The 72,089-nt window shown below is 43.1% G+C and overlaps 1 long non-coding RNA gene across 1 annotated transcript; it reads left to right on the forward strand.

The window, feature by feature from the left end:
* The first annotated feature begins 33,177 nt into the window (after window positions 1-33,177).
* On the forward strand, window positions 33,178-44,990 carry LOC124255748. The gene is made up of 3 exons (XR_006892749.1): window positions 33,178-33,189; window positions 38,668-38,673; window positions 44,694-44,990. It is a non-coding gene; the product is annotated as an uncharacterized LOC124255748 (long non-coding RNA).
* The last annotated feature ends 27,099 nt before the right edge of the window (window positions 44,991-72,089 follow it).

Here is a 72,089-nt window from a genome sequence, read left to right on the forward strand (position 1 = left end):
ACTTATCCAGTTTCACAAGGAAATCAGTGGGAAAGTTTGCTGAAACAGCATGTTCCTCAACGTTAATCATATTGTCAACATTATCACTTCTATTGTCGTTAATGGTATATATTCATATCAGACAGTTTACATATCTAGGTGACCTTTCAGTAATGAGGGTACATGGTTTTCATTTTTTTGTACATATGAAGACACTATTGACTATAGGCAAAATTGTTCTATTGTATACAATTCCGTATTTCAAACGGTCATTCAAGCATCATTTTTTTCTAAAACGAAGAAGTGGTCACAATTAGACGAGAAATCGTTCGGATCGGTAAGACTATCGGCGCCTGTAGAATCCAGACATATTATAGATTATCTTCCAATCTAGCACCATGGCAACAGGCAATATTGGTCAAAGCTTTACAGCGGCTTCCATAAAGAATTTAGGATACCTATAACATGGAACTTAAGCATCAAATAGTCTTGCAATATATGTTAGCTTTAGTTGAAGATGTTTGTGTTGTGTAGTCCCCAAATGAGACGGTTCTGATATTTATCCTCACTTATCCTCCATTATGATCGAGTACGTATATGACACACTAAGAGACTAAAAAGTTGATTTGTGGTTAGTCATTACAGGGCGTCTTTAGGTAGACGTTACAGAAAACTACACGGTACTAGTAGCTCAACCAATGACTTGACGACACGACACAGGTCTGAGAGATACACAGAGTTCAATAGGCGGCTACAAGTGTTTGAAGCTGGGCCAAATTGTTATACGGAAATTACCGAGGTACCAGCTTATTTCCTTCTGTCTGAGAGTTAGACGAATGAGAGGAACCAATTCAATTTAAGGTCATTGTTTTGCTTAAAACATCTTGGCTATAGGCCATTTAATGAATTGTATTGCACAGAGATCCATCCTTCACCTGAAGAAATGAACTTAATCACTCTTAAGCAACCGGTGCACGTCCATTATGACCTTGACAAACCTCCTCCTGAATATTCGTCTGTTGTGTGCAGAGACAGGAACTCAGTCTGTGACCAGTTGGTGTTCGAAACATCCTGAAACTTTTGATACTGTTTGCTATGCATATATTGATTGAATTTAGGGTTGTGAAGTGGAATGAAGTATAATTCTGTTAAAGGCTGTTCTACGATATCAGTGAGAGAGTGAGTTGGGTTTTATGCCGCTTTTAGCAATGTTCCAGCAAAATCACGATGGGGGACACCAGTAATGGACTTCACGCATTGTACCCATGTGGGAAATCGAACCCGGGCGTGACGAGCGTACGCTTTAACCACTGGTTTACTCCACCGTCCTCTACGATTTCAACAGAACTACAGTCCCTTCAATAAGAATACGGGTTATCCTGGCAAAGGAGGCATTAGGACCGGATTGTTTTCGAGCAGGAATTGTGTTTTCTGGGATTGTTCGCCGCATAAGGTTTCATGTATTATTTTCAGTCTGTGGATTGGTAGTAATGAACAAGGTCCACATAATCATCTCCAAGTAGATGTTTTGGACCTTACAGATGGAAGAGAATTGCTCCGTAAACAGTTTTAATGGTACGTCAATTATCTTTGACATCTGCTTGTCAACAACATGACACGTATGTTTCGTATGTTCTTCCCTTACCCCTATATACTCGGTCATATAAATCCCGCCCGCTGATCACCATTCGCTCATATAAGCCCCGCCCTCTGACGACCATTTTAGGTAAAGGGGTCAAACCGTTGCGCAGCTGAAAATTGTAAAAAATAACAAAGTCGGTACGATAAGGTATCGTTTTCAAGAATATCGCTTGTCAAGTTATAGAGTCATTCGGCTGCTTGTTCGTGCAGGAACGCAGTTCAGAGAAAACATGTTTCATAAGGGTACATGGTGGCATTTTGTGGTTAACTGATGACACTGAAAGGACCTGACGGTACAGGGCAGTGATGCGGCAGATGTGTACTCTTGCGCGTGCCAATTCACACGGCTCCGTGCAGCGCTACTTCTCGTGTGCGTAGGCGGGGGGAGTGGAGGAGGAGGCACAAACAAGGCTAGAAAAGACGCAAGTCTTCAAGAGGCGGATCGCACCTATATATCCATCCGCCACACTCACTAAAATAGATCGATGAATATGTCGCCGATCATAACGTGGGCGATACTGAAAGTTAAAATGACGCGAGTTAGGATTTGAAATAAAAACATGTGAAAAACGGCTGTGCACTTGCAAAATATTCTGAAATTGATGGCTCGACTGTAATATATATGCCAATTTTATCATTTTTTGTAATGAGCCTCAGTGTAAAAGTGTCGGATCATTAAGCGGGACATATCCTCAGGGTTTATGTTTTTCTCAGTTCAAATTCATGTCCCTGTTTATCATTACGATACAACATCGTCCGACCACAAGCAGAGTCAGAAGTTTTCTATATCTGAAACAAACCATTTTGTCTAGATAAATTACTCCGCTACCTGTTTACTCAAACATATCCTTTATTTGACATATAGTTCTGCGGAGCGGAGGCTAATCGCAGATTGTGAAATCAAATTACAGAAGCATATTGCAGTTGGTTTCATAACTTCACATGGCGTTGTACCTGCAAGTTATAAACTGACGACCGTGCTTAATTTTGCAACCTTAACCACTCTTTCCGATTTAGAATAATATTCCGCTTGCTGTGAATTTTAATGTACCTTTAGTAATAGAAACCCTAATGATTAATCATTTATGAGAGCACACACGAATCACCAAGGTAATTAATGTTAAGTACTAACTTGGCCTTATCTCATAGTACTACAAGGTGTATATTATCACCTTTAACAGCCCATTACACAGGGTTGCATATTAATTACTTATAAAACATATAGTCATGTACTGTTATGTATAGCATTCTAATACTAATAAAATGGTTATGTTAGCCAAAGACCTTTTGACTTTAGCTCTATTTGCTATGAAAGTAGCCGACATTTGCCTCCAGGAGTACAAGATCTGCACTCCTAAAAACCTTATTTTGGTGTTTGGAGTAACAAACAGAGTGTTTGGTTTAGGCGAGTAAGATCGCCTACCGCGGCGGCAAGACGCCCGCACTAGTGGCGACGAGACAGGGAGATGACGGTAAATTGGCCTCTGATTTGTGAAGAATACAAATCGATACGAGAACACTCTGTAACAGACAGGGAAACTTGATAATTGCATAAAAGCGGCGACCCCTGAAAGACCTAAACTGGTCTTCAAATGCCAGGCGTTTCCTCTCTGAATGGGCCCTCTTCTTGGAAAAACCTCACGTAATTCATCTGCTGTTTATGTCAAATATAGGCAGTCTAAATATATCAATGTAAAAACAACATTTGTCGTTTCCAATCCTTGTTTGGCAGATCAGAAATAACTTCGCTTAAAACTATTTAGCACTGGGTTTTAAAAATACCCACTTTATCCAATATTCTCTTACGAACGATGAATATTAAGTTGAAAATGTGTGACGCGTGGTTATCACGTGACTCTCCGTGACGTAGGGGCAGCAAACGCCTCTTGGTATTGACATATATATAGAGTATTCGGCTTCCGGTTCACTTGCAGGAATCATAAATCGATGCGCGCGTGTATTCCGACAACTTGTATGGTAATCGCGCCCCGACATTACTGTGAGCTAGAGGAGCGTGTGTATATATGAAGTGTTCCTGAGCGTACTGCAACTGTCATCCACTCTGGACTCAAACCAGCTGGCACTTCTCAGCCACATCGTTGTCATCTTGGTAAGAATTCTCAAACATGTCTTCTTTCATCTGAGGTATTCTCACAGACACAAGAAACGGTGCTTTCTTTTTTCAGTAATTGATTTTTCAAGGTAAGACAGTTGACTTTTTAGTATTGTTGATATATATTTTCAACGTTTCCGTCGTTGAAGCTATCGTGAGAAGTGCTGGCTCGCTGACCAGCCCTTGCCTCCAAATGATGCACCTGTTGCGCCTATTCGAGGCGGCGATGGTAGTAGCTGCCATCAGCGCTTAAGACCTTGCTCGTCCTCGCAGTTGAACGTGTTCATGAAATTCCGTTTTCTGGAGATATTTACCTACATGTATTTCAGACTCCAGTTTGACTGATTCTCTGACTTAAGTCTCAGTCACGAAATGTATGTAAGTGAATACACTTTTGTTGATTTTGAAAGCAGGGGTTATGACATTTCGGGCGCTTTTGTGAAGAGTGGGCTTAGCATCAACTGATGATCAGTTGTTAAGGGATAACGGCTACGCCAGTGTCGGAATGGTATGCGGCAGTGTTGATGAGGGTGAGTCTTCGGCGAGCGGGATAGAAGAGCCGGACTAGACCCGGTTCTTGTGGGGTTATTACATTTTAAAATGACATTCCGATGAAGGATCGTTACTATCCAGAGATTGGGAATCGGGTATCCTCGTTAACTCGTCAAAAACCTAATCAATTATGTGTGACTTTGACACTTAAACCAGTTCTAGGTCTCTGGTGGTATATGGTCTAGGTGTTGATTTCAACGGGACCTGAACACGAAATGCGGCTAGCAAAGCTAGAACGCACTCAGTGTATGCTAACGTATGATCTATTCGATGTCGCATGATGCCTGGACGACCCATGGAGATGGTCGCTGAGGTGCATCTCCCTCGTGTAAGGGGAGACAGCGCTTCATGATGTATCTGATACGTACGACCAGATTCAGCAGCAGGTGACTCAGATGATGAATCAAGACTCCACGGGAAGGTCTGCTCCTTCTGGTGATGAATTACCCCCAGGGTGCTGTATGTTCTGTTGGTGGTAGTGACGGGTATTCTAGTCTGTATGTAAATGGATGGGACATTGGTGGTGAAAAGGAACAACTAATGGTTTTGAAGAGGGTTGGTCGAGTACACACTGGTTATATATAATCAGATAGTAGGTGTTTGGTACTACAGTTGTAAATGTATATGTTAGCAATGGATAAGTTGATGACAGGCGGGAGGGATTACAGGATTAAGACTGCAAGTGGGTGGGATTACTATTGTTTGTAAGCAGAAGGATGTCGACGGGATTACAGCGGTCTGTTTGTAAGCAGATGGGTGAGTGGGCGGGATTACAGTGTTTGTTTGTAAGCAGATTTGTGGATGGGCGTAATTGCAATATTTTGTTTGTATGTAAGCAGATGTCTGAGCTGCCAGGATTACAGCTACTTGTAAGCAGATGGTAAGTGGGCGTGATTACAGTATTTTCTTTGCGAATAGATTGGTGAGTGGGCTGGATTACAGTGGTTTGTTTGGAAGCAGATGTGTAAGTGGGCGGGATTACAGTGGTTCGTTTGGAAGCAGATGTGTAAGTGGGTGGGGTTACAGTGGTTTGATTGTAAGCAGATGTGTAAGTGGGTGGGGTTACAGTGGTTTGTAAGCAGATGTGTAAGTGGGTGGGATTACAGTGGTTTGGTTGTAAGCAGATGTGTAGGTGGGTGGGGTTACAGTGGTTTGTTTGTAAGCAGATGTGTAAGTGGGTGGGGTTACAGTGGTTTGTAAGCAGATGTGTAGGTGGGCGGGATTACAGTGGTTTGGTTGTAAGCAGATGTGTAGGTGGGTGGGGTTACAGTGGTTTGTTTGTAAGCAGATGTGTAAGTGGGTGGGGTTACAGTGGTTTGTAAGCAGATGTGTAAGTGGGTGGGATTACAGTGGTTTGTTTGGAGGCAGATGTGTAAGTGGGTGGGGTTACAGTGGATTGTTTGTAAGCAGATGTGTAAGTGGGTGGGATTACAGTGGTTTGTTTGTAAGCAGATGTGTAAGTGGGTGGGGTTACAGTTGTTTGTTTGGAGGCAGATGTGTAAGTGGGTGGGGTTACAGTGCATTGTTTGTAAGCAGATGTGTAAGTGGGTGGGACTACAGTGGCTTGTAAGGCAGATGGTAAGTGGGCGTGATTACAGTGATGTGTTTATAAGCACATTGATGGATGGACGTAATTGCAATACTTTTTTTGCATGTAAGCAGATGGGTGGGATTATAGTGGTTTGTATGTAAGCAGATGAGTGAGCTGGCAGGATTACAGTGGCTTGTAAGCAGATTGTTGAGGGGCGGGATTATAGTTGTTTATTTACAAACAGTGGGTGTGAGGGTAGGATTACGGTAGTCGAGATGTAATAATCTGCATTCCTATGATAAAATGTATCCTAAATCAATTTGGTCTTGCAAGCTAGTGTACTGTTACACACCGTTTAAATAGAATCAACCCGTGCTCTAGTGTTTGACCTTTCGTTATTGGTGGCCATGATGAAATGTTCCATTACAATAAGTCGTGCACATGCAAACATTCCTTGACAAATTTGGTTAGATGCAAAAGCCGGCACCGGAGGCCAGTGCCAGCGAGCCCCCATCTCCCCAGACACAGCCTGCCCGACGTGAGTAATGAGGCCAGGCTCTCTTAGCCACGATTGCCTTTACGTAACACGGCTTTACTCGCAAACCGCTTCATGGGACAAATCTAATCATTGTATTTGTCCGTGTATAATAACATTTCTATCCAGGAATATGTCCTTATAAGACTTGAATTGGCCGAGTAGTTACTGCCGGTATGGCGTTATGGCGTTTTGAGTTGTATACCGTCTTGCACTGCCATCCCTTACATTACCATGTCTTGTGGCTGACCACGTGTTTACCTGCGATATTTGACTATGCTATCTCAGTCACAGAGATGCATTTGGTTATTTGGATATGCTATATATTTTACACTCAAATATTTGGATATGCTATATATTTTACACTCAGATATCTGGATATGCTATATATTTTTTACACTCAGATATTTGGATATGCTGTTATATCTTTACACTGAGATTTTGACTATGCTCTATATTTAGCACTGATATATTTGGTTATTTTGTAATGCTGTGTATTTTACTCTGAAATATTTCGCTATGCTATATACTTTACACAGGGATATTTGGCTATGCTATATACTTTACACAGGGATATTTGGCTATGCAAATATACATTTCACACTGACATAATTTGGTTATTTGGATATGCTATATATTTGGTACTGATATTTTTACACCACCAATGTTTGGAATTATATGTTTGGCTAGGACATATACTCTGTGAGTTACGTGACTCCATTAACTGTTTGTGTATTAACACGTGATGCGGCGTCTGCAACGTGCAAATCGTTCACTGGCAACAGGAAAGCTGGAAACTTACACACCTCAGCTTGCAGTAGCCACAACGTTCAATGGTTTTCAGTCTGTGATCATCAGACTAGGGAACACGTACCAACAATTCAAAGTGTCCCAGGTTAACGGCAAGAGGGTAGCATCGAAAGACCCAAAGTCAGGCTCTACGAATTCGAACTCAGACAAACGTCTGTCAAGCCATTGTAATATGAGCTAGGGGTCTGGTGAAATCGTGTAGATGCACTTTGTCTCCATCGGCCAGGTGTTGTCCCGCGTCTTATGTTGCCAGCAGGGGCCAGTGGTGTACATAAGGTCGAGCTGGGTAATTGCCGCTCGTCATCTATCAGTCAGGCGACGTCGAAATGAACCGTTACGTCAAGTCAACGTCAACCTCTTGACAGACCTAGTGGTGTATCGGTGTCGGTGTGGGCTGAAATCACCATGACAGGGCGAACCCCAATCTATATAGTGCAGCGGGGGGTTGCTGGACGGTACTATCGAGACACCATGTTATCACCCTTGGTTAGCGTTTGCCAGGTCGATGACTCCAGGACCACCTGCACAACACAATGGGATGTCATGGCCAGCAATGAGCCAAGACCTTTACCCTCACTGAACATGTCAGACACATGATAGAGGGAAAAGCCATGGGCCATCGACGACGTTGGCTGAACTTGACCAGGCGCTGCAAAAGGAATGAGACAGCCTCTCACAAATTGTCATTGGGAGACTCAAACTGAATATGCCTCATCGAGCGAATGGATGTTTGACAAATCGTGGCCGTTCTGCACATTACTGCTGTCAACTTTGACATTCTCATCTTACCCGATCGTCTTTCAAAATGGCCGTCGATATATCTGTTTTCATACTCACTACCGACTGCAATGTGTTTGCAATTCGTTTCCTGTTATCAAACAACTATTCCTAGGAAGTAGTTTCACTTAGAATGTTTCACTTAAATTTTGTAATATGATATACATGTTACAGTAAGATAGTTGGCTATGATGTATATTTGACACCACCATGTTGGGATATCATATATTGCATTGTGTGCTACCATGTTTTGCCATAAAACGTTTTGCACGACCCATGTTTAGCGAGACCGTGTTAGTCTACCGTAATGAGCATGCTATATTTGAATATGATGTCTGTGTCTGTTCACATTCTGGCCTCAGTAATAATGTTGCTCTTTTGTATATTGCAGGACACGCGACATGAAAGCTGCCACAGTCATCGTCCTGTTCACAATAGTGGGGGCTAGCATGGCGTACTTCATCGACGGTAAGTACCCTCACGCACATACACACATACGCACAAACACTCTCGCAAGCACCCACACGTACATATACATTTTGTTATAGTACATCTGATATACTTGCACAAAGATTAAGATAATCACAAATGGAAGAACTCGTTCATTTGCAGCCAAAACTTTAATCGTAACAAGTTTGTATGCCCCGCAGTTCGACAGACAATAATTTGGGCAACATTGTGGCGCAGCCCGGGTCTCGCCATCTCTTTGCCATGGTCCGTATTTTACCCATTGACCGGATATACAACATTTTATTTTCGCAGCCTTGGAACAATTTTCAAGGAACTAGCCTCTCGAAAACTAACACCACCAGAGGATATAGTTTTATATTCAAACTCTCCCAAAACAAATTTGTGAGATTCACACGTATGCAACCGAACGAAATGTTTGCGCCCCTTTAACCGGATATGTTACAAGTTTATAACGAGTTGATAGGTGTTTTTTGGATCCGCCACCAGTCGCTTAAACGCAAACCAAAAGTAAAACAAGTGTAACTCATGATATAATCAACGTGGACATCGGCAAACTGTGGGACAGGCCTGGTTCTCTACTCACCCGCAGACTCGTTAGAGGACAGACCGGTGGGGTAGCCTAGTAGTTAAGCGTTCGCTCGTCACGGTGTGAAGCCCATTTCTGGTGTCCCCCGCCGTGATATTGCTGGAATATTGCTAAAAGAGGCATAAAACCATTGTCACTCACTCACTAAGACTCGTTAGAAATATCGTCACCACGTCGCGGGTCAGTCGCAATTACTACTGAACGATACAAATTTTGTACAGCCTTCATTTGGTGTCGAGTAAATCATGTCAGCTGAATCAAATCTATAGTGATTACACAACCCATTGACCTTTGACTTCGTGGTCAAAGGTGTCATGGTATCTGAGTATTATTAATAACATGCCTTTGTAGTAGATTTGGGCGGTGTGGTAGCCTAGTGGTTAAAGCGTTGGCTCGTCACGCCGAAGACCCGGGTTCGATTCCCCACATGGGTACAATGTGTGTGGTCCATTTCTGGTGTCCCCCGCCGTGATGTTGCTGGAATATTGCTAAAAGCGGCCTAAAACCAAACTCGGTCAGTCAGTTTTGTAGATTTTGGGTTTACAAATTGTTTGGTAAATATATTCCGTCTTAATCTTGCCCTATATTCTTTCATCTTCGACAAACCCGACCACGGTTTCAACGCACTGCGCCCTTTTACACACTCCTAGCATCTAACAGAATATTCATTCATATTAATCCATCCCACCACTGGGTATCTCTTGGGTGTTTCTACACCGACTGTGTAAGTAAGTTAAAGTCATGAATGTATACCCACTGATGGCAGTAGGTTAAGTTAATAATCGGGTTAAGCTGCTTGATTGGACTGTGGACTGAAGATGTTGCAGACGAGATCAAAGGATGGTCAGTAACGTCGCAGAGGACGTGGGCGGGGGATTGAAATGGCCTCCACTGAGGACGCAACAGAGACTGACCGTAAAGACTTGTGACCTCATGGGACCTGAGGTTGATCATGGACGTTAATGTGATGGTTGAAAGACGAAGCACGTAGATTATTTTACTTAGGTAAAAAAGTAATCTGCCCAAACACACAAAAAACCCGTTTCTCAAACGCTAACTTATTCTTCTATTTAATTGAAATCGTGAGGCACAGATCAAAGCATCCAGGAATGCTCCTTCACTGTCTGGGAAATTCATTTTCCTCGGTTTTAAATTACAACCAAAACCCTGGCTTTTTGTCTCTAGACTTGCACCTTGGCTGCCTCGGACTTACACTCCATCATCCATCATCCATCATCCATCATCCATCATCCACCATCCACTATCCAATATCGGACCCACAATTCACCATCCAATATAATACATCATCCAAACCGCTTTATTTCAATGTTCATTCCATCATTTACCCATCAACCACCCACCGCTCACATTCCTTTCTCTAGGTCGTTCATCCCTGCACAACCCACCCCATCGCTCTCCTCTCTCGCATCTCCGTGTCTCTCTCTCATCTCTCTATCTCACTCTGTCTCTCTCTCTCTCTCTCTCTCTCTCTCTCTCTCTCTCTCTCTCTCTCTCTCTCTCTCTCTCTCTCTCTCTCTCTCTCTCTCTCTCTGGAACGAAACCTTATACACTCAAACCAAAAACTCACCATTTCCCCATGCCGTTCCCACACCATCTCCACACGACAAGCTCCTTCTCCGCTTCCTGTACCCCTACTGCAGTGATCTTCCCCACGCTAATCCACGCCGACAAGACATCCGTGTGTGTCGTGTGCACCACTCAACCTTGCCATGTTCACACTATGTTTAATGGACATGGATACTGAGAAACCAGCATTCCGTGACAACCCTTCCCCCGGGAACTCGACCAAACAGGCTCCTTGAGTTTCCAGCACTTACACGAGTACAACATGATGGCCTGTTACTGAACATGCTCCGATCTCTTTATTATTGGAAGCGGTGTGTCATGCTAATTTAAACCGACTCCAATTAGACCTTGTGCGTGTTTGATGCTTACCAGAATAAACAGAACGTTGCCTTTCTGCCTCAAGAACGTAACACGTACTTTCATTCAGTTGATCTAATTTGTACAGTTGAAATGATTAGACGGTATTAAAATAAAAATTTATCTTCCTGCTTCTCAACTGAATGCATTACGGTTTAATTGAACAGTATTTTGTCCCTGCACTTCATCCAAGACCAAGATTGAGGAATAATACGGTTGTTGTTTTTTCTACACTGTTTCCAACCTGTATTGTTGAGTCATACAGTTGTATCTTCACCCTGTTTCCAACCCTGTATTGTTGAGTCATACAGTTGTATCTTCATGCCCTGTTTCCAACCCTGTATTGTTGAGTCATACAGTTGTATCTTCATGCCCTGTTTCCAACCCTGTATTGTTGAGTCATACAGTTGTATCTTCATGCCCTGTTTCCAACCCTGTATTGTTGAGTCATACAGTTGTATCTTCATGCACTGTTTCAACCCTGTATTGTTGAGTCATACAGTTGTATCTTCATGCCCTGTTTCCAACCCCTGTATTGTTGAGTCATACAGTTGTATCTTCACACTGTTTCCAACTGTATTGTTGAGTCATACAGTTGTATCTTCATGCCCTGTTTCCAACCCTGTATTGTTGAGTCATACAGTTGTATCTTCACACTGTTTCCAACCCTGTATTGTTGAGTCATACAGTTGTATCTTCATGCCCTGTTTCCAACCCTGTATTGTTGAGTCATACAGTTGTATCTTCACACTGTTTCCAACCCTGTATTGTTGAGTCATACAGTTGTATCTTCATGCCCTGTTTCCGACCCTGTATTGTTGAGTCATACAGTTGTATCTTCATGCAATGTTTCCAACCCTGTATTGTTGAGTCATACAGTTGTATCTTCATGCCCTGTTTCCAACCCTGTATTGTTGAGTCATACAGTTGTATCTTCATGCCCTGTTTCCAACCCTCTGTATTGTTGAGTCATACAGTTGTATCTTCATGCCCTGTTTCCAACCCTGTATTGTTGAGTCATACAGTTGTATCTTCATGCCCTGTTTCCAACCCTGTATTGTTGAGTCATACAGTTGTATCTTCACACTGTTTCCAACTCTGTATTGTTGAGTCATACAGTTGTATCTTCACACTGTTTCCAACCCTGTATTGTTGAGTCATACAGTTGTATCTTCATGCCCTGTTTCCAACCCTGTATTGTTGAGTCATACAGTTGTATCTTCATGCCCTGTTTCCAACCCTGTATTGTTGAGTCATACAGTTGTATCTTCATGCCCTGTTTCCAACCCTGTATTGTTGAGTCATACAGTTGTATCTTCATGCTGTTTCCAACCCTGTTTGTTGAGTCATACAGTTGTATCTTCATGCCCTGTTTCCAACCCTGTATTGTTGAGTCATACAGTTGTATCTTCACCCTGTTTCCAACCTGTATTGTTGAGTCATACAGTTGTATCTTCATGCCCTGTTTCCAACCCTGTATTGTTGAGTCATACAGTTGTATCTTCATGCACTGTTTCCAACCCTGTATTGTTGAGTCATACAGTTGTATCTTCATGCCCTGTTTCCAACCCTGTATTGTTGAGTCATACAGTTGTATCTTCATGCCCTGTTTCCAACCCTGTATTGTTGAGTCATACAGTTGTATCTTCATGCCCTGTTTCCAACCCTGTATTGTTGAGTCATACAGTTGTATCTTCACACTGTTTCCAACCCTGTATTGTTGAGTCATACAGTTGTATCTTCATGCCCTGTTTCCAACCTGTATTGTTGAGTCATACAGTTGTATCTTCATGCAATATTTCCAACCCTGTATTGTTGAGTCATACAGTTGTATCTTCATGCAATGTTGCCATATCTGTTCGCGGTGTAATACAGTTGTAAGTCCACCGTTGACATATCGCGGTATTGTCGTATCATATATCTGTTATTGTTCTGTGTTTCACTGGCATTGACCTTACAGAGAGTTCATGAATACATCATGAGGCCGTTCATACCTCGGTATAGGATGACACTGGTAAAGATCAAACAGCAGGTCAGATTTCATTTTAGCGGGGTATGCCTGGTTATTGGTCCCAGGTTGTGGCCTGTTTTGTAAAAGATGCAATTTCAGCAACTGAATTCCATTTTCGTTTCAGAAATGATTTTGTTTTGGTGGTAGCAGTTCTATTTCTATATAATAACCGTGCTGATTGTCCATAAACAAGCGTGGTGAGGTTGAGATGTTGTCATGAATGCCATCTCTTCTGTTTAGCGCAGGCCATATGATGATCATTAATCATATTAGTATACATTCTAACGAATTTAGGAGCACGTACGCAGAATTGGTCATTCCGACATTACGTATCAATTATCCTTACAATATGGTACACACAATCTCCGTGGTTTAGGGCGTCTTCGCGGAGAGCGGAAGGTCGCGGTTCGATCCCTGGTCGTGGCATACCAAATATCGTGAAAAGATGGTACTTGTTCGAGCCTAGAGCTCGACGTACAAGTGGTAAACAGGGAATGTTCGTCTCGAAGTCTTATGCTGTGTCTAGCTGAGGTATCCATGCCAAACCACGGCATGGTATCTGAGCGGGCTGGTACTATGAAAACGGTATTAGCCCGGACTGGTACGAACTGGTATGGACTGGAACAAGCAGCCACACACAAACATGTGCAAGTTTGTCGTTATATATGTGCAAGAATCTTGGATGCCGCTTAACGCAATTTCACCTTACATCATGTACAATACTTAAAAAATAACTGTTCCTATACAGCCAGCATCTCCTTGTAAATATGCCGAGAAGGACTTTGTCACGCAATAACAGGAACATTTGCACAGCAGGTTGATGGGAGGCTCTACGTCTGCCGGGTTGGAGAGGTATTTGGGATTAGTTCTAGTTTAGGCCCACTCCTTATCAAGCCTCCCTGACTGTCACTCTCCGTGTCTACTTCTGTTCATTTAACACTAAGTCTGTTTCCATTAAGTGAATTTTAATCCCAGAACGGCCGTAAACCCCTTAATCCTGCTCGCGTTGTCTTCAACTAGCAGTAATCTGACGCGTCCCTAATGCGCATCAATACCGACGCAACAACGACCTTTAGTACAGCGCCCGGTCAGGTCTTAATGGTTCTTGGGTTTGGTTTCTACTCTTTGTTATAGGTCACATTGGTATCGACAACCTGTCCCCCACCCATAATCACTAGGGTACTCTACGACCTGTTCTTAGCCCCACTTCTACGATAGTGTCATCTGTTGGTCCCAGTGGAGGAAGTGTCTGTCTTAATGGTACCGGAAACACAATGCTAACGTTGCTCTCTAGCATATCGTGGAATCGGAAATATGATGGTGTAGCCATCTGTACAGTGTCCGATGATAGTAAGGTCTTAAGCTCAGCATAACCAGGCGTGCTTCCTGGTGCTTGCTTCTACCCTACAGCTGATATATAAGGAACATGGTCACCAGAGTGAGTGTGATGCCTTCTGTTGCCCGCTATTGCTGGCATTTGCTGTATGTAAGTCTACCCGATGGTGTCGGAGTTGGTCGATGGTAGTCTCACATTAGCTGTGTGGAAGGGTTCGAGACGTCCCCATGGCGTATCAAACGTGCATTACTGCCACTCACGGCAAGACATCACAGCCCAACTTTACTTCAACTCATGTCTTTTCGTAACGAAATTGACAGTGATCATCGCTTGTTGTTTATAACTTAATGAGAAACGTTTCTCTCTCGGCGTGATCAGCAAAGTCCGGCTCTTGAATCCAGTCCCATATGTAGACCACTGCTGGTATCTACAAGACACAGTGTGCACCACGATGTCTACAGAACTGGTTGGGCTTCGTGTTTCGTCTTCAAATAACCAATTTAACCTTTTTGTTGAAACCAATTTAGTGTCTGAATACAGAATGGAGTGTTCGGTAATGTTCTGCCATCTTCGACAGCACGTTCTTGTGGATTCTCTCAACTCTTTCCCCGACTCATTCTTCCATTGATTGAAACTGTTTCAATGTTTGCATAATCGGTATGATAATTCCATCAATGTCAAGCAAAAATATCATAAACAATTTACAGCTGATTGTTCACAATATTGCTTTACAAATTTTCTAAGTTTGTTGTAAGTTTCATCCAAGCTTTTTTCAAAACTCGCTATCCCATCCGCAATCTCCTCTAAAACCTTCGCCCATCCTCGGTCCTCTAATACCTATTTTCTATCCTCTTTGTCATCTGAAATTTCCTTTCCATCCTCTGTCCTCTCAAACCTCCATTCCAGTTTCTCTGTTCTAAAAACCTTCATCCAATCCTCTACATTTTAAAACATTCAGCCAATCCTCTCTGTTCTCTAAGCACCCAACCTCTCTGTCCTATAAAACCTTCTTCCCAGTTTCTGTCTTTACAAAATTCCATCCTCTTCTAAAATGAAGTATTTATAAGAGTACAAGAAACTCTATGAATGCACATTCCCTCTGTTTCTACGGTTGCAGTTGTTGTTGATATCACCATTCATGCACACACCATTTAAAGGGTTAAGGTTCCTGATGTTTGCTAATTGTCACTGACAGATAAGACCCGGTACTGTTGACTTAAGCCCAGGGGTGTCATTCCTATGAAAACACAAACGCTATCTAAATTAATTTCTCTGAACAGGATTCCGTTTGTCGCCCGAGGGCTTGTCTGCTCTGTGACTAGTGTTTCCAGATGATGTTGTTACAGAAACATGAGGGGGGTTAGATGGAGATGAAGGTTTGGGGTCTTATCTCAGTAAACATCCATATCTCCAGAGCATCATACTCAACCCATGATTGTCAGGTTTCCCTGAGTCCTCGTAGGGGATCTTTTGTCGCACGTCGTCGTGGTGCGTTAATACATTAACCAATACAAAACAAGAACAAACATAGAACCACCGCTACTAAACACAACTGCTACCTATCACGTAACTGAACCTACCCACAGACACTACAATCTAAACCGACGCGCAATCAGCTAATACCTGCAGTAACAACGCCGTCACCATCATCATCACCACTACAACTACACCGAGAATATATCGACCACACTAGTACCATCCGCCACAATGGAAACAATCACCACAACACCAACGACAGATTCCAACTTCAACATGTTCACCATTACCATCGAAGTCGTCATCGCCATTAACATCACTCTCGTCACCATCACCATCGTTATCGGTATCGCCAACGCCGTCGTCACTACATCCACAACCTCCATCCAGCACTCTTACAACATCCAAGCAACAAACACCACTTCTGCAACACCACATCATAAGCCATCATCTTCACCACAGCAACAACCACTCCAACAACCACTCCAACACCATGATCTACACACCAACGGACACTTACACAACAGAACATCACTATCGCCATCACCATCACATCATCGCCGTTATCGTCAACCCCATCGTCACTGACCGCCTCCGTGGTGTAGCGGTGAGAGCGTCCGCCTGGAGAGCGGCAGTTCGCGGGTTCTATCCCCGCCCACGTCATACCCAAAACGTTAAAATATGGTACATGTTGGTCCCTGTCAGGCGCTCGGCATCAATGGGAACAACAAGGACTGGTCGGCTCAGTATAATGTGTCTGAGTGGGGTAGGCTATTCATGCTTCACTGCGGCATGGTATCTCAGTGGGCTAGGGCTAGTACAAGCAGCCGCACATACACATACACACGCACGCACGTCGTCATAGGAGCGAAATATTCTCAAGCACGACGTTAAACACAATTTCACCTCACCTCACCATCGTCACTACATCCACAACCACAACATCCACCCAGCACCCTTTCTACATCCAAGCGACCAACACCACTTCAGCAACCAACACCACATCACCAGTTATCATTTACACCACGACAACAACCACTTCAACACCCACGCACTGATCCCCACACCGACGAACACTTACACAACAAAACTCTCCATCCATGGCCACATGTACCACACTATGCCATCCGTACACAACACAGCTCCCTGGTATGATCGCCGTTGATGAAGTCAGAAGTTGCTTCATGGCGTGAGAAGTGCTGGATCAATGCCACAGCGAGACACAGACGTGGGCGGACTGTTTCTAAATGAATGTTTTTCGATATCTACACGTGCAATAACAGCTTTGTAACACGACGCAAGTAGTTAGTGAATAATCGTTATGTTGGTACAGGTTCTCTGATCAGATTATATCAACAAGCGAGACATTCACTGTAGGGCTGGAAGCTTGTATAAGTACCACGTTACATGGAATGGAAATTCGATCAGTTTTAATGCTCATAAATGATTTTATTGAAGACCGTGTGGCGGAAACATAACTTTGTTTAAGTGGAATACTCAGAACGTTTGCTTATCTCATTACGGTCTGCATTACCGTATTTGTGGGAAATAATGTCTCCTATTCACAAAGCGAAATTCCCTGTGGCAGTGGTGTAACACAACTTAAGCTGATGAAATAAATACGAGCGCATCCGTAGGGAAGCGTTAGTGAGCGAGTTTGTTTTAACCCTCTTTGAACACTACTTAGGTTTTTTCACGGCCCGTCAGTTTGATGTGGGGGAAAGAGTGAAGTTAGGCAGGTCAACGATTTGGTGACATCTGCGAGTGCTGGTATGGTGCAGACAAACCAAAAAAGCTAATCTGTGAGAAGAAGAATTCGAACTCATGATAAAAGGCTTCAGTCACGTTCAAGGGACGCAACTCAGCTCATCAAATCGTGGCGTATAACAACCTTGTGCTCCACGAGGCTTAGGGAGAACGTATTTGGTTGTAAACTCATTTGTAACTTGATTGTTCCATGCTGTTCCGAACATACAGTTCAGTTTGTCTATTTGTATGAACTCAGTGATATACGGGTAACAAGGGCGGGCCATTAAAGACGCCACAGTTCGGTATACAGAGTTGCCTCCCTTGGACAGACCATAACTGTGTTCCCCAACAAACATGACAACCCTAGCGGTACTTCGTAGACAGCTATCATTACAAGTTGTTTATAGGATACATTTGCATACACACATGTATCATAACAGACATTTATAAAATCTGCTTAGTATAGATCAATGTATATTATAGTATATGAGTCTATGATATATTTGCACACGTAAATGAATCATAAATGTTACATTTGCGCCTCATATAAAATTAGATCTGTAAAGTTCAGATCGATGTACAAACAAATGTATAAGCATTAACAATCTGTCTAACTAGAAACAAAACACGTGCGAACCAAGGCAACTAGTCAGGCTTTGAATAAAGGATATATATTACACCTCAAAAGTTTAGACTCACCTAAAGCACTCACCATATGTTATGCATATATATATGGTTAGATCGAAGATGGCTTTCTCCACTAACTTGGGGGAACCAACTGCAAACCTAATGCAGCTGAATTGCATGAGGATCATGCATCAAATTGCTGAAGAGCATGTGCAAAGATTGTACATGTGAACAGCTGCGTTTTGGTGTAAGCTGTGTGAAGAATTCGCCAATTTTCATCATTTATTGAACCTGACAATAACTTTATCAACGTTACGAATTTGTTCTACAAGACATCAGTTCATGTGCAAAAAGTACCTTTAAACAGTATGGAATATTTTGCAAAATCTAGTTCAGAACAGTTGACTGAAGTAAGTGGCTACATTTACACTAGTGAGTCTAAAATTTTGATGAGTAGTATATTGTGTTATACGTGAGTGGTTTCAGGCGGAACAAATAAGCCGATGCCGGATTACCTAGGGAGGGTTTCGAATGGCAAAATATACCGACTCAGTGAGATCCGTTTCTTTTTCCTTGAAAACCAAAATATTTGTGAACTGAAATTCAAATGAAAGGTACCCGATGCATATTTGTTACAGCGACAAAATATCATATGTATAATGAACAATGTCCAGTGAAATCGATGAGCATACCCACCCAGTTGAACAGTTATTATCTCACCCTCTCATTCGTATGCTTAAATTCTGTCATAATCCGCCATCTTATAAAGACTTACCAGTATGGCTGAAGCAGTTGGCCGAACCGTGTGTGGATACGACAACAATCAAAATTGTTATTCTACCGTCGAACATGTCGTTTGGTGATGTCATAAAAGAATATGTCACACAAATGTAATAAAGGACAGTTAGGATTACCGATAAGTTTGATTCCCAAATCATTCGTCGGATCTATATTTAGTTCGTAGGGATGTTCTAGTAGGTAAGTGATGCGGCTATATGCTTACATTTCACATACTTTGTATATATACGCACTTTACTCTAATTTCATATCAAGTAATTTTCCTCGTGAAAAGTATTCCACTTGGAACATAATGTTGATTTGTACATCTGTAGCTGAGCGGATGTTTTTCATTCTATATTTACGTTCTTCAAAACATAGTAAATCCTCATACTAATTTCATTCAGACTAAAACTGGAAGTGCAGAACAATTGTGCAATATAAATACAAGATGCTGACAAGTCGTATTTTGAAACATGCGATCAGATGAAATTGAATGTCAGACAATATAATAATGGACAACCTCGATGGAGGTTTGTCCTCAGGAAAAACATCCTACTTTGTGCTTATCATTGGTTGTCTGGAAACCCTGATACATTTGATTTGTTCTGTAATGTGAAAAACTAAACCTAACCAGAAATATATTCAGATCGAATTAAGTATGTAGAATACTGAGCATTAAAAGCATAAAACACCGTGATATCACGCAAGTATTCGTTTCCAACTAATTTAATCGCTATCCATGCACTTGGAGAAAAACAACTTACTAATAAATATAAAATTTATTGCAATTTGATCATTGGAAACAGAGTTAGAAGGCCTGAAGGGATTACAAGTGATGTTGAGCGTTGCATTGTCAAACGAAACACTGACATACAATGACAGCCATTACTAACTTGTTATTTCATTGTAGGAGAATTACACACAGCAATGACCTTTACTTGTCAATGAAGCCAACGATGCATCTCTATCACAGCCCCATGGCTTGGCTGTTTGCTGGCACTCGGTTCTTGTTTGCAGGTGAAACTCGTGATCCTGGTCTTGTGTTAATCGCGTTAGATCACAGATTGATGGAACGGTTATAGACTGGGATTGAGATTTTTAAAGGATAGAGAGGCTGGAGATGGGTTCAGGGAACAGAGGATGGGATGAATGTTTCAGAGGACAGGCGGGATTGAATCAAGGATTTAGAGGACAAAAACGGTTTGACAAACGTTTTGAAGGGTTTTGGGAAAGGGATAGAGGAGTTTGAAAGACGGACATGCTGGAAACACGGCTGCAGAGGACATAGAGGATGGAGTGAATGTTCCAGAGGACAGAGAGGCTGGGATGAAGTTGAAGGACAGAGAGGCAGGGATGAAGGTGAAGGACAGAGAGGCTGGGATGAAGGTGGAGGACAGAGAGGTAGGGATGAAGGTGAAAGACAGAGAGGCTGGGATGAAGGTGGAGGACAGAGAGGCTGGGATGAAGGTGGAGGACAGAGAGGCTGGGATGAAGGTGGAGGACAGAGAGGCTGGGATGAAGGTGGAGGACAGAGAGGCTGGGATGAAGGTGGAGGACAGAGAGGCTGGGATGAAAGGTGAAGGACAGATAGAGCTGGGATGAAGGTGGAGGACAGAGAGGCTGGGATGAAGGTGGAGGACAGAGAGGCTGGGATGAAGGTGGAGGACAGATAGGCTGGGATGAAGGTGGAGGACAGAGAGGCTTTGATGAAGGTGGAGGACAGACAGGCTGGGATGAAGGTGAAGGACAGATAGGCTGGGATGAAGGTGGAGGACAGAGAGGCTGGGATGAAGGTGGAGGACAGAGAGGCTTTGATGAAGGTGGAGGACAGACAGGCTGGGATGAAGGTGAAGGACAGATAGGCTGGGATGAAGGTGGAGGACAGAGAGGCTGGGATGAAGGTGGAGGACAGAGAGGCTGGGATGAAGGTGGAGGACAGAGAGGCTGGGATGAAGGTGGAGGACAGATAGGCTGGGATGAAGGTGGAGGACAGATAGGCTGGGATGAAGGTGGAGGACAGAGAGGCTGGGATGAAGGTGGACGATGGAGAGGCTGGGATGAAGGTAGAAGACAGAGAGGTTGGGATGAAGGTGGAGGACAGTGCACGTGAGATGAAGTTTGGGGACAGGAGGGCTGGCATGAAGGTGGAGGACAGACAGGCTGAGATGAAGGGGAGGGCAGAGATGTTAGGATGAAGGTAGAGGACGGAAAGGCTTGGATGAGGACAGACAATATACAGGGAAGGTTTTGATCGTCAAAGTAAGTTTGTTGAGAGTATTTTCAGTCATTTTTTATTCTAAAGATATGTCGAGGTTTCTTTGCACTGTCTGTTTGATCTCGGAGCGCCCAGACAGTGTGCGCAGTACAGAACCCTGCATGTTTCAATACCGAGGCGCTTATGCTGGAACAACGTGTTATACAGCAGCGCCATCCTGCACGTAGTCACCTTCCCCTCAACAACAGCGGCACCAACAGTTTCGAGAGGTCATGTGACATGTTACACTGGTTTATGGTCCTGAGAATCGTCGTAGAGTAGTCGCACAAAGACGGGCCTTATTCAAGGGTCAATTACTCCCAGCTAGTCGAGCTGAGGGTTGTTCATTACTATAGTAACTCCTGTTAGCGCGGCATGCCGGGAGATTCCGGAGGTAATTGAGTGTAAAACGGATTCTTGTGCCCTCTTCAGGAAATTGGGTATTGGATCTCAATAGCTCTTTTCTTAATACTCGTCAAAATAAGGAGTAATGTGATTCAGCGCAGTTTGGAGAGGTGTTTAAGGTGGTAAAAAAGCCGATTAGCGTCTCATTGATACATATTCTCATAGTCCCAACGTTCCAGCGCGAACAAAGAACACATCAAGAGCAACATGACGTAGAACGTGGGTTGCCCAACACACAAACATATTGGTACCTCTGTTGATTCAGATGGAAGTTTGGATGATAAACAGCACGTGACTGAGTCAATAACCAAGCGGAAAGGGGAGTGGGGGCATTGACCATAGACTCCCACACTACTGCCCTTACGATGGGACATCACAGGGCATTTCCTTTAAGAAATTACTGCCGTTAATTATAAAAGGCATACTGGTCATAACTACAATAAAGAGCCGGAATGTTATTTGAACATTGATGTAACACAAGTAACAAACACCGCTCGGCATGATTCCTCTCAATACGCGTATATTGATTATGTATACATCATCTTTGCCTTGTTACTTTATTTTACATATATCAGGCCCATGGTAAGGGTGTGCCGAAATAGTATCATTATGTGTATCTTATATATACTTTTGTGTTGAGATTAACGCTGTGTCACCTAGCACGTTATAAATCGCTCTATCCAGCTGAGATGACACATGTTGTGGTTTGCCGGAACCTGACATAGACTGATCTCGGTAATGTATTTCTTAACTCAGTTATCTCCATCAAGTATTCCCGACGTTCTTCAAAGCCTTAATTCTGTTTCACTGACCTAGGCATCACGTTTCCAGCTTCTGCTCCACTCTTTGCAACAGGGAACAGCGGCCTATCATACTAGATATCAAAGAAATGGACGTATAGCATGCGGAGATATGGATGAATACTGGGAGTTTTTTGCGAATGAAAAGAAAGATTTCAAGCATTCTAACTGACAAGAACAGCCAAGTCGGTGTCTACTGTCAGGTTAACTCAAGTCTTGTTTGAGTTGCCATGGAGACCCATTTCATATAACCTGAATCAGATAGTTTTGTTTCAAATTATAATCGATTTCAGGTGACATTGATTAAATAAACTGAAGCAGATTTTATGAAGCGACCGCCGATGAAACTCGCTCCCAACTGCTGTGAAGCGATTAAAGCGACAAAAACGTGTTTGTGGGAGCGTCACGGTTAAACTAAGGAAATCTCCATCTTCCCCTGGGGCTGTGATTATTGAAATTCAGGCTATTTGTCTATTTATCTGCACACAGATAAGTGCCACCCTCATTCAGCTCCATGCCTAATAGACCGTTCTATTCCAGAATAGATGAATGTTGCAAGGTAGATGGTTCTTGCAAATTAGATTGTATTTGCAGAATAGATCATTGTTAGAACGTGGATCGTTGATGCCGAGTAGTTGTCTGTTGCAGAGAAGATGGTTGATGCACACTAGATGATTGTTGCAGTGTAGATGATTGGAATAAATCAGTTGGTTAGTGCAGTGTAGATGGTTGCAGCGTAGATGGGTGTTGCAGAGTAGATGATTGTTGCAGCGTAGATGGATGTTGCAGAGCGGATGGATTTTGCAGAGTGGATGGATGTTGCAGCGTAGATGGGTGTTGCAGCGTAGATGGGTGTTGCAGAGTAGATGAGTGTTGCAGAGTAGATGAGTGTTGCAGAGGAGATGGTTGTTGCAGTGTAGATGGTTGTTGCAGCGTAGATGGAAGTTGCAGAGCTAATGGATGTTGCAGAGTGGATGGATGTTACAGAGTAGATGGGTGTTGCAGTGTAGATGGTTGTTGCAGTGTAGATGGGTGTGGTGGAGAGATAGATGTTGCAGATTAGCTAACTGACGCAGACTCGAAGCAGTGGCCACGGTGATGCTGGCTTGTTATGGTAATGAGCAGTGTTTAGGAGGAGATGGGCGTTGCAGAGGAGATGGTTGTTGCAGTGTAGATAATTGTTGGAGTGTAGCTGATTGTGGTGGAGAGATGGATGTTGCAAATTAGATGATTGTTGCAGTGTAGATGATTATTGCAGTGTAGATGGGTGGTGCAGTGTAGATGATTGTTGCAGTGTAGATGATTGTTGCAGAGGAGATGATTGTTGGCGTGCAGATGATTGTGGTAGAAAGACGGATGTTGCAGATTAGCTAACTGACGCAGACTAGGAGCCCTGGCCACGGTGATGCTGGCTTGTTATGGTAATGAGCAGTGTTTACACGGCTCCAATACTTAACGCGCATAAGAAGTACAGGGTATGGATAATTCTAATTTAGTTTGCCTTGACTTTGATGTAACACATGCCAGAAAAAAGAAGCAATTTGCAGTTTAAACTTTAGAAGCTAACTAACACGGTCCGCGGCGAGTGTTATCTGTTAGAATGCTGCTGTATAATTACATGTATATTGGAAAATGTTCCCGTTTCCAGAAATCAACAAATATATTTTGATGAAAATAGAAAGATGGATTGCAAAACAATGATGAATAGTCGATGTAATATCTCTGGTAATGGGCGCATGTGTCTTGGTATAGGCGATACAGGCTTTCACGCGGGTTCGTAACGTGACAAGTATATCGTAACTATACTCAATTCCGAGCATCAGTGGATCTAGAAGGAAGTGGGGAATTGCGGACAGTTTTCACCCCTCCCCTACATCCATACACACAACTAGACAGATTCAGTTTACGGTATCCAAAGAAATACATTATAACTGAATTATTATGTTTAAGTTTAAACTGACGGCCACCAAACACGATATATCTAGTGAACGTTTTACTTACATCTGTTATCATGTACGTAATGCTGTAAGCACGAGGGTGAGTATTGCGATAGCGGTTTAATTCAGAGAGTGAATTGGGCTTACCGCAAACGATGTACTGCTCTTTGCTGCATCCGCTGATGATACATTTGTACATACTACTGTTTCTTAATATGGACATCATGGTGTTGTTTACTTGTTTCAGACCAGTATGACGGGTGGTCGAATGGCGAAGAAGGTGCCAACACAATTGATGCTGTGAAGAGGTGAGTCATGCAAACTCACCCTCATACCCTACCATTTAACCAACCCTTGCACCTCACCCTCGTACTTAACCCTCGTACCCAACCCCATTCTCTCCTCGTAAACAACTGGCTCTGTGATTGAATGAGCCCACAAAAACGTATCCTCGCACCTGATCACGTACCTCACCCTCGTACCTCACCCTCGTGCCCCACCCTGTTCTTCTCTCGCTCCCTACAGAACTGACGGTGTGGAGAGGTGAGTCACCCAACCTCACCTCGTACCTCACCATCCTACTTCGCCCTCGTACCCAACCCCGTTCTCTCGTCGTACCTCGTCACTGACGCTGTGAAGAGGCAAGTCACCCAACCTCACCACGCACCTCACCCTCGTCCCCAACCCCGTTTTCTCATCGTACCCCGTCACTGACGCTGTGAGTCACCCAACCTCACCACGCTCCTCACCCGTACGCCACCCTCGTCCCCAACCCCGTTCTCTTATCGTACCCCTCCTCCACTGACGCCGTCAAGAGGTAAATCACGCAATCCCACCCCATATTCAACCCGTCCTGCCCCAAATACAGCCATTGTTCTCCACGCGTGCTGAGTTCGACACATGGGACATATCTCCACATCTCCAGGTCGTGATGTGTCGAGGCGGTCAGGCATCATATGTCCAGTCGTCCAAGTGTCCGTGCTGTTGACGGATAACGGGAACGCCGACTACTGAAGGACTGTAGTCTCCACTGCGGAGCACGCCACAGATCAAGAGGCCCTGTCAGAACTAATCCGCACTACGCTCTGTCTACAGAGAACACACAAAAACTCCATTTGTGCCTGTTATCTTTCATAAAACCTCACTTCCTGTTCGGATCTGTGCTTCCACTTAAATGGCGTTAGGCAGGTTATTGAGATGACAGTATTAACATCCCCCAGCGTTAACGGCTGTCACTGTTGTGGTGTTTTGTCACTTTAGTGCTGATCTGCCGTCACTGACAACGCGCCGGGATCACCGTTGCATCAACGGTTTTCACTTTGACGCTGCGTGGAGACGTGGAGGGCAGGAGATTTCAACACATTCAAAACAGACACAATTACTGATGTTAGGAATTGGTTGGTCATGGGTTGGTCGGTGGAGGTGGTGATGGGGTCGGGATGGTTGGTGATGGTTGGGTTTTAGGGTTAACATGAGGGCGTGAAGTGTAAGGTTTTAGCAGGGTAGAGTGACGTGTAAGGGTTTAGCAGGGTGGAGTGAAGTGTAAGGTTTAGCAGGGTAAAGTCAGATGTAACGGTTTAGCAGGGTAGAGTGAAGTGTAAGATTTTAGCAGGGTAGAGTAAAGTGTAAGGGTTTAGCAGGGTAGAGTGACGTGTAAGGGTTTAGCAGGGTAGTGTGACGTGTAAGGGTTTAGCAGGGTGGAGTGAAGTGTAAGGGTTTAGCAGGGTAGAGTGACGTGTTATGGTTTAGCAGGGTGGAGTGACGTGTAAGGGTTTAGCAGGGTAGAGTGACGTGTAAGGGTTTAGGAGGGTAGAGTGACGTGTAAGGGTTTAGCAGGGTGGAGTGACGTGTAAGGGTTTAGCAGGGTGGAGTGACGTGTAAGGGTTTAGCAGGGTAGAGTGACGTGTAAGGGTTTAGCAGGGTGGAGTGACGTGTAAGGGTTTAGCAGGGTGGAGTGACGTGTAAGGGTTTAGCAGGGTGGAGTGACGTGTAAGGGTTTAGCAGGGTGGAGTGACGTGTAAGGGTTTAGCAGGGTGGAGTGACGTGTAAGGGTTTAGCAGGGTGGAGTGAAGTGTAAGGGTTTAGCAGGGTGGAGTGAAGTGTTTAGCAGGGTTTAGCAGGGGTAGAGTGACGTGTAAGGGTTTAGCAGGGTAGAGTGACGTGTAAGGGTTTAGCAGGGTAGAGTAAAGTGTAAGGGTTTAGCAGGGTGGAGTGAAGTGTAGGAATTTAGCAGGGTGGAGTGACGTGTAAGGGTTTAGCAAGGTAGAGTGACGTGTAAGGGTTTAGCAAGGTGGAGTGAAGTGTAAGGGTTTAGCAGGGTAGAGTGACGTGTAAGAGTTTAGCAGGGTAGAGTAAAGTGTAAGGGTTTAGCAGGGTGGAGTGAAGTGTAAGGGTTTAGCAGGGTGGAGTAAAGTGTAAGGTTTTAGCAGGCTAGATTGACGTGTAAGGATTAAGCAGGGTGGAGTGAAGTGTAAGGTTTTAGCAGGCTAGATTGACGTGTAAAGGTTTAGCAGGGTAGAGTGAAGCGTAACGGTTAAGCAGAGTAGAGTGAAGTGTAACGGTTTAGAGTGAGGGTAGAGTGATACGTGGGGGTTTAGCTGGGTAAACATTTTGAGGATTCAGAAACAGGACTGAGAGCAGAAGTGAGATGATGAGATTGTTCATGTGGAAGACAGTGTGGACCACAGGGTTGTTTTCACGTGAATGAGACCACACAACCTGGACACGCTGGACAAACTGCTCAAACCTTTGACACCTCGTACAAACTGCTGTCAAGAAGCCAGTGATGAATTAACAGAAACGACTGAGTGGAGAAGCCAGAGACGAGGAACTGCCAGTAGTATCAAAGAGAAGACCGTTGTTACGTTTCGTCTAGTTTCTTGTATTATTGTCCTGGTACATGTTTTTGTAAGCGCAGCTTCCTGAGACTCCCATGATTGTGACTCGTGTATGTTTTCGTCGTTCTCTTCTTCATTTGGTGTTTTACTCTGACAAAATGCGGACTTATTTCCGCCGCCGTTGTGTCTGTTGTATTTGCATGGCAGACGAGGGTCTCCTCGACAACGACCAACTCGGAGGCTGGGGGCGCTATGTCCTCCAAGGAGGTCTCGGGCAAGCGGTGATACTTTTGTCTCGCATTACAGAAGAACGTAGGGCAAAATTATCACCGATTACCTGTGATCACCCACACCAACTACTGGAAGCGCAGACGACAAGATGGCGGTCAGTGAAACCGCTCTCGACGAGATCGCAGATATGAAACTGCTGTCGACGAGATCACTGAATTTGAAACTGTAGAGGACGAAATTGCGGACTAGGAAAGTGCAGAGACGATAGTGGGCTATGGAACTCCTAACAAGATGGCGGGCAATAAAACTGCATATGACAAGATGGCCGGCTGTGAACCTGCTCACAAGATGACGGACTATGAAACCCCTAAAATGATGGCGGACTGTAAAACGTCTGAATATGAGGCGGGCAATGACACTGCAAGATGGCGGACTACGAACCTGCTGACAAGATAACTGGCTGTAAAACCACGGACAGCGACACAGCACATGACAAGATTGGAGTCACTACGAACACAGACAAGCGAACGACTGTGGAGATATGACTATGGGTACAAGACAATGTCCAAGTTTCATCCACATCCCTTCTGTTGTGACTTTCCACTTCTCATTGTTGTGGTGATGTTTACACTAGTGGTCTTTGTGGCATTAGCGTCATGGTGTTGTTTCTCTATACAGTGTCTCTAGTATACATAGCATGTGACTTTTCTATACGGTTGAATGTGTTCTTCGTTACCACACGCACACACGTTCGCGAACGCAAGCACACGAGCATCCCGGGATACACGTACATTGCCAACCATAGAATTGAAGATACATCAACAACATCCGGGGATGTCAAGATGAATACATTCTACTAGATACCTCAGACACCTAATATATTCCCATTCTTCCTTACGAAAAGAATCCTTAAGATACAGTTACAAAAATGAGAAATTCAATTCAATACCAATTATCGTTATCAAAATAGATATGCGTTTCGTTTATCCAAGTCACGCCAGTAATTAAAAACACGTCTGTCTATACATCGCCCAGGTCGACTTACCCATCCATTTCTCGTGGGGCTCTGTAAACGTTCTTCTATATCGTCGATTTGACATTTGATACTCTGCAAATACTGCTATTCAGGTTTACAGTGGACTTTTATTTGTCATATCAGACTGCATGTCTACTTTTGACATTTGAAACATTTGAAACACAGTAGTTCTTCTAATTTGCCAACAAAATCGATGCAGCAAGAATAAAAACGGCTTGGGGAATTTGATTACTTCTTGATCCCGATCTCGCTATGTCGCTTGAAACACAGTCTGGCTGTACATGGGTAACATGTTCTGTGGGGGTATGGGGAACGGCAGGTTGCAATTCACGTGGACCGATTGTGAACATAGCAAACATTGCAATAGATGATAAAAACATTCGAGTAACACGACGTGTTTTTCGAAAAGTTCAAGGACCAAAAATATTTTAGGGGACAGAAAACAGAAAATATGTTGACGTACGCAAACTGGACCTGTTTATGTTATAGAAAACAAAACATGCGAACGTTAAACTTTGGGGAATATTTTGCACACAGAACACGCACTGAGTGAACTCAGTAAGCGAAAAATGACACATTGGTGAAATGAGTTAAGTACTACCAAAGCTTTGTCTGTGATAAATCAACCCAACCTCGAACGTTTTCCTGAACCAAACCGTGGCCTTTGGCTTCCGCTTCCTTCCTATTAATCTCACTGTGACATGGTATCGCGGCAGTGTTGACAAATGTACTGAATGTAACATAACGGATTTGTCTGCCTTCCTCCCTGTGTTTTACTTGCAAGTAATGCCACGTATTTGACTAAGTCTCCTCGACAATCAAATTACCCTCGTGTGACTTATACGTTATTTCCGAGTAATTCAATTCCCCTAGTGACCGTTGTAAGGCTTACTGACTTACATTGCCAGAGGGAGATATGTTTTGGTCTTGGGAGAGGGATGTTGAGCGGATTGATACATGCGAGACTAAAGGGGGGATTGACGGCGTAACACAGATACGAGAGGGAAGGGAGGCTACACAGTGTAGTGTATATTCGAGAGCAAGAGAGGTTATGCAGCGTAGAGATACATGCGAAAAAGGGGCTTTATAGGGCCCAGCCTCCTCTAAATATTGGAGGAAAAGGATGATAGTCTCCGATGTTTACCACTTTATTACATAATCGAGGCGAACCGGGACTCGAAACCACATAGGTTTTCGGCGTGCTCAAGGGACCCAACTCCACACAGCGAATTGCATTTGCCTCGTATTTCTGAATACATAACAGACATATTATACTATTGGCTAAAGAAGACCATTACGCGAGTCTTACACGAGGAACTACACATCCACAATATTATCCGGTACCAACCATGATTCACAAGGTATGTTTGTTTGTTGTAGGCGAGGTGGACGCAACCTGTGTTTACCATGGAGGGCTCCCTGTCCTGCAGATAAAGCGTTTTTGCACAAGTACCCATTCTTGAGGTGTTGCGGAGGCATGTCATGTGTGTGCACTATCTGGGGCAACAACTGCAAGTGTGAAAACAAGCTCGGAAAATGAGTGCAGCGTCGTCTTGCAGCGTATGCTGGCTCCCAAGGGGAGCGAACTCTAACCACTGTTGTCAGAGCAGAGCGTGTCGGGACTTAGGCCTGTTGTGTTGACGTTGATAGAGGGACTTTGGCAGAGCGGGGGTAGGTTCACTGCGGCTACTGTAGGGCTATTAAAAGTTTGTTCGTATTTTATGAGTTTGTTTCTCTGTTACATGATTGGTACACTGACTCATACATACTCGTGTGCATATTGAGTCCACACAGCGGTTATGTTGACTTCCAAAAGGTACACACTTGGCGGGTTGCACTGCTTCGTATTACTCGCCCGTGGAAGATACTGCAGTGTAGTATTTTACGGCTAATACCTCTGTCACAATGGTATTTGACCTTGCTTGAAAGCTGACAGTCATCACATTGTAGGCAGTTTCTATAATTTTATGTTGGAGAGTAATAAACAGAATGCTAAACTCGCTTCCGTGAAGTACCATTTTTATTAAGCTCATGAAAGATTTAGTATCACACTCGCTTTCGCTTGTTTGATACCAAATCATTAACTCGTTTAATAGAAATTGGTATTACACGGAAGGTCGTTTAGTATCCTCTATGTATTTGCTCTCGCGTACGTTATGGGTGCGAACACATCATGGAACTGTCGCAATCGTTGACCCATGAATCAAAACGCGGCCTGGTTTCAGCGAGTGCTCATTTCAAAAGTTAATGTATCAGTTCTAATTCTACAAATATACACAGACCAGAAGAGCCAAATATACTCAGTATAATCGCACAAATCTAGTCAGACCAGAAGAACTCACTTCTAATCGCACCAATATACTCAGACCAAAACGAACTCATGACATCATTGTCGAGTGATTGATATTATGAGCATAGGTGGGGTGGGGTATTTTCAGCTAATTCACCAAGGAGACCTCCTCCCTAGCCACTTAATCGCCACCAAAGGCAATGTTTCTATTCTAGCCCGGAAACACGAGGACGTATGACTGTATACAGCAGCAGGTGCCACAGCCTGTGCCATGTTTTGTTAACGTTTCTTGTTTAGCTCTCCACTCGACAATATCAAATCAATTTACCGATGGTCTGTAAACAATCTGGACAAGACAATCCAGTGTTTGAATTCTTCAGCATCGGTCGGTACGACGACTTGCATCGACCACGTCAGCGAGCCTGATCACGTGATCCAGTTAGTCATCACTAACGACAAGCACGGAATACTGGAAAACAGGGCCTCCTTTCACAAAGCACTAAGGTGATCGTAAGTCACTACTGACTGACTGAGTTTTGGTTTTACGCCACTTTTAGCAATATTCCAGCAACATCACGGCGGGGGACACCAGAAATGGGCTTCACACATTGTGCCCAAGTGGGGATTCAAACCCGGGTCTTCGGCGTGACGAGCCAACGCTTTAACCATAAGGCTACCCCACCGCCCCTCGTAAGTCACTAAGGTAGCCTTAGTTCAATGTTAAAGAATGGGAGTTAACCTTAGGAAAGGTTGCTTCGTGAAAGGAGACCCTGCTCTAACCAGGATCCCCCGAGGGGGGTTTATATAACACGGTATCAAATTACATTTTTTTCAATTAGACGTCAGCTCTTAGCAAGATTGTCGATGTGACACATCTAGTGTTACCAACAGATTTTGTGCTCATTAACGAGGACATTCTGTTTGATAAGCGACACACAGATTTCTGTGTGACCCGATAAACGTCAGTATATAGGCAGCTTATTAAATGGATCTGTTCTCAACGTTACCAAACTTCTACTTCGCGTTTGCTCGTTAGCTACGAAACTGAACGGGTAGCCGAACACCAAGTATGAATATACAATGCCATTTAGAAAGTGATCAGATGTAACATATGTTATATTTGGGATTACACCTTCCTAGTAAAGAACAGATTCTAGTACTTTTGTTTGGTTAAGTCTCATCTGGATTCGATAAAGTATGTTACATTTGACCATTTTCCAAATGACATTGTGTATTAACAGTTTTCGGCCGTGGGAGCCATGACAATTTACACTTATCAGAGGCGTACAAAGTCCGCAGTCTAGACTACCAGTTGTCCGAGTCAGGTGGAAGCCACGGTGGCTGAGCGGTCTAGGCGTCTGACTTTGTGTGCTGGCGATTAGGTGCCTGAATCTGAGGGTGTGGGTTCGAATCCCGGATGGGACTCAACCCATCAAAAGTACAAGAATCTGTACTTTACAAAGAAAGTGTAATCCCAAATATAACATATGTTGAACAGCAAGTATTTTCCCATGTGATACGCAGATGCCTGAAATTTGATTCCTAGACGAGCTGACTCAAACATCTCAGAGATACCCTGCCACTGAATAACATATGAGACAATTTCAGGTGATGTGCAATGAGAAAGTTGTGAGATTCGATTACCCATGATTGCACCAGTGAGCCCCACGCTCACCAGAGTTCATCAAAGTAGGAACTCTTAAAAAGTCACGATTCCTTCAAAGAAGCCATCTCTTTTATCGTGCAGATTGACTTCCGGGAGCATTGTGAATACTTTAGAGTTAAACGAAGCTAACACAATTCAATCAGATGACAACAGTAGATTTCTTCAGCATGGACGACCCGGAGTTAGCACAATCTGTAATGAACACTGCCATCTTGAACAATTTAAAGTATTCTTTATATACTCACAAACTCTAAAACCGACACATTGTCTGCAATATAATACTTTTATTGCTAATATCTTTGGTTGTCAAGACAACACAAGGCATAAAACATTCACCGACGATACTATACAAACTAAAGGCGGATTTGATCAAATCCGACAGATTGAGACATAAGGCGATGGCAATTATCTGTTTTTTATTTGTATTTGAATTCCTTCAGTAAGATTATGCAGGCGACTGGGGATAACTGAGTAAAAGTTTAGTTTCACTTCATTGAGAACATTGTTTTATTTTACCACGGCGTGTATAGCTGGATGTGGTATGTTTGTTTGGTGTAACGAGTTTGGTGTGACAAGTTGGGTTTAACGAGTTTGGCGTAGTGCAGTGTATGATTGAGTGAATGTAGTTTTACGCCGCTTTTAGCAAAATTCCAGCACAATCACGGCGGGGGACACCAGGAATGGACTTCACACATTGTGCACATATGGAGAATCGAACCAGAGTTGTCGGCGTGATGAACGAACGCTTTAACCACTAGGCTACCCCACCGCCCCGAGTTTGGTGTAACGAGTTTGGTGTCACGCCGCTTTGAGTAGTGTATTGGTTGTATCACTGCGTGTAAGCTTGTGAGGGGGATGCAGGATTTCGACGTTTGACACACTATAGTAAAGCACACAAGCACCAATTGGTACAAGCATCTACTACACGCACGTTGAGGCTGCGGGTAGCTGGACACACCCTGCAAGGTTTCTGGCGGGTTTTTGGAGGCTTATTACAGTATGGTTGAAAGCTGACGTAGATTACAAATTGATAAGTGAGCAATATATATGACGTCACATATTTATCACTCTACGTCATCAGGGCACACTTGCACATAGCGAGCTTCGCGCTGCGACTATCTGAGTTAGTGAGTGAGTCAGTCAGTCAGTCAGTATGGTTTTACGCTGATTTCAGCAATATTCCAGCAATATCACAGCGGGGGACACCACAAATGGGCTTCACACACTGAACCCATGTGGGGACTAAGCCTACATTAGAGTACGGGAATATGGGAGGCATGGTCATCGAAGCGCTAAGATCGCTTTGGGCCAACCGGTCAAGAACACTATATGCATTTCAACAAAACAGTTTCATATGGTTGACATTTCAGGTTTATTTCTCTATGAAGAGAGGTAATGTTCTGAGTAATCCCCTAAAGAATGCCTGTCCTCTATGACTGAGAGTTGGTCTGCCTGGTGCGTTCTACCCAACCTAAACATAACAGGAAAAATCAACATTTTCAAACACTATTAGACATTTATGCCCAAACTGCTTGCAGAAAACAGAAACAACCTTGAGAAATCTCTACAAAGGCACAATCAGTGTATTGAAATTGAAAATTGAAATGAAAATTTAATTAATATTGATGATACATGGAGTTCGCGAAAAGGTGAGCGTAAATAAACGTGGAGTCATCCAAGTAATAGATACAAGTACATACGCCTGGCAGTAGAAACGACAGCATGGGGCTAAACTAAAGAAGTACTAAAATCTGCACTTTACGGAAATTGTAATCCTACAAAATATTTTCATTCGTATGAAGCATCTTTTCGACCTGAAATCAATGAATATACAATGTACACTGGTCATCGCCATGGGAGACATACCTTCAGTACCTACAAACATTTGACATCAGGCGATCGTTGCATTGAAATGTATGCTTTGGTACTACTAATCAAATGTTTATGAGGCATACATTATACATTGGACTGCTCTATAAATTCATGGACTGGGGCCCGTCACTCCCACCTTTAGTCTATAGGCCATAGGTGACGATCACAAGTCTGACGATAGCTTTACTGTGAACGTCTGGAGGCGGATCGATGAATATTTGAAATGTTTCATTATACATTGAGTTCCACATTAGTGTAAAGACGATTCACTGGATATGGGGTTACCACCTCCGAGTGACATTTTATAAATGTCAAACCATATATCTGAAGATGTACACGGTGTAGTTCAACTCATCATTATATCTGATACTTACAACACCAAGCATTGAAGATGAACCCAAACATATTCCAACGCGACGGTATACGAACTTACACACAACTACACGCAGTAGGTCGACCCAGCCTTTGTGGTGCGGTGGGATGGCCTAGTGGTTAAAGCGTTCGCGCGTCACGCCGATGTCCGGGTTTGATTCCCCACATAGTGTGAAGCCCATTTGTGATGTCCCCAGCAGAGGTATTGCTGGAATATCGCAGGATGGAACACACTTTGCCTCGTTCGGAAAAGACAATAACTCCATGGCCGACGGTGGGGAACGTATGGCTGGACCAAGAACCAGAACCATGGGACCCAGTATGCTGAAACCGCGCTAAGTTAAAAACTCATGGATTACTATTTGCCTTGGTGACAGCATCGAGACTCTTCGCAATTCCAATCTCGAACTCTGATAACCAGAATGTATTATGAATTGTTTGCCGATTTACAAATACGGCCTTTTGGTACATGACGATAGCGTTCTGGTGATCATTTCTGGAGAGTGCACATAAATATGCAGCTTCTTTATTGACGTCTATATTCTCCCACGTTCTTGATTAGCATGGAGAGTTTTCTTATATATAGGTGACCGTGAGCTGTTACTGATCTCTTAGGAGCTAACATCACAACTGGTCTTAAGAATTATCTGCTTCTTCGTGCGGATTAGGGTTAAGATTAGGGTAAGGGTTGAGGTGAGATGAGCTTAAAGTCGAGATTAAGATTATTGCACGCCCTGTGCATGTTCGTGTGTGTGTGTGCGTGCGTGCGTGCGTGCGTGCGTATGCGGTTGTGTGCTAGCCGGAAACAATGGCGTTTATAGCGTATAGTTAGTGCCGCCTTTTAACATTCTGAGGCAAAGTATTCTGAATCCGAGTCGATTGGTTCTTGTATATAATTGGTATTGTTTAACGTAATTTCGTATAAAAAGTGAATGGAACCACCTACCTTACTCTCCCGGTAGACAACTGAGGTTATCGAAGTACTGTACTCTATTACCAGGCTGGACGATACATTAGATGAAGCCCTCACAATAGAGGGTTATAGACGCGTGTAACAGACCTTTCATCAAAACTGTTCACTGATAGTAAAGACACAAAGAATAAGTGAGTGAGTTTAGTTTTACGCCGCACTCAGCAATATTCCAGCTATATGGCGGCCGTTTGTACATATCCGAGTCTGGACCAGACAATCCAGTGATCAAGAGCATGACCATCGATCTAAGCAATTGGGATACTATGACATGTGACCACCCGATCCCGTTAGTCGGCTCTTACGACAAGCATGGGTTACTGAAAATCAATTCTAACCTGGATCCTCACGGGTTAAACACATAAAGAACACGTAAAGAATTCTGCTATCGGTGTCATGGAGGCTTTACTGGTACAAGCAATAGTTTCAACACAAGAAATACATATGAATGAAATCGAAGTATTTTGTGCTGTGTGTTTTGAAACTATTTTCTTTACTGTCCGCGCTACAAGAAACCTGTAGGTGTATTGGCCGAAACACCTACAGCCTTTACAGAACCCTGTAGGTGTATTGGCCGAATCACCTACAGCCTTTAGAGAACCCTGTAGGTGTATTGGCCGAAACACCTACAGCCTTTAGAGAACCCTGTAGGTGTATTGGCCGAAACACCTACAGCCTTTACAGAAACCTGTAGGTGTATTATATCCTACAGGTTTACCTCGAATGTAATGTGCTGATGTTTTGGGGGTTTTCTGGCGGAAGTGAACGGCATTTTCCTCAGACCACATAACACAAGCACAATATATGGGTATTTTGTAGTGAAACAGGGTGTAACATCAATGTTGCACAGCCCGTCCCATAAACTGACGTACAAAAGAAAGTATACACCTGGTGCTTTTGGATTAATATCCAAAAAGCGACGTAAATGTTTTGAAAAGAGTTTTTACAGTGATATATAAGTCACAGACCTTCCTAATATGTTGCCAAAACACCAAAGATATCGTGCCCAATTGCGAAGTTGCCAGTCAAAATCACAACATTTTCAAATAATCCCCAAACACCAGGTGTGTACTTTCTTTTGTACGTCAGTTTAGTTCCAAACCCATCCGAGTCTTTCGCCTACAATAAGCGTTGTGTTTATTTTCTGTTTGTTTGCTGTTTAACGCTGCATTCAACAATATCCCAGCCCCATTACGTCGGTCTGTAATCTTGATCCAGTGAACAACAGCATGAACATTAATCTACGCACTTGGGATGCCATGACATGTGTCTGGCAAGCATGGGTTGCTTAAGGTCAGTCCTAACCCGGATCTTTACGGGTAGATCGGTACAAAATACAGACTAAAGTACATAAAGTATAACATTGCATAATCCTCACTCACTATTTATCGGTAGACAGTGGGGGCTTTTCATCCGTGTATTCACACGTGTGCTGAGAGCGCAAACTCAACTGTCCATTGAAACATTTGCACGTAGTGCTTACGTGATCTTGAAACCTGTATATAACTGGTTGTTGAGCCATATTAAAGTCTTCACCGTCCATCACACAGCAGAGTGCATCTTGCCTCGTGGACAGCTGCCCGGAACGTGAATAATAAGTGCGTTGTGTACATGTCTTGAGCCAATGTACTTGATCAGGGCCCATTCGAAACATTTGTTTGACTCTTCGTGAGCATTTCATACTTAAAAGAATTTGCCCACACATTCTTGCTAATTTTGCATGTTCGTCTGTTTGCCGCGAATGTGGAATGTGAGGGTCTTTACGTATGGTTTCAAATGAATTATGAAGATCTAACTTAACCCATAATGTCTAATTTAGATTCGAAACAAAATGTTTTTCAATGTCAACTCAAACGAAGTTGGGTATCAGGTAGATATATTCACACTTTCCTCGGTCGATATGCCTTCTCCTCCAACACGCCTCTTTAAGTGTGGATCTGTGATCTATAGCATGAGCATCGATCTACGCAACTTGGATACGATGACATGTGTCAACCAAGTCAGATTGCCTGACCACCCGATCCCGTTAGTCGCCTCTTACGACAATCATGTTTCTCTGGGGCAGTACACAATCACCTTTACCAAACACCCGGTGTCTTCACTGATCGATCGCAATTCACAACACCTGCTTATGACGTAGCAGGAATTTTTCCATGACGATATTGTCTTTTGTTTGTACTTTGACATCCACGTCAAGATTCTATTAATGTTTACCTCCCACGTGTATCTAATTCAGGCAGCACGTACGGTTCAGTAACAGTCAGTTAACATTTACAGGTATCGTTGTCACTCGGCTTCCCTCAGCTGATTTAGTTTTGTAATGTATACTATTCTAGATAAAAATGTATATTTAGTTTAGTAATGGCATTGTCATGACACTAACTTCATGTTGTCAAGTGATAATAGGACGTGATAGGATGATTCCTTACTAATTACTCATATACACAAAGGTAATTACAGAAATCAAACTTAAATATTGTTAAACGAAGCAGAACTTAATGGTATTGAACTTTAAGATACCTAAATGACCACCAGTAACACTCTTCTTAGAGACAATGCCGTTAAATAAAGATATACCTGATGCCTGACCTTACTCTTGGTCATTGTTTCGTGGGCATTTATATAACCTAGTAACGTTTTGATAACCTTTTGACTTTTGGTAAATCCGATATTAAGTGCATACTTTCTTTGCCCAACAAAGAGTTTTCAATAGGAACATTTACACAAAGAAATGATGAGGCAAAACCTCCTACATCAAATGTGTTTGACTATTCAACAGTGGAGAAAAAGATAGTCGTATTATGGCCTCATTATACGAAATCACAGATAGTGAAACAATTCAGAGACAAATATTCAAACTTCATAGAAATGATCGAACTGTCGCCAATGCCAAAATGTCAGGAATAGTTATAAAAATCATTCACTATACAAGTGAATCAAGCATGCAATAATAGTTCCAATGGCAAACCCAAAGGACTAACAGAATTTATAAAAAGAAAAGAAAAAGAAATATTATCCACAAAATATATATTGTTACCAGGTGGCTTAAGCACATGTTCAGGCTCATAATATTAAAAAGTATCTTGTTCTGCAGCTGAAACTGAAAGAGTTTCTAGTTTCACATACCACCGCCAATGATACTCCTTAGTGCGTAAACTGGAAATCTACCTTTAAACTGTTATTGTGAAAGAGGCTGTTAAACCGGAGAAGGAACGTCAATACAAGTAATACACAGATATGAAGAAGGGAGATTAGACGGTAATACTTGTAAAACCTTTACTTAAGACATATGAAACCGTATGCAGATCACCCAGAAGCCATCTGTATATAACCCTAGTATTTGTCCAATAAACGATTAATTGATCACATATATAAATGGGAGCTAGTATTATGGTCATACGTTGTGATAGCCCCTACTGGAAATATGTTTAAATACCATTTACGTGGCATTTACGACAAGATGGTATTTACCTCATTGAATTTCAATACTATTGGTCGATAAAGGTATTAATATCTTTATTGACATGCCGCATTGAAATATTAAACAATATATGTCCTTAGTTATCTCAGACGTATATGTAAATTAAATACACAAGAACCGGTATCAAATGCAACGACGTCATAAAGACATAAACATGAATATATTAATCCATACAAACATGTTTGTTTGTATGTTTGCATGTTTGTACGTTTGTATGCTTGAATGTTTGTTTGTACGTATGGTTGTTTGTATGGTTGGTTGTTTGTACGGTTGGTTGATTATAATGTGTGGTTGATTGTATGGTTGGTTACTGTTTGGTTTGGTTTGGTTGGTTGTATGGATGGTTGGTTATCCTTGGTTGTATGGTTGCGTGGTTGTATGGCTGGTTGCATGGTTCTTTGGTTGGATGCATGGTTATATGATTGGTTGTATGGTTGGTTGGTTGCATGATTGGTTAGTTGGTGGGGGTTGTATCCCATAACCCCTACATGCCACTACCCCTACAGCCCAGTACCCCTACAATTAGTTAAAACAACACACGGCATTTACCTGTCTGGCATAATGAACTGACCCAAAGAGAGATTAGTGCATAGAGTATACAGATGAGATCAAGGGAGGCATTAAACTGTTCTTTAGTGTTTTGTGTCAAGGAAATTTGGGATTAGCTAAAAGTTGTTTTAGTTTCATGATGAAAGATAAACCTCTAGTGAGTAGAACAATTTTACAAATTGGATAATATGTAGGTTGTTAAATGTTGAAATTAAGTTGTTTTAGTGCCATGATAAAAGATACACAGTATTATTGAGAAGTGGAGGGAAATGAGAAGGTGAGACGAGAAAGTAAACTGAGATTGTTCGGTATAGTATATAGCTGTTTACAACAAACTAACTAACATGGATTTCACAAATAGACTTTGGTGCTGCGACAAGAAGCAGAAAGCGAGTCTTCAGGGAGATTGACAATCGCCTGTGTAGACTCAAGGAGCAGCTTTGACAGAAATCACCTCTTCAGTTCTTGGACGCCGTCGGCTATCTGCTTAAGCTGGGATAGATTGAAACACTGAATGTTCATAGACTGAAACACTTGACACAAATGACTATGTTAACATTGAATGTTAACAATTAATTGTTAATGTCCATCAAAGAATCATGATGACGAATTATGGTTAATTCTTATTAAAATCTTGATGATGACAAATGATGATCACTTTTCATTAAAATCATTCTCTCAACCTTTTAGTTGTGTGTTGTTATGTCTCTTAAGTGGATTAGTCCATTGTGTGGAATAGGTCTGACTGACTGAGTTTTGGTTTTACGCCGCTTTTAGCAATATTCCAGCAACATCACGGCGGGGGACACCAGAAATGGGTAATAGGTAACAGGCAGTGGATTAACAGTGCAACAGACCGTAAACTATGTTGTTATAAGCTGTAGGGGTGGTGGCATGTAGGGGTAATGGGGGATTACCTTGGTGGGTTGTGTTGTGTTGGTTGGTTGGTTGGTTGGCATGTTCGTTGGTTAGCGCTGCACTCAGCAATATTCAAACTATATGACGCTACTCTGAGTCTGGAGCAGACAATCCAGTGCTTGACGTCATGAGCAGCTACTGCCCAAATGAGACATCATGACATGCCTAAACTACGCCCGATCTCGTTATTCACAATCACGGGTTGCTGTAGACCAATTTTAACCAGTATCTTCATGGTAAAGTTGTTTGGTCAGGCATACATGTCACACTGATGGTATGTGTTGCTTTAAGGGTACATGGATATACATATAATATGAACATCTTGGTATGCCGAGAATAAGGTCTATTAATTTAGTTATCAATATAAGAATAAGTAAATATGTTGTGAGGCGGAATAAAAAAACACTGTGGATTTGATTAAATTCATTATACACACATGGCCTGAAGAAACACTTCAGAAGTGACGAGGGAATGCGATTATGTTGAAGAGTTTGTTAATCTAAGTTAAATTAATAACATGTGGACAAAATATAACCAAACATGGATACTGTAAATATTTGTCCATCTGATCACATTTTATGAGGGAAAAAGATATATACGTTGCTTCCAGACAGAGTAAAGATATGACAATTCTCTCTTCCAAATGCCGTGTAAAGTATTAGAGAACATCAGGGCTCATTACACCCATAAAAAAATAATCTAATTAGATTTGAAACATGACTCTCCAGAACAAGAACTAAATTTACAACAAAACTTAACTTGCGGCTTGCCATATACACTAAATTAGAGCTTAGTGATAAAAAGTATAATTTTAAAATTAAATTCCTGGTTTTCATTCCAGAATTCCGAAAAGTCTCATTTAATTAATGTTTTGAGCAAATTCACATTGTGAGCAGTGTTTCCGATGAAAATGACATGTTATCCTATAGCGGAAGAAACACCCGAAATAGTGCAGCTTGTAGGCACGTAAGTATTCTTAGGCTGAATTACGAGCACTTGGTGACGACAGACTTTGGATCAACATCATTGAGAATCATAGATTTAACCTACAACTAGCAGATCCTGGTAGTGATACGGGAAGCAACTCCTAATAGATAAGTGCTGCGTTTTAGATCACTAATTTCGATGTGGATGAAACCAGTACGTACATTGCGGTTTGTCAGTTGTGTTCTGGCCAATGGGAGCATCTTCTTTTGGGTAGATAAGAGTTAAACCAAGTGTTCATCTGAAGACTTTTAAGCAACGATCTGTTTCTCACATTGTGACATTTCGTGATCTGGAAGTCTGCATCTGTTTCTTGTTTCACAGACAAGACCAAGTCAGACCTCCGCCAGAATTTCTTTCCGCCACATCTTTGATTGAGTTTGTACTCGAAGAAGTCCACCTGACACTGACACGTGTCTTTTGTATGCAACACCTAACCTTATACTGTCAGATTGCTGTAGAAGTTCACCACAAAGAAAGTGCTCACAGATAAATGCAGATTTCTTCCTCGGGTGACAGCTGAAGGAGGTATTTTTGTTCTGTATAACTTCTGGGGATCCCGAAGTACAGCGAAAGAAGTTGGTTAATGTATTCACGAAGTTGTTTGTTATTACTTGTTTATAACACCGTTCTCGGCAACGTTCCCACTATCTGACAACTGTAGCGAATCAGTTATTATTAGCAGCAATCTACGTCATCAAGTCACAGAGTTTGACCACCTGATCCACTTAGACGCCCCGGGCTACTGACAAAGTATTGTACTAATTGTTCCTGACCGGGGTTAGAATTGGTCTTCAGCAACCCATGCTTGTCGTAAGAGGCGGCTAACGGGAGCGGGTGGTCAGGTTCGCTGACTTGGCTGACCCATGTCATCGTGTCCTAATTACGTAGATGGGTGTTCATGCTGTTGATCACTGGATTGTCTGGTTTACACTCGAATATTTACAGACCGCAGCCATATAACTGGAACATTGCTGATTGCGTTAAACAACGAACCAATCAACCAACCAGATGACGTGATTCATATCGGCGAATGAACGCCATATCGCCCAGTCATCAGCACTTGTACATGCCACTACAACTTCAAGAACGTTCACATCGGTCGGGTAGCTTTGCGGTTAATGTGTTCGTCATGCCGTTCGATTCCTAACGATTCCTGGATTGTCTGGTCCACACTGGAATATTTACAGACCGCAGCCGTATAGCTGGAATATTGTTGAGTTCGGCGCAAAACTGAGCCAGAAACAAAATCGGGATTCGAGTCCATCATCACTCACGCCTCATCATCACACACGCCGAGTATGCCCAAGGGACGCAACTCTGCACAGCGAAAGATGGAAAATCAGACGACTCTGCCAGACGTAACAGTTGGGATGGGTTTTGACGCGTATATGGAATATGTCCACAACTCAGTCACGTCGAGACGGGTTAGTGATAGGGTCAGGGTGACATGTTCGTAGAGTAAGTGTTATGGCTACAGCTTTGTCGCTGAATGGATTCCACCACTCTGTACGGGTTTGTAACAGTATCAGGGTATATACCACAGCTTAGACGGATTAAGGACAAGGCACTCTACCTTAGCCACAATACTAGCTACAGTCTAGACGGGATCAAGGGATATATACAACAGCCTACAAGAGTCAAGGAACGGACGATCTCGGGACGGCAGTCAGAGAGGCCAGAGCGGGTTTTGCCACCAGACACAGATTTGGCTGAAGGCTCTATTGGAAAATGTATGACATCGTCTGGAGGGTTATTGTAGCTATGTATGTCAAAGTCCACACAGGTACTGTTCAAGTACCTGTGTCTGCTAGGCGTGTACATTGAGGAAACTGCATGCCACAGGCGAGAGGGGTATGTTGAGGACTGTATGCCACAGGCAAGAGGGGTGCGTTGAGAACTGTGTGAAACAGGCTTGGCAGGGTACGTTGTGGACTGTATACCACAGGATTGGCTGGGTACGCTGAGGACTGTATACCACAGGATTGGCAGGGTACGTTGAGGACTGTATACCACAGGATTGGCAGGGTACGTTGAGGACTGTATACCACAGGATTGGCAGGGTACGTTGAGGACTATATACCACAGGCTTGGCAGGGTACGTTGAGGACTGTATACCACAGGATTGGCAGGGGACGTTGAGGACTGTATGCCACAGGCTAGGGGTATGTTGAGGACTGTATACCCCAGGCTAGAGAGGTATATCGAGGACTGTATGCCACAGACTAGGGGGTATGTTGAGGACTGTATACCACAGGTTAGAGGGGTATATCGAGGACTGTATGCCACAGGTTAGGGGGTATGCTGAGGGGTATATTGTGGACTGTATACCACAGGCTAGAGGGGTATATTGAGGACAGTATGTCACTAGCTAGAGGATTATGTTGAGGACTGTATACCACAGGCTAAGCGGTGTGTGTTAGGGAATGTATGACGGCTGTTTACATAGCTGTTGCAAATTTTGCCCATTGAACTGTACGTTTGTGATATTTACTGAACAACTTCTTTGGGGGAATTTACTATGATCGTGTGAGGTCTTTCTGCCATCAGGAGGTCTTACGTTTGAAACATAAGACCTTGTCATTGCAAAGGTATCTCTTTTAGAAATTGACAGGATTTGATGTTTAACACTTTCAACAATTTTCCATTTACTGCATCACAAGTTTGGTCATGTGATTGCAGTGAAATCGGCGAGCTACGACTGGTACCGGCGAACAGTTGAATAGTGCACCTTTCTTTACCGCAGATCTCTACGACGGAGAAGATGTCGAACCAACGTCTAACTACTTTGCTACATCCCGTCCCCTTTACTGAGTGAAACCTAATTCGTTGATCTTCTTGGGAATGAATAAAACACCACATTTATTCAGTTGACATATCAGAGGAAATTCAGTACAATGCAGAGGTTTGTGTTTAGTCCCGATGGTATCACAGATTCCATGTGTGATCTGGCTGATGGCAAGGTGCTAGGTTTGGGATCATCGATCTGTTTGTCCTATTCACACACAATAGATCTGATACACAGGCCTTTTGATCTGCAGAAGCTTATACATCCTCACTGCTGCGATGTCCTTATTAAACATGAAAGCAATATATACACAAAGAACTTAGTTAAGCACCCCCTGACATATCTCACAATTGTATGAGCCCCGATCTTAACCCTTTCTGCACAGGGACATGATTGGTCGTCTTGTGCAACAAAGGGATTCTCCTGTACAGAACCATGCCCAATTGGAAGCTGCTTTACATGAGAAATGGCGTAGACTGTCCCTTCAGAGGATCAGGAGGCTGACAGGGGGTATGAGGAGGAGAGTGCTGGCTGTCATACAGTCACATGGTGGTTACACTTGGTATTGACATTGAATCGTGTAAGGCACGCAAAATGACATTTTGAATGTTCACATTCACCAATGAATTCAACATTAAACATTCCAGGGCCATACTTGTACAGATATGGTTTTGTATGAAAATCAGTGTTTTTAAAATGAGCAATCATCATCATATAATCAACATAAATTCCAATCATTTTGTCATTTTGTATGAGTCAAAGGATCATATGGGTCATAAAAACTTATGTTTTTCCATCGTGGTCCCCACGAGAAGCTTTATGTACGTGTTGAAAACCTATCATTGCAAAAATACAGGGGGTGCTTAATTAATTTCTTTGTGTAATATTATCGCATGCAGTAATTTTCCATTATTACCAGAAGGACTTCGAAGAAGAAAATACGCCAGTCATTGGGTCACAGTCCGTTATTTCCCACTGCTCCGTGACAAGTCCAGAGCTATTATTATTGCTTGAAAAGTAGATTTACGTTTAGGTTCTTGCTTGTTTGTTCACAAATCCACCCCAGCTCGAAACATTCCCAAACAACCCGTATGTCATGTACCCGGATGTGTACCTTTCAGCGGATGTGACCCTTAAAGTATGGGCCTTCTATCAACCTTCGAAAACCAACTGCCCGGCAGAGACGTTTCACTGTCCGTTTTAAGGTGTAGTGACTCTGGCACTCGTGAAATCTACGGATCTCCCTGCACTTCCTTAAGTGGTGTAGAGTAAAGCATCCCCATCCTGTCCAACACTCTTGCTGAAATGAAATAGGTAACCTCGGATTTAATGAGGATAGGAATTATTCGTATGCTAGTTGAGTCACGATTTCAGTGTTTGCTACTGGAGTTATCCTAACAATGTATTACCGAAGTTCTATAAGAATAGCATGGCCCCGATCCACATAACGTTCGTAGCCTATGATAAACTATAGAGTTACGACAGGTCGTAACGTTACGAACGCTTTGTGGATGGGGACCCAGGCTAGTAAATCAAGGAGACTTACGATTTTGCTTTATCTCTAGTTTTTAAGTCACCTCTGCATTGGCACACTTTACGAAAAGCGCTGTAAGATGTTTTGAGTTTCTACTTACTTCAGATTCTTGTCTTTACTGTGTTTAGAACTGTACGGCCAGACGGGTTATGTTTGGGAAGGTATGGCGTTTGTGTTGGTGATAGCATATATCAGTGCAGGCGGCTTATATCGTTAAGTCTATGCCACCACATCTAGACGGGTTATGTAGGGAAAATGTAGATCAGTGGAGATGGCCCAAGGTGAGTCATGGTATCTATAGACAGTCACGCGAGTACCAGAGTAGCTATATCAATCACGGAAACCCATGGGCGGGGGGGCCTCGGGGTAGTTACGTCTTCCACAACAACACTCACTGCCCAGCATCACAACGGAAAATCTCGTCGAAGACCTCTTTTTGAGATATGTACACATAACCCGCTTTTGATCACAGGCTAGGTGTCGATATTGTGCAGGGGTAAAAATGGCAGTGCCTGGAGGTCTGGACAGACTCGACAAGCGTGGAGTGCCTGAAATAGACGAGCACGGTAAGTTTACACTGACAGGGCTACAAGAACATTGCGTCGATAAAAAGACTTAGGTTTTGTTTTCAACTAGAAACTTACATCTAGTGTTACTGACCCAACTTTAATTTCACCTCCTGGCACATGAGCCTTTTTATACTTTTTTCGGAACATGATGGCTGTCCAATTAAAGCATTTCTTTATTTTCAATGCAACAGTTTTGTGGAAAATCTTCAACGGCGACCATACTGCATCGTCACAGTCGTGTTACTGTCAAGCAGGTCACATGTTTTCCATGTTAAAACTTCCCACAGATTACAATGTTACAGCGGTAATAGCCATGCGCATGACGCAATTGTTGTGATGTGATAATGTTAATGACGTCATCACTTTATGTTATGACGTATGGTTGATCATTACGTTTTCTGTTCAAAGTTTGCTCAATGCTTATGTTATATACTGTGCTCAATGTTTCAGACATGTGTAGGCCTACACAGATATAGTACATAAAAGAGGAAATCGGCTTGGAGATAGTTAATATAATATTTATTATTCAACATATTTTTTCTGTCAGTTGTTTAGATCCTGTGTTAATAAATACACGGTTGATAAGTTTTCAAACAAACATCATGGACGAAAGCCCATGACTATAACATATTCTAAGCTCGAATGAAATTGCTATCATTTAGGACAAACCTGATTTCAAATTAGTTTAGAAATGAATCTCAAGTGACAAGGTAAGTGACAAGTGACAAGTGACAAGTTTATTCTGTGATAAGGCCTCATGGCCAAAAGCACATGAAAGTACATTTCAATATCGTATGCGTGGCAGCTCAAGCTGGCAGATTCAGTTTCAAGTACATGGACAGATTTTTTATATGTTCGGGATTGTTAGACGTCAACAGCTGATACAATTTTACCCTTGTAGGACACGTGAAATAATAAGGAGAGATTAGTTGCTCTCTTACATGCTTATAATATGGACAAACTAATACAAATTTATACTCATCTTCTACAAACACTCATAGTACAATTAGAGCATAAAAGTTGGTCGGTATTAATATTATTATCGTACCTTAATTTACAAATCTTTAATTTGTGTGACTGGAATCTAAATTTACCAAATAATCGTAATAAATCTTTATGACTAAACAGTTCTACGACATATCGTTCAGTGTCTAACAAAGATTTAAAGCTAGTATAAAAGGAGAAATCACTTCTTCCCGATAGCCTACCATGCCAATCCTGGAACTGTATATCCTTACAGCGTGTCGAAAAGGTATGCATAAATATAGCATAATTGCCAAAATCCTGTGATATCCAAACATAAGAAAAGCCCATCGAAAACAATAACATACGAACCCTGTTACCCAGTTTGCTTTACCATTACTATCACACAACTTTAGCATTTCGTAACAGGCTTTAGGATAACGACCTGGTTGCATACAAAGAAGCCTACACCAATACCCTACACAGCGACTGAAATAACTTACACAAACTGGATATCTCCCAACATCGCCCAATACAACACGAGTCGGAGTCATTTTAGAAATATTCAAACAACTTTTAAAAAATAAACTTTGGACTTTCTCAATATCTCCTCTATAAGTGAAACCCCATATTTCCGAGCCATATAATATTATAGGCATTTTTTTTGGTATCAAATATTTTCTGGACTACACCAAATGGGAGTGAAGGATAAACTTTAATTAATTTATAAACTGGGAACAAAACCTTCCTAGCTTGAACAGAAAGAGTTTCACAAGCCTTAGACTAAACTAATCTTGAGGAAAATACAATACCAAGATATTTGTCGTAGGTGACTATTTTAACCTCTTTACCCGAATAAAACCACTTCTTTATGCTCTTTAAATACTCTCCATTTCGAAACACTATTATATTTGATTTATCTAAGTTAACCTCTAAACCCCACTTCAAACAATAATTGTGTTAGAAATCTAATTTTTGCTGTAACCCATAAATTGAATCGTCTACCAACACTACGTCATCAGCAAACAACAACAAGAGAATATCTTCTATTTCTTCAGTGACAAAAATACCTCTTAAACTACTATTTCCAAATTCTATAGCCAACTCGTTTATGAATAGAGTGAATAGAACAGGGCTTAACATACAGCCTTGACGAACGCCGCAAGATGTTGAAAACGATTCAGTTTTACACCTATTCATTGCTATACATGCCTTGACTTTACCATACATATCTTGCAGGAGATTATACATTTTACCAACAACACCTTATTATGTAACACATACAATAACTTCTGCCTGTCTACAAAATCAAACGCCTTTCGAAAATCCGCCAATTTTGTTTGCTTTCGCCCGACTAAATTTTTACTCGACTCGAGCTTGCGGGCGAGCGTAAAGATCCACCAGCCCAGAAACGTCGTGGTAAACAAATACAGAAGTTGGTATCCATAAAATTTGTCTTGTAAAACATGAAACAGATAGGTGATATTCCGTGTTATACGAGGGTGTGATGTACCGGGGACTCTGGATTACAAGTAGCAAGCTGTAACCATAATCTTGACGAGATTCTCAGTTCGCAGTCTGCAGTGATTCTGATTTATATGGAACAGCAATGCTAAAGAGTACCCAGTCTTGACTAACCTCAGAATCAAGATCCGTATTGATTTAAAGGGGAAAATAGTTGACAAAATTATGTGAATGGATCAGTAAACATTGGCGATGACATCAGATGTTAGCGAAAAGGGCAAGCATGTCCCGTCCCACCGATAGCTGCAGCCATTCATCAAAATTCAGCCAATATTTGGCAACAATTGGAAGCATGTTTTACCTGACGGCTGCCTGTAAAATAGAGATTTTAAGTATAGATAAACGTTTGGAACATAGGGTCTTTGAACAACATTTACAAGAGATACACATAAAGGCAAGTCTTTATGGATGTCAACTTCTATATTTTGTGGGACACGACGTGAATGAAAGACTAGGAAACACACAGCTATATATACAGTATATGTACACGTGAAACAACAACAGTGATAGCATAACTATTGAAGCCAGTAGTTAACTAGCACTAAATTGGTAGGGTGGATGGAGAAGGGGAAGCCAGGGATTGTTAATCCAGGCATGAATGATGAGGTAACAATGGTGGCTTTTAGAAAGGGAAAAGGAAAGAAATGGAAGCCAGAATTTAATCCAGGCTTAATTAGTGATAAGTACCAAGACAATGAGACCAGCAGTATGGTTAAAGTAACAAGTCCCAAGCCTTAGGCAGATATAGCATGACCAGAAATTATTGAGAATTTTAGGAATATGTTTCATTGGATTTCTAGTATAAACAACCTTGACCAGCTATCAAGTGCTTGGTTTCATTCAAGAGAGACAACTCCGTTAATCCTTCTTCATTAGTTTGTGAAGAGTTATCCCCCTTTGTTTACTTGCTAGCAGACGACATTTTCAGTGATCCTCAGTATGGATGATTTAGAGAAGTGGAAGTTGATTTTAGAGTATTATAACAAGGACATCAGATCAGCTAAAGTGATTACAAGTAGAACAGGCATCCCTTTGTCCACTGTTTTTCGTGTTTTGAAAAATATTGCAAATGGATATGGCATTGAGCACCAGGGAGGCACAGGTAGGTCCAGAAAATTGACTGTCGGTGACAGGAGGCGGCTTGGTATTCTTGTTTCTAAAAACAAACGAAGGAGTTTAGAAAACTTAAGGCTGGATATGATTGATAGAGAAACTGTGGCTGTCTGTAAGGAGACAATTAGATCTGAGCTGCATGCAAAGGGTTGGCAGAAAAGTCGAGGAATTCCATCACCGATCATGAAACCTGAACAAAAGGAACGAAGTTGAACTGGTGCTTACAGCATAGAAATTTTAACTGGGACAATGTGATTTTCTCAGAAGAAGGTTCCGCGTGGCTGTTTCCTAATACACTGAAATTCTGGAACAAACAAACTGAAAAACCTTTATATCAGCGCCCAAAGTACAGTCCGAAATTTAATGTGTGGGGTGGCATATCTGTTTTAGGGGCAACGCCCCTCTGTGTATTTGAAGGGAATATGAACAGTGAGGGGTACACAGATATTCTCGAGGGACATTTACTTCCATCTGCTCACGTGTTCTATGGAAAGTTTTGGATTTTCCAGCAGGACAACGACCCAAAACAACGTTCAAAGCATTCACAGGCCTGGTTTCGGACCCAAAATATGACATTATTAGATTGGCCAAGCTATAGCCCTGACCTAAATCCAATAGAAAATGTTTGGGACTTATTAAGGAAAGTGTCAATAAGAAAAATCTGACAAATATTGCTGAAATGAAAGAAGAGGTGGTCCGATATTTGGACAGCATGGACCACGACTTTCTAACGTCTTTGGTCAGTAGTATGCCCCGCCGCATTGAAGCCTGCATTGCTGCCCATGGGGACATGACAAAATACTAACTGTTCACCTGTCTTTGAATCTGGAGTTATGTTCTGCTAATATTCACATTTAATACGTGAGTAATGAGTGAAAACAATATAAAAAATTACAATCTTAAATTCTCAATAATTTCTGGTTGTACTGTATGTTCCCTGATCCCAGCTGATACTAGCAATCAACCGTGACCACGGAACATATCTGCCTAGCGCTTCTTCTGATGTTTGGGCTCTTGCAGTTTCCTTTGACGCCAGTAGTAGATGGGACTTTGGTCGCTTCCCACATGGTCCTGGTTCTTGTTAATGTGTTCACAAATAACGGATTTGAGGTCGAGTTTGTTGAAGGTCGTTTGGTGGTCCCTTGCTTTAGAAAATAAATTGGTTTTACAACACACAGGGTGGTCAGTTTAAATGTCTCGGACCAATCAAAAGCTGCTGCGACCTTGATGTAGAAGAGCTCGATGTTACAGGCACACGCGACTATTCTAATCAACGCTGATGACTTTAGTCAACTAGAATGCGTGCCTGTCGTCAAATAACATATTATTAGTTTGGAGTTATTGTCACACGTCACAACGCTGGACCTGGATATGAATATGTTCATTTGTAACATGATATGACCGAGGCTTCTGTCAGATGAAGGGGAGCTGTTATTGGGGTGTTATTAACACTGACTGATGGGGAGAAAGGAAGAGAGACAGAAGAATGAATATGGAAAATGTAATTAGTCAGGGGTTTTAAGTAGGGAAGAAAGAAAAAAAGTACATATTGGTGATCATATGGGAAGACACGGTGCTCTGAAGTCGGGAGAAACTAAGACGAGTATGAAATAAGAAGAAATGAGACGAAAACAATAGATGGTGGAGTGGAGTGGGTGGGAAAGAACGAAAGTAGAACATGGAAGTGAAGAAGAGAAGAGGGAAGAGTGCAGTGAGTGAAGTACGGAAGCAAGAAACAAAATACATGGGTTATGCATGAGACAGTGGGGAAGAAAATACATTTGGTGAAGAGAAATGTGGAAAAGGCAATTTGAGATGTGAAGCCGGGAAGAAAGACATAACATATATGAAATTTGAGAGAAGGAAGAAAAGGCATTGGAGGTGAATGATAGGAATGAGAGAAAGAAGAAAGAGTAAATGGACGGGAGGAAGGGGAAATAAAATAATGGAAAGTATAGAAGAATGAAGGAAAGGAACAGCCCCCTCTGAAAAAACGGAGGACGAACACAGTGTTTTGTGAAGTAAGGAAGCGAGAAGTATGAAGAGGGAAAGAAGGATGAAGACAGCAACAATGTGATGTCTCGATATTGAGAAATGAGCTGTTCTCAAAATATTCATTTTTGTCACACAATAAAAACTGAATTTCCACAGAGAATGAAATCGATATCAATCAGATTTATGAGAAACATTATATTGCCAAGTCATCGAAAAGAACATCTTTATCAACATTTTAATATTGACACTGCCTGGTGTAATGAATTATGATGTATACAAAGCAGCAAAGCGGCAGCTGGCATCGTTGTTTGAATTACTTGTGCGAGATTGCTCTATTTTCTAATTGCATATTGATCATGATATGAGCCCGAAAGTTGAGACTTTAGGCTCTCTATGACTGAATGATTTGTGAGATTGGAAAGTTCATGTATTGCTATTGTTACTGTATATTGCATCCTCAAAACAATTTGTTACTAGGGAACGTAATAGACATGTGTGATATGTGTGCAATAGAACGGAGGAAGTGTTATTCTCATTAAAATGAAGAAACAGAGTCTAATTTAAAGATGTACGATTCTGTATCCTGTAAACCTAGCTAATCTCCATCTGTTGTGAAACAAATTTCACAGTTCCAATCGGTACCAAAGTTCAACCTTCCCTGTCACCATTTATATCACAGGTCGACCTTCCCTCTCTCCATCCATATCACAGGTCGACCTTCCCTCTCCATCCATATCACAGGTCGACCTTCCCTGTCTCCATCTGCACCACAGGTCGACCTTCCCCGTGCCCGTATATACCACAGGTCGATCTTCCCTGTCTCCATCTATACCACCGGTCGACCTTCGCTGTCTCCATCTGCACCACAGGTCGACCTTCCCTGCCTCCATCTATACCACAGGTCGACCTTCCCCGTGCCCGTATATACCACAGGTCGACCTTCCCTGTCCCATCTATGCCACCGGTCGATTTTAGCTGTCTCCATCTGCACCACAGGTTCGATTTTCGACCTTCCCCGCTGGTCTTCCCTCTGCACCACAGATCGACCTTCCCTGCCTCCATCTATACCACAGGTCGACCTTCCCCGTGCCCGTATATACCACAGGTCGACCTTCCCTGTCTCCATCTGTAACCCTGGTCGACCTTCCCTGTCTCCATCTATGCCACAGGTCGACCTTCCCTGCCTCCATCTGTAACCCTGGTCGACCTTCCCTGTCTCCATCTATGCCACCGGTCGACCTTCCCTGTCTCCATCTGTAACCCTGGTCGACCTTCCCTGTCTCCATCTATGCCACCCTGGTCGACCTTCCCTGCCTCCATCTGTAACCCTGGTCGACCTTCCCTGTCTCCATCTATGCCACCGGTCGACCTTCCCTGCCTCCATCTGTAACCCTGGTCGACCTTCCCTGTCTCCATCTCCATCCTATGCCATCTGTAACCGGTCGACCTTCCCTGTCTCCATCTATGCCACCGGTCGACCTTCCCTGCCTCCATCTGTAACCCTGGTCGACCTTCCCTGTCTCCATCTGTAACCCTGGTCGACCTTCCCTGTCTCCATCTGTAACCCTGGTCGACCTTCCCTGTCACCATCTGTAACCCTGGTCGACCTTCCCTGTCACCATCTGTAACCCTGGTCGACCTTCCCTGTCTCCATCTATGCCACCGGTCGACCTTCCCTGCCTCCATCTGTAACCCTGGTCGACCTTCCCTGCCTCCATTTGATTTAAGCAGTATTTTATTTCCCGAAAGACATGTCATATACATGATACATTAATAATTTACAAAGGAAAAAGGACCAGCAAACAGGCTGCATCAGCCGATGTAAATGATTCTCCTAAACATGCACTTATAAAGAAATAGTTTTTAAATACGTTTGTGGAAATAACAAATTCAATAATTTCAAACTAAGTACAGCATTTGGTACCACACGTTACGGATAACAGTTGGTATCATTCAAGAAATTTTAAACCGATTTTATTATCAATTCGTTTTCATACTGAGACAATGATTCGTCGCCGCTTAGAATAGCATGTAAATAGCATGTCCTCATATAGAGGACACTGGAGGAAATAATGGAACGGATCCTCTTGAGTGTTTCCACAGGAGCGGGTTAGGCTGTCTGACAAACATCTATCAAACAAGTGGGAGTTAAGATCACTGCAGCCCAGGCGCAAACGGCAGAGAAGAATTTGACCTCCCCTGGGACGACACGATATGTAATTTTTTTATGTTGGGACTGTTTAAGTGTCTCCATTTGACAACAGCTCGAACTTCCTTGTCACCATCTGTACCACGGGTCGACCTTCCCCGTATCCATCTGTACCGCAGATCTCCAACAGTAAGAGTCTAGATACCACCCATGTTGTCTCCATTGCATCCGGGTAACCATGCTACCACCGCCCAGATAGCATTCGGACGTTGGCCCAATGTTGGCAATGTTGGCAAAACCATTGCCAACGTTGAGCCAACGCCTGAATGTTATCTGGGCAGTATCGAGGTAACCCTAGCTGACTCTGTTTGTTTCAAGACAACCCTTGTTGTCACCAAGTATATCCACGTAGCCTTTAATCTAGGTAACCTATGCTGTCTCCAGTGTCAAGGTACCCAAGCTGCCTTCACTATATCAAGGTCGTCTTACTGGCAGCATATGTAACTGAGTGTTGCTAGCTGACACCATCTGTTTCTCGGTAAGCTATTACCAACGGTAATACTTTCATTTCTATGTTTGTCGTGTATGCAGTAATATCATTACTAAACTCGCTTCCGTGAAGTACCATTTTTATTAAACTCGTGAGTATCAGATCATTAACTCGTTTGATAAATATGGTATTACACGGAAGGTCGTTTAGTATCCTCTATCCCTATCTTTGACATATCATCGAAATATGTTTAGTTTACATGCTAGACATAATGCCCTGACATTATGTGGATGCCTCACTCGTGTGCTGATGTCTGTAATTCTGTTGTGGTAAGACGGATGTCAGTCAACATAGATAGCAAGTTTCTATTTTCAGAACAATGAGATCCACCAACGTGTAGGAATATCTGCGTTTGTCATAACTCTTGCAATTCGAGTTGAGTTCAGATAAGGAATTTCCCCAACCTCCTTTGGGAGTTGGAAGTTGTCATGTTTATATCATTTCAAACATCTTCACTCTGTCTCCCCCGGCATAGTTCTCTGAAATAGACCCTCGACACTTAATACCCTTTCCACGTGTGGATTCGAGCGTAAAGTAGACTGCAGAGAGTAGCCGTATGGATCCATTGTAGAATACACCTTCGCCATCTCGATACCTCCTTCCCATATGTACTTGCTGAAATAACGATTCTGCTTTTCCGTGTCAGCTTCTGTTATCACGGTGGTGTAGGTGTTCCATTTCTCATCACATCCTATGTCACCTACTGTTGACACAGCGCTGTTGGTGATTAAGTTGTCATCACTACCTATGTCACCTACTGTTGACACAGCGCTGTTGGTGATTAAGTTGTCATCACTACCTATGTCACCTACTGTTGACACAGCGCTGTTGGTGATTAAGTTGTCATCACTTTTTATGTCACCTACTGCTGACACAGTACTGTTGGTGATTAAGTTGTCATCACTTCCTATGTCACCTACTGTTGATACAGCGCTGTTGGTGATTAAGTTGTCATCACTACCTATGTCACCTACTGCTGACACAGTACTGTTAGTGATTAAGTTGTCATCACTTTTTATGTCACCTACTGCTGACACAGTACTGTTGGTGATTAAGTTGTCATCACTTTTTATGTCACCTACTGCTGACACAGTACTGTTGGTGATTAAGTTGTCATCACTTTTTATGTCACCTACTGCTGACACAGTACTGTTGGTGATTAAGTTGTCATCACTTTTTATGTCACCTCATCACTACTGTTGGTGATTAAGTTGTCATCACTATGTCTGTTGACACAGTACTGTTGGTGATTAAGTTGTCATCACTTTTTATGTCACCTACTGTTGACACAGTACTGTTGGTGATTAAGTTGTCATCACTTTTTATGTCACCTACTGTTGACACAGTACTGTTGGTGATTAAGTTGTCATCACTTTTTATGTCACCTACTGTTGACAGTACTGTTGGTGATTAACTACTGTTACTGTTGGTGATTAAGTTGTCATCACTTTTTAATGTCACCCTTTTTATGTCACCATCTGTTGACACAGTACTGTTGGTGATTAAGTAGTCATCACTTTTTATGTCACCTACTGTTGAGGGGACGAGGCTGGCGTCAGACTTGGTTCACTTGACCAGGAGAAAGGAGACTGGAGGAGGCGAAGCTAGCATCAAACTACATTAACTAGACTGGAGGAGAGAAGGCTAGAATTATGCATAATGAATTATGCAATTGAGGAAGTTTGCATTCTTTATATATTTCTAACGACTATCACAATGTCATTAAAATAAGATGTATCCTTGACACACACTCGTTTACGCTAACATATTGGGACTGGTGGGTTCATCGCTGTAACTTCCTGGTTAACAAGAACCGATCCGATTCACTCATTGTTCACCCACTTGCTCTCAACACCCAGGTAAATGTTAATGTTTTTGAACTATAAGAAGGCAAGATCCCGTGTCTTTACTGTCCTTTCAGGCTGCTAATCGGAACTTCCTTGTTGACTTCTATTGGCAGGTTCTTTAGGTAGTCAATAAGGAAAAAGAGCAATCCATTAAAGTGTTCAGTTCAAGTTACAATACCTGCAAGGATCTTTACACAAAATGGGTTGACCTATAAGAACCCAAATCAGATTTACAAAAAATGAAAAGAATTTTAATGTTCTGAATGTACGATTTGAACTATGATAAAAACGTCGTCCCGACACTACACTCATGCCCACGCCAACAACCACGCCAACAACCACGCCGACTTCCACGCGCACTTGCACCAAACATATTCAGGTGACACAAACACCATCGCGGCGAAACAAACACCACGTTCTGCCGTCACACACAAAAAGGCAGGTTGAAATACAATAAATAAAAATATTATTAATAAATGAATAAATGAGTGAGTGAGAGTGAGTGAGTGAGTGGCGCAGGCCAACACACAACGTGGCGGTGACACACACACACACACACACACACACACACACACACACACACAACGCAGGTTAACAGACAAGGTGGCGGTGAGAAAGCATCAACAGCCGACTGTCATACATCTAGACTTCTCCACCAACAAACGTCAGGTTGGCATCGACTTAATCCATGAATATGTGTTGATGTGCATTTGAACCAGCACCTAAGCAAAGACTGTAGAATCTGAGGTTTCCTATCTGTCTCGCCAGACACTACAGCTATAGACGACCGACTACTCAAACAAAGGCGCAATATTCCCTCTAACAGACAAACCACTACAGCTATAGACGACCGACTACTCAAACAAAGGCGCAATATTCCCTCTAACAGACAAACCACTACAGCTATAGACGACCGACTTCTCAAACAAAGGCGCAATATTCCCTCTAACAGACAAACCACTACAGCTATAGACGACCGACTTCTCAAACAAAGGCGCAATACAAAGGCGCAATATTCCCTCTAACAGACAAACCACTACAGCTATAGACGACCGACTTCTCAAACAAAGGCGCAATATTCCCTCTAACAGACAAACCACTACAGCTATAGACGACCGACTACTCTACTCAAACAAAGGCGCAATATTCCCTCTAACAGACAAACCACTACAGCTATAGACGACCGACTACTCAAACAAAGGCGCAATATTCCCTCTAACAGACAAACCACTACAGCTATAGACGACCGACTACTCAAACAAAGGCGCAATATTCCCTCTAACAGACAAACCACTACAGCTATAGACGACCGACTACTCAAACAAAGGCGCAATATTCCCTCTAACAGACAAACCACTACAGCTATAGACGACCGACTTCTCAAAACAAAGGCGCAATATTCCCTCTAACAGACAAACCACTACAGCTACACTACTCAAACCACTACAGACTATAGACGACCGACTACTCAAACAAAGGCGCAATATTCCCTCTAACAGACAAACCACTACAGCTATAGACGACCGACTACTCAAACAAAGGCGCAATATTCCCTCTAACAGACAAACCACTACAGCTATAGACGACCGACTACTCAAACAAAGGCGCAATATTCCCTCTAACAGACGAACCAACAATAAGCAGTAGGTAGTGGAACTATGTTACATTGTCGTGGTTGGGTTGGGGTATCCCAATGTGGTTTGTTGGTTGTAGTGTGCTAAGGTTATTGTGATATACTACATAGGTTTGTACTGAGGGAGTGTACCAACGCGATGTACTCAGGCAGTGTTGGTGCTGGGTTGAACTAAAGGAGTTCGGATGTACTTAAGCAACGTGGATGGTGGATGTACTGAATGTACTGAATCTGAGTTTAGGTTGGGAAGCACTAAAGCATTGCGGTTGTTGTGATGGAGTAAAGCAGTGCAGTTGTTCCGATGTACTAAGATGGGGTCGTTTTGGGTGCTTCTTGTTTCTGGTAGGTGGTCTAAGAAAACGGTTTACCAAGAGTTTGCCTTGAGGATAGTTTATCATGATCTTAAATTCGATCGACCACCCTTTTAAATGTTCAATGATTTAGTCCCAAGTAGATTATTCTATATTTCCCTAAGTAGAATCCGCGTCTTAAGTATTGGCTTAACCTTTCCGGATTCCAAGCACTGAATTATTGACGTATGGGTAGCTTGTAATATCAGCAGTTCCTTGTGGCGCTGTAGGCTTCCTGAGGCAACCTGAGCCGCCCGCCGCACACACTGAGATTAATGCAACCTGATCTTTGCCTCATTCATATGTAGGAATTCTAACACGCAGATGATCATCTGCCATTTCGTATATCTTTTAAGATTCCTTTTAATTCTAATCTCTCATTGAGGTTGATTAATGATATTCCACAAATAATTCATACTCGAGTTCTATACATGAAAGAGATTGTGCGAATACCGAATACGTTGCGATGTCCTTTGAGCTGATGTTCAGCAGTGCAGAATGTCTTCAGACAAATGCGTATGAACTGATGGAAATAAATAAATACAGCACCATCGGACTCACACCTGCGGGTTTTATTCACCACAACAAACATATATACCTCATGCAAACAATTTTAAGACATATAATGACTTAACATATTATATACAAAGTATTAAAATGAGGTTCAAATAAACGCTAAGATATACAGAACCCATTAGCAAACAAGGACAAGTGTGGAACAAGTTGTTTCGATCTGAGAGAGTGAATGAATATGATTTTAAGCCGCTTTTTAAATATAGCAGCAATATCACAGCTGGGAACACCGGAAATGGTCTTCGCAAATTTTGTCCATGTTAGGAATCGAACGTCATGACGAACACTTTAACCACAAGGTTACCCGACCGATGTGAACGTTCTTGAAGTTATATTGGCATGTACAAGTGCTGGTGACTGGGCGATATGGCATCCATTCGCCTATATGAATCACGTCTTCTGGTTGGTTGACTGGTTCGTTGTTTAACGCCGCACTCAGCAATATTCCAGCTATATGGCGGCGGTCTGTAACTAATCGAGTCTGAACCAGACAATCCAGTGATAAACATCATGAGCAACGATTTAGACAATTGGGGTACGATGACATGTGTGAACCAAGACAGCGAGGCTGACCACTAGATCTCCTTACTCGCCTTTTACGCCAAGCATGGCTTGCTGAAGACCAATTCCAACCAGGAATTTCACGGGTCTCATGTCGTTAATACATTAGCTAATCGTGTAATTTTGTTGGTGTCACAGTCGATATTTATTAGCTTTGTAATCTTGATACAAACGTGATATATCAGCGCATGTATTTAACTGAAGCAGAATGTACACTCTACGTACATGATATACGTGACTGTGGTGTTTTAGATACATTCGGTTTACAACACTCTTTAGATGCTATGTGGAGCAGGTCATCGGCTTCACCAGACTCTGTCATAAGTGTTAACATAGTCAGTCATCAGCATCTGTCTCGTCAATCATCGTCAACAATGGAGTCAGTCATCTATATCAACAGAGTCATGGCAGAGTCACCAGCAATAGTTGGGTCAGTTATCAGCAATAATATACATTTGGTCATCATAAGTAATAGTACAGTTAGTAATGTATATCACAAGAGTCAATCTTCTGCTTGAATAGAGTCAGTTATCAGCCATAGTAGAGTCAGTCATCATCGACACAGAGTCAGTTATCAACCATAGTAGAGTCAGTCATCACCAACACAGAGTCAGTCAGGCATCACCAACACAGAGTCAGTTATCAGCCATAGTAGAGTCAGTCATCACCGACACAGAGTCAGTTATCAACCATAGTAGAGTCAGTCATCACCGACACAGAGTCAGTTATCAGCCATAGTAGAGTCAGTCATCACCAACACAGAGTCAGTCATCACCAACACAGAGTCAGTCATCACCAACACAGAGTCAGTCATCACCAACACAAAGTCAGTCATCACCAACACAGAGTCAGTCAGTCATCACCAACACAGAGTCAGTCATCACCAACACAGAGTCAGTCAGTCATCACCAACACAGAGTCAGTTATCAGCCATAGTACAGTCAGTCATCACCAACACAGAGTCGGTCATCGAAAAGTACAGAGGCAATCAACATCAACAATAGAGTCGGTCATCGGCAAGTACAGAGTCCGCCATCAGACACAATAGAGTCGATCATCGAAAAGTACAGAATCGGTCATCAGAAACAAGAGAGTCGGTCATCGGCAAGTACAGAGTCAGTCATCAGAAACAATAGAGTCGGTCATCGGCAAGTACAGAGTCAGTCATCAGAAACAATAGAGTCGGTCATCGGCAAGTACAGCAGAGTCAGTCATCAGGCATCGGCAGTACAGAATCAGTCATCAGAAACAATAGAGTCGGTCATCGGCAAGTACAGAGTCAGTCATCAGAAACAATAGAGTCGGTCATCGGCAGAAAGAGTCAGTCACAGAGTCAGTCATCAGAAACAATAGAGTCGGTCATCGGCAAGTACAGAGTCAGTCATCAGAAACAATAGAGTCGGTCATCGGCAAGTACAGAGTCAGTCATCAGAAACAATAGAGTCGGTCATCGGCAAGTACAGAATCAGTCATCAGAAACAGTAGAGTCAGTCATCGAAATGTACAGAGGCAATCATATGTATCAACAGAGTCAGTCACCTGCAACAATACTCCAGCAGCAGAAACAGTCAGACTGGTTGTCATTCATTACAAACAAATCTATAAAAATACATCAAACAACCATCAATAGAGTCATTCAACAACAGCCAGTTACTGCAGCAGTAGAGTGTGTAAGCAGCATCAGTAACAACAGATAGTCGGCATCCTAGAGTCGTCCACGTCAGCCAAGACGGCCATCTATAACAGTGACAGTAGACAGGACATAGAGTCTGGATCAGCTCCACCCAGACAAGAACCAATTCATATCAAGAATTACAATGGACGTTTTGGTCGCTGATGAAGAAGATCCGGTGCGGTCCCTTTGTTTCGCAGATGGACATCTCTGCGAGAGAACCCGTGAGCCTGTCAACAGACACACCGGAATATATCAGTCACTGACTCGGGAGGAAATGAGTTACCGGACTCCATTGCTTTGTCTTTGTTACCGGAAGTCGGACTGTTTCGGACTTCCGGCAACACAGACGGAGCATTATTATCTTTCATGATTCGAAGATCTCCAAAACTATTTTCACCTGAATATCTCTTTCTGTTCTCCTTTAATACACTACAGTATAATTCCTAAGTTCATTTGTGAAGTATTTAGTGTGTACTTTGTATCAGGCGATCAGTTGCATATTGGCTGAGAGTTGATACATCACCTGAAACTCGACATAGATCGTGTTTCGGTAAATATGATGAATACACTTGGTGTTGACGTGATACTGCGTTGAAACAGACGTCATGGGGTTGAAACAATGTTTTCTTTGTGCTGGGGCTTGGCTGATACATAAGTTCATTTTCCTGTGATATTATACAAAATGAAATTGGAGTTATTATAAGATAGGAAATGGACTGGGAATCTCAGACAGTGACTGTCGCCTAACAGATAAAGTAATACTCGTTACACTATCACCCTGTCTTCTCGTTTCAATGTAAAGTTCCCGGGGTCTATCTGTCTGGTATTTGTTAGTGTTAAATGGTAAGCAACTCGAAAGTTCAGGGGAAATGTATTGCTAGCAGACATGAAATTAAACCAAAGAGACAATGAGTTGTATTTCAAGGAAAGTGAAGCCGGATATCTTAGCTGCTGCATCGGTGGTGCAAGTTAATGTTATAACTACGATATCTGGGAACATCTGCGAAATGATTATACATCATAATCATTGTCAGACAGCTTCATAATTCTCTTATTTGCATCCTTGTCATTAGACTCAGCCTACCTACAGGCCCTTCCTTTCGCATGTGTCTTCGTTCCGCCTCTTCACCTATGTCCCTACATTGTGTCTACGGGCCTATCGTGTGTCTCCTTCTCTCCTCTACACCAGTGTCCCTCTCGTGTGTCTCCTTCCATCCTCCACACTAGTGTCCCTCTCGTGTGTCTCCTTACCCAGTTTCCCTCTCTTGTGTCTCCTTCCCTCCTCCACGCCAGTGTCCCTCTCGTGTGTATCCTTCCAACCTCCACCCAAGTGTCCCTCTCGTGTGTCTCCTTCCCCACTGTCCCTCTCGTGTGTCTCCTTCCCCAATGTCACTCTCGTGTGTCTCCTTTCCCCAGTGCCCCTCTCGTGTGTCTCCTTCCTCAGTGTCCCTCTAGTGTGTCTCCTTCCCCAGTGTCCCTCTCGTGTGTCTCCTTCCCCAATGTCACTCTCGTGTGTCTCCTTTCCCCAGTGTCCCTCTCGTGTGTCTCCTTCCTCAGTGTCCCTCTCGTGTGTTTCCTTCCCCAATGTCACTCTCGTGTGTCTCCTTTCCCCAGTGTCCCTCTCGTGTGTCTCCTTCCTCAGTGTCCCTCTAGTGTGTCTCCTTCCCCAGTGTCCCTCTCGTGTGTCTCCTTTCCCCAGTGTCCCTCTCGTGTGTCTCCTTCCACAGTGTCCCTCTCGTGTGTCTCCTTCCCCAGTGTCCCTCTCGTGTGTCTCCTTTCCCCAGTGTCCCTCTCGTGTGTCTCCTTCGCCAGTGTCCCTTTTGTATGTCTCCTTCCATCCTCCACGCCACGTCCCTCTCGTGTGTCTCCATCTCAAGTGACCCCTTCTTGTGTCTCCTTCCCTCCTCCATACCAGTGACACTCCAGTGTGTCTCCATCCATCCTCAACACCAGTGTCCCTCTCGTGTGTCTCCTTCCCCAGTGTCCCTCTCGTGTGTCTCCTTCCCCAGTGTCTCAATAGTGTATCTCCTTCCCCCTTCAAACCAGTGTCACTCTCTTGTGTCTCCTTCCTCAGTGTCCCTCTCGTGTGTTTCCTTCCCCAGTGTCCCTCCAGTGTGTCTCCTTCACTCCTCCACACCAGTGTCCCTCTCGTGTGTCTCCTTCCCCAGTGTCCCTCTCGTGTGTCTCCTTCTCAGTGTCCCTCAGTGTCCTCTCGTGTCTCTCCTTCACCAGTGTCCTCTCTCATGTGTCCTTCCTTGTTCCTTTCATGTGTCTTCCTTCCTTATCCTCCACGCCAGCGTCCCTCTCGTGTGTCTCCTTCCCCATGTCCCTCTCTGTGTGTCTCCTTCCCCAGTGTCCCTCTAGTGTGTCTCCTTCCCTCATTCACCAGGGTCCCACTCTCTTGTGTCTCCTTCCTCCTCCTCCACACCAGGGTCCCTCTCGTGTGTCTCCTTCCCCCCAGTGTTCCCTTCTTCTTGTGTGTCCCTCTCTGTGTGTCATCCTCCATACCAGTGTCCCTTCTCTGTCTGTCCTCCCCTCCTTCCCCTGTGTCCCTCTCGTGTGTCTCCTTCCCCAGTGTCCCTCCTCCATTCTTCCTCCGTGTCCCTCTCGTGTCCCTCTCTGTGTCCTCCTCCAGTGTCCCTCTCGTGTGTGTCTCCTTCCTCCATACCAGTGTCCCTCTCGTGTGTCTCCTTCCCCAGTGTCCCTCTCGTGTGTCTTCTTCCTCCGTGTCCCTCTCGTGTGTCTCCTTCCCTCCTCCGTACCAGTGTCCCTCTCGTGTGTCTCCTTCCATCCTCCATACCAGTGTCCTTCTCGTGTATGTCCTTCCCCAGTGTCCCTTTCGTGTGTCTCCTTGCCCAGTGTCCCTCTCGTTTGTCTCCTTACCCAGTGTCCCTCTCGTGTATGTCCTTCTCCAGTGTCCCTCTCGTGTGTCTCCTTCCCTCCTCAATACCAGTGTCCCTCTCGTGTGTCTCCTTCCCCAGGGTCCCACACGTATGTTTCCTTGCCCAGTGTCCTCAGTGTGTCTCCTCAGTGTCTCTATCGTGTGTCTCCTTCCATCCTCCATACCAGTGTCCGTCTCGTGTGTCTCCTTCCTCCTCCTCCATACCAGTGTCCCTCTCGTGTGTCTCCTCTTCCCTCCTCCACACCAGTGTCCCTGTGTCCTCCTTCCCTCCTGTGTCCCTCCTTGTGTCTCCTCCCTCCACACACCAGTGTCCCTCTCGTGTGTCTCCTTCCCTCCTCACACCAGTGTCCCTCTCGTGTGTCTCCTTCCCTCCTACACACCAGTGTCCCTCTCGTGTGTGTCCTTCCTCCTCCATCAGTGTCCCTCTCGTGTGTCTCCTTCCCTCCTCCCCACTCCATACCAGTGTCCGTCTCCTGTGTGTGTCTCCTTCCATCCTCCATACCAGTGTCCGTCTCTGTGTCTCCTCCCCTCCCATCCCATACCAGTGTCCGTCTCGTGTGTGTCTCCTTCTCTCCTCCATACCAGTGTCCCTTCTCGTCTCGTGTGTCTCCTTCCCTCCTCCACACCAGTGTCCCTCTCGTGTGTCTCCTTCCCTCCCCCACACCAGTGTCCCTCTCGTGTGTCTCCTTCCCTCCTACACACCAGTGTCCCTCTCTGTGTGTCTCCTTCCCTCCTCCACACCAGTGTCCCTCTCCCTCTCGTGTGTCTCCTTCCATCCTCCCATACCAGTGTCTCCTTCTATCCTCCATACCCAGTGTCAGTGTCCCTCCTCCTCCACACCAGTGTCCCTCTCTGTGTCTCCTTCATCCTCCATACCAGTGTCCGTCTCGTGTGTCTCCTTCTATCCTCCATACCAGTGTCCGTCTCGTGTGTCTCCTTCCCTCCTCCATACCAGTGTCCCTCTCGTGTGTCTCCTTCTATCCTCCATACCAGTGTCCGTCTCGTGTGTCTCCTTCCCATCCTCCATACCAGTGTCCCTTTCGTGTGTCTCCTTCCCTCCTCCACACCAGTGTCCCTCTCGTGTGTCTCCTTCTCTCCTCCACACCAGTGTCCCTCTCGTGTGTCTCCTATCATCCATACCAGTGTCCCTCTCCTGTGTCTCCTTCTATCACCCATACCAGTGTTCCTCTCGTGTGTCTCCTTCCCTCCTCCACGCCAGTGTCCCTCTTGTGTGTTTAGAGTAGGTGCTGAAACTATAAAAGTTTCTTCGTCCCTTTTCTTTTGTGAAGATAATTTGACTAAAGTACTGTCGGAAATAGAAAAAAACGTTTATTGCACATTTACATCTACAATTTATATAGATAATATGTGAAAGTGTGAAATATTTGTTAAACTAAGATCGGCCTAACTATAGTCTCAGTGGTAGGGAGATAGGAAACTTAAAAATTGGACTGCACTCAGGAGGGATTAGTGCAGAAATGAGCAATGCGGGTTTTTTCTAAGTCCAAATCGACTTATTTGGAACAGACAATGGCTTTATGCAAATTAGAGGAGCGATGATATTGTATTACAAAGGACACTTTTTACATACCCATTTTGAAATTAGACGTAGCTTTATTGTAAACGATGGCTAACGTAAAAAAATAATAACTTTAATACTGAAACTATTAAGGATGTAGCTACCATGGAGTCTCACTATCACTATAAAAAGAAACAGGTAGGAGGGGTCGTCTCAAAAGCAAAACAAGGACGGGTGTCGGAGACGGTGGTTTGGGGTCGTGCTGGGGTATAGAGATATCAGCTAAGATAAGATGATCCTTCAGGGCAATTAAACTGGGGAAGTAAACGGCATGCCTTAACAATTTACAAATAATATCCAGTCCTGTCGATCTTCGGGTGGTCATGCCACCTATATATTTTGAGACATTTAATACGATGACTGATTATGCTTTTCTACGGGTATCATACTCTGTTACATATCTGAACATAAACTTTATGTACGAAAAGATTGATTGATTGAAAGAAATACACGTAAGATGTTAATCATTAGATGCGACATATTCAACACACAAGAATCTTTGCATCAAATATATTTGAGATGATCCCTTGTGCCTGTAGGCAGCACGTGCATTTCATGCCAGGTGAGTCGATGGTCCGTCGTCATACCTGGCTGAGCGACCTAATTGCCATCTATAGTCTGATCTATTGTTTTCAGCAGCTATTCATATTTTTGTCTAAGTTTTGCCCGATTTTACGAGTAAACATGCTTTTCTGGATATCCTATTACGCGTCCCACTGAACGCTCAGTTAGGCCGGTGTGGGTTATTTCGACATATGCTATTTGCAATTGTGTAAATTTTAGGGATACAGAGTAATAGCCTAAAAACAGGTTTTTTTCTATATCCGACAGTACTCGGACAGTACAGTGTTTGACTAATTTGACTGTCTATTTAGGCGTGTGTTTATTTCATAGGCAGGTTATACCAGCATATATTTAGCAGCACAGCAAAGGATCCATGGAGCGTAACAGTGAACTGGGATTACGATATCTTTAAAGTGAAAACTATCCCGCGATAAGTTGTAAACTGACATCTATGAGATGCGACCTTGTCAAGGAAATAGGTGTTTATATCATGACACCACCGGATCAATCTCTCCTCATCTGCGGGCGGTTCTTCGTGTGTTCAGAGCACTCCTTTGTCATGAGCTCTTTTGAAGAACAAAAGAAGCTATTTATGAGATTCAAACACAAAACTGTGTGATGTGAACATTTATTGATGGGAATTGCGGGTTAAGTGTGACTGCCTATCTCAGCCGAACCGCTGATGTATTGACATGTCATACTGAGTCAAACACTGCTTCATGCGACGGTGATGCTGAAGCTGGAATCGTGAAGAAGATGTAACGTGACTACAACAACTCTCCGACATCACAGTTCGAACGCATGAAACGGCAACAGTGGCAGCAGTGGCGTAGATATGTATATATCACATGTACAGATATACCACTCACAGGGATAAATCTGGCAGTTTCAAGTGCATGGAAGTTGCGTACATCTTCAAAGAAAATATGATTCATGACTCTTGGCGCTGTTTTTCACAGTTCGTTTATACAACCTCATGGGCGGATCCAGGAATTTTGAAGGGGGGGGGGGGGGGGGGGGGGGTCTAGAGAGTGAGTGCATTGTGCGAGATATTCAGCTGAGGATGACTGGTGCATTGTGGGAGGTACTGTCTTGGAATGACTGGTGCATTGAGGGAGGTACTGCCTGGGGATCACTGACACATTGTGGGAGGTACTGCCTTAGAATGACTGGTGCATTGAGGGAGGTACTGCCTGGGGATCACTGACACGTTGTGGGAGATACTGTCTTGGAATGACTGGTGCATTGAGGGAGGTACTGCCTGGGGATCACTGATACATTGTGGGAGGAACTGTCTTGGAATGACTGGTGCATTGAGGGAGGTACTGCCTGGGGATCACTGATACATTGTGGGAGGTACTGTCTTGGAATGACTGGTGCATTGAGGGAGGTACTGCCTGGGGATCACTGATACATTGTGGGAGGTACTGTCTTGGAATGACTGGTGCATTGAGGGAGGTACTGCCTGGGAATCACTGATACATTGTGGGAGGTACTGTCTTGGAATGACTGGTGCATTGAGTGAGGTACTGCCTGGGGATCACTGATACATTGTGGGAGGTACTGTCTTGGAATGACTGGTGCATTGAGGGAGGTACTGCCTGGGAATCACTGATACATTGTGGGAGGTACTGTCTTGGAATGACTGGTGCACTGAGTGAGGTACTGCCTGGGGATCACTGATACATTGTGGGAGGTACTGTCTTGGAATGACTGGTGCATTGAGGGAGGTACTGCCTGGGGAGGGGGGGTACTGTCTGTTAACGACTGGAGCATTGTGTTAGGTACTGTGTTAACGTTTTAAAGGTTGCGTGATTGCAAAATACATTCGTACCTTCACTTTCACGATTTCGTGAGAGACACTAACTGGTTGGGAGAAATATCGTTCTAACGTGACCTTGATGGCATGTACCTCAGATCTTTGTGTAGCAGACGTGAGCATCTGATTTTATCTCAAGTTACATTGCACTTTGAGATGTGAGCTTGTAACATTTTGAGTTGTAGTGTCGCGTTGAGCAGTATATAGGCCTACTGACAGTGAAGGTATGAATGCCGAGAATTAGTTGCTTTATATAACTGAAACAACTGTAACTGTTACATTACTATAGGTTATGTCTATTTCGCTATCACTCATTCCTGTCACTAAAAAGAAATCTGATTTTGTGCCAAACATATACAATGCCGTCCGGTAATTCCGTGCACCTAAGCACATCGATCGCAACACAGCAACTAACGTCTCTTATTTTTTGTGGTTTACGTGACTAAACATGCTGGTATGCATCATATGTACCTGTACGACTGTAAGATTCTAACGTTGCATTATGCCATACGGTTGACGACATCGTTTGCTGTCCGGTAATTCTGCGCAGCAACTGATGCGCACAACATCCAGCTGGAGATCCAAAGTATGGAAGCGTATTAGGGCCAGATTATTTTCATAAGTCACTTCATCAATGTAAGGAAGAGTGTTTCATATTAAATCCAAATATGAATAATGAAGAAAAAGGTTTAAAGGTCTGTCAATTTATCTGTCAGTTACTATTATTTACTTACCTTTAGTGATTAAAAGCCAGTCCCTTGTAGAAATGTCCCGATTTCAAGCGTAAATTTGGTAGCAGACGATTTTACCTTCGATACGGAAGTACGCTATTGCAGCTGCGCAGAATTACTAGACGCGCGGAATTACAGGACTCGCTTGTACTGGTTTAATGAGAACTGGAGTTGCAAATAAATGCGAAACCACATGGCCCCAACCATGTTTGAAATGATGGGAATGTGTCGTTCTGATGTCAAATTGTGACATCTACCATGGGGTATTCATGTGATTTGTGTTCCATTGTTTTAAAGTTCTAAATCAAATCATATTCTTTGCAATAAAACCACACAGAAGTATTCTTTGAGTACTTCAGAGAGCCAGTACGGCTCACATTCTGGATATCGATAACTTGAGATATGTTCAATTAAATAAACAGACATATGATGAAACCATCTGGGCGTATAACTTCCCATTTGGGCCACACTGTGGGAACATGAAGTTAGAAACGGATTCGGGATTAGGGATTGGGGATTCGAATCCCAAATCTGATTAAAAAAATCACATTTGGGATTCGAATCCCAAATCTGAAAAAATTATTCAGATTGGGGATTCAAATCCCGAATATGAATAAAATATTCAGATTCGGAATTCAAATCCCGAAACCCGAATGTTGAGGAAACTGTAGTGTGGTTGTTTATGTTTTTAAGTTACCCAGGTATACAACGAGCCCTAGTACACTAGAAGGGGGATGAAATAATGATTATTGACATTGTTCGTCTTTGCTCGATCGTGATCGAGGGTTGACGCCAGCAAGTAGGGAATAGCTTCGGGACCGTTGACTATCTGCGTCGAGGATAGATAGGTTTGACAGATGAAGGTGCAAAGATAATAGTTACAAGGACGCTAAAGTTCCGAATTACAGATGTGTTGAAGAAATGCATAATAAAAGTTCAAATACCAAATACCCAATGCCCAATGCCGAGTGCCGAATGTGCAAAAGAAAAACCCGAATATGAAAAAAACTTCAGATTCGAATCCCGAATATGAAAAACAATCAGATTCGGGATTCGAATCCCGAATGTGAAAAATTCCCCCAATCCCGAATCCGTTTCTAACTTCATGTTGCTCCACACTGTATGGCTTGTGTGAGGAGTGTACAAGCTGTTACTGTCAGAGGCCTGTAGAATCGAGCTAGAAACGACGAATGACAGCGTGTAAGTTGATATGATATCTTGTGGTGCTATTTGAATCCGATGCAGAAATATTGTAGAAGTGGGCACGATAAGGACTGTTTTCCTTTAATGATCCGTGTACATGAGAACTCAGGATACGAAAGCGGCCAGATCAAGTTGTGACATTTTGATTACCCTCTTGATTGAACATTCTGATAGAAATTGAATAGGGCTCACTTGTACTCTTTCTACAGACATTAAATTTTGTTGACAAATAACCTGATGGGAGGTACATTAACTCGGGTTATGTGGACAGTATTCTGTTGCTGGTACTGTAACTATGGCAACAGTATTGACATATCATCACCATATTGTGTTGAGTGTCTTACCTCTGCAGACATGTTTTTCACGGATTTTCTCCGATATGTAATAAACGTGTGTTTGTGTGACTTTGCAGTTGGAGAGAGAGAGAGAGAGAGAGAGAAGAGGGGGGTCATGATTAGAAGATGAATGTGCTGATGCTCCTATGTCTGAGCGTTTGTTAGATGATTAGTAAGAAGATGGTCAGTAAGTGAGTTGGTTTTTAAAAAACGTTGCAGTTGAATGATGGCTGAACAGAGAAGATGTCTCCCTGGGTTCTGTAAATCACATAGAATCACATACTCCTGCCTGTGACGAAGGAAGTACTTTCATTATATTTATAGAATGTATTGAGACAAAAATATGGATTCTCCCAAACAAAGGATTTACTTGCATAGATACGAATTAAGAAAGGAACCAATTTCAATTCTGTCCAAACATTTAATGTTACAACACTACTATGACACACGACGATCTAAAGGGAAAACTTTCTGCCTTGGTACACGGGACATTTGTCACCAAACGTGGTTACTATACTTGATGGTTGCCAGGTATTTGCTTGGAACCAAAATGATGTATTGTAGACATGGAGGTAACATGCAATTTGTGCACATGTACATTGTACTGGTGGGAACACATAATTAGCATAAATACTTTTATGGTGTTGCCTCCGCCAATTAGCATAATAGTGGCCATTAAAGGTCAGACATTTCGCGGAGTAATCTAATAAAAGCGTTTTCTTTTTTCATTGAGTAAATAATCACTTTGCCAGCTTAGAGAACACATTGTGCTTTCTTCGGAGCAGTTGAGGTGTGATGTTTCCATAGACTTGACTGATAGTGGTAGACCTAAGCCTCATATATGGCTACATTCGCTCATTAGAATCGGCTTTGTCTGCTTCAAAACGTCGTCAGTTGTCACCATGAGAGATGAGGAACCGAGAGCCATGGGACTGAGCGAGGAAACCTTGTGCTGCCACGTTCATTCCTCCGACTGTGACCTGAGATAGGTGGTTCATCCATTACCACATCATGTAGTAGTGTAAGTATATCAACTGTTGCGAGTCTTCCTCGTCTTGGAAAATGTATGTCTCTTAGCTGCGCCACTTGAAGGTCTTCCTGGTCTTGGGTTATCTTTATGGTTCAGTCTTGCTCTCTAATATGTCACTGACCACACTGACCACGTGCCAGTACGGAGCACCGCCACCTTACACGGACACATATGATATATATGACACTGGTAATAAAGAAACATGTTAACGCTAAGCTTCGAGAACAAAGAAGAAACACACAAACAGAAGCGAACTGATGGCTGATGTCGTTGTGAAAGTGAGGTTAGGTGAGGTGAAATTGGGTTTATCGTCGTGCTTGAGAATATTTCGCTCATATGTCGACGTGCATGCGTGTGTATGTGTATGTGCGGCTGCTTGTACTAGCCCAGATTGAAGCTGTTTTATAGTGCTAGCCCACTGAGATACCATACCGCTGTGAAGCATGAATACCCCACTCAGACACATTATACTCACTCCGAGCCGACCAGTCCTTGTTGTACCCATTAATGCCGAGCGCCAGGCAGGGACCAACAAGTACCATATTTTAACGTCTTTTGGTATGACGCGGTCGGGGATCGAAC

Source organism: Haliotis rubra, unplaced genomic scaffold (genome assembly GCF_003918875.1).
Source record: "Haliotis rubra isolate DU_JTF1 unplaced genomic scaffold, ASM391887v1 Scf608, whole genome shotgun sequence".
In the NCBI taxonomy this organism is placed as follows: domain Eukaryota; kingdom Metazoa; phylum Mollusca; class Gastropoda; order Lepetellida; family Haliotidae; genus Haliotis; species Haliotis rubra.